Source organism: Hypanus sabinus, unplaced genomic scaffold (assembly GCF_030144855.1).
Source record: "Hypanus sabinus isolate sHypSab1 unplaced genomic scaffold, sHypSab1.hap1 scaffold_1820, whole genome shotgun sequence".
NCBI lineage: Eukaryota > Metazoa > Chordata > Chondrichthyes > Myliobatiformes > Dasyatidae > Hypanus > Hypanus sabinus.
In genome coordinates this window covers 1-64,000 of record NW_026779908.1, presented here as the reverse complement: position 1 = coordinate 64,000, position 64,000 = coordinate 1, and the positions used below count along the sequence as shown (strand labels likewise).

Here is a 64,000-nt window from a genome sequence, read left to right as displayed (position 1 = left end):
CTCCAATACAGTACATGCACAGCTCTCCAATACAGTACAAACACAGCTCTCGAATACAGTACAAACACAGCACTCCAGTACAGTACAAACACAGCTCTCCAATACAGTACAAGCTCAGCACTCTGGTACAGTACAGATTCAGCACTCCAGTACAGTACAAGCTCAGCACTCTGGTACAGTACAGATTCAGCACTCCAGTACAGTATAAACACAGTACTCCAGTACAGTACAAACACAGCTCTCCAATACAGTACATGCACAGCTCTCCAATACAGTACAGACACAGCATTACATTACAGTACAAACACAGCACTCCAGTACAGTACAAACACAGCTCTCCAATACAGTACAAGCTCAGCACTCTGGTACAGTACAAACACAGCTCTCGAATACAGTACAAACACAGCACTCCAGTACAGTACAAACACAGCTCTCCAATACAGTACAAGCTCAGCACTCTGGTACAGTACAAACACAGCTCTCGAATACAGTACAAATACAGTACTCCAGTACAGTGTAGACACAGCACTCCAGTACAGTCCAGACACAGCACTCCAGTACTGTAGACACAGCACTCCAGTACAGTAAAAACACACCACTCCAGTACAGTACAGACACAGAACTCCAGTACAGTACAAACACAACTCTCCAATACAGTACAAAGACAGCACTCCAGTAGAGTACAAACACAGCACTCCTGTGCAGTATAAACACAGCACTCCAGTACAGTACAATCACAGCACTCTGGTACAGTACAGATTCAGCATTCCAGTACAGTACAGACACAGCACTCCAGTACAGTAAAAACACAACACTCCTGTACAGTACCGACACAGCACTCCAGTACAGTACAGACACAGCATTACATTACAGTACAAACACAGCACTCCAGTACAGTACAAACACAGCTCTCCAATACAGTACAAGCTCAGCACTCTGGTACAGTACAGATTCAGCACTCCAGTACAGTACAAGCTCAGCACTCTGGTACAGTACAGATTCAGCATTCCAGTACAGTACAGACACAGCACTCCAGTACAGTAAAAACACAACACTCCTGTACAGTACCGACACAGCACTCCAGTACAGTACAGACACAGCATTACATTACAGTACAAACACAGCACTCCAGTACAGTACAAACACAGCTCTCCAATACAGTACAAGCTCAGCACTCTGGTACAGTACAGATTCAGCACTCCAGTACAGTACAAGCTCAGCACTCTGGTACAGTACAGATTCAGCACTCCAGTACAGTATAAACACAGCACTCCAGTACAGTACAAACACAGCTCTCCAATACAGTACAAACACAGCTCTCCAATACAGTACAAATACAGTACTCCAGTACAGTGTAGACACAGCACTCCAGTACAGTCCAGACACAGCACTCCAGTACTGTAGACACAGCACTCCAGTACAGTAAAAACACACCACTCCAGTACAGTACAGACACAGAACTCCAGTACAGTACAAACACAACTCTCCAATACAGTACAAAGACAGCACTCCAGTAGAGTACAAACACAGCACTCCTGTGCAGTATAAACACAGCACTCCAGTACAGTACAATCACAGCACTCCTGTACAGTACAAACACAGCATTACAGTACAGTACAAACTCAGCACTCCAGTACAGTACAAATGCAGAACTCCAGTACAGTACAAACACAGCACTCCAGTACAGTACAAACTCAGCACTCCAGTACAGTACAAACACAGCACTTCAGTACAGTACAAACACTATACTCCAGTACAGTACAAACACAGCATTCCAGTACAATACAAACACAGCATTACAGTACAGTACAAACACAGCACTCCAGTACAGTACAAACACAGCTCTCCAATACAGTACAAGCACAGCACTCCGGTACAGTACAGATTCAGCACTCCAGTACAGTATAAACACAGCACTCCAGTACAGTACAAACTCAGCTTTACAATACAGTACAAACACAGCTCTCCAATACAGTACAAACACAGCACTCCAGTACTGTACAAATACAGCACTCCAGTGCAGTGCAGCCACAGCACTCCAGTACAGTCCAGACACAGCACTCCAGTACTGTAGACACAGCACTCCAGTACAGTAAAAACACACCACTCCAGTACAGTACAGACACAGAACTCCAGTACAGTACAAACACAGCTCTCCAATACAGTACAAACACAGCACTCCAGTAGAGTACAAACACAGCACTCCTGTGCAGTATAAACACAGCACTCCAGTACAGTACAAACACAGCTCTCCAATTCATTACAAACACAGCTCTCCAATACAGTAGAAACACAGCACTCCAGTACAGTACAAAGACAGCACTACAGTAGAGTACAAACACAGCACTCCTGTGCAGTATGAACACAGCACTCCAGTACAGTACAGACACAGAACTCCGGTACAGTACAAACACACCATTCCAGTACAGTACAAACACAGCACTCCAGTACAGTACAGACACAAAATTCCAAAATAGAAGACGCAGAACTCCAGTACAGTACCGATACAGCACTCCAGTAAAGTACAGTATAAACAAAGTACTCCAGTACAGTACGAAACAAAACACTCCAGTACAATACAGAGACAGCACTCCAGTACAGTAGAAACTGCACTTCAGTACAGTACAAACACAGCACTCCAGTACAGTACTGACACAGCACTCCAGTACAGTAAAGACACAGCACTCCAGTACAGTAAAGACACAGTGCTCCAGTACAGTACAGACACAGCACTCCAGTACAATACAAACACAGCACTCCAGTACAGTACACACACAGCACTCCAGTACAATACAGATTCAGCACTCCAGTACAGTATAAACACAGCACTCCAATACAGTATAAACACATCACTCCAGTACAGTACAGATTCAGCACTCCAATACAGTACAAACACAGCTCTCCAGTACAGTTCAAACACAGCACTCCAGTACAGTACAAACACAGCATTCCAGTGGAATACAAACACAGCACTCCAGTACAGTACAGTTCAGACAACGCACTCCAGTACAACATAAACACAGCACTACAGTACAGAACAAACACAGCATTACATTACAGTACAAACACAGCTCTCCAATACAGTACATGCACAGCTCTCCAATACAGTACAAACACAGCTCTCGAATACAGTACAAACACAGCACTCCAGTACTGTACAAATACAGCACTCGAGTACAGTACAAACACAGCACTCCAGTACAGTAAAAACACAACACTCCTGTACAGTACCGACACAGCACTCCAGTAGAGTACAGACAGCATTACATTACAGTACAAACACAGCACTCCAGTACAGTACAAACACAGCTCTCCAATACAGTACATGCACAGCTCTCCAATACAGTATAAACACAGCTCTCTAATACAGTACAAACACAGCACTCCAGTACTGTACAAATACAGCAATCCAATACAGTACAGACACAGCACTCCAGTACAGTCTAGTCACAGCAATCCAGTACAGTAAAGACACAGTGCTCCAGTACAGTACAGACACAGCACTCCAGTACAATACAAACACAGCACACCAGTACAGACGCAGCACTCCAGTACAATACAAACACAGCACGCCAGTACAGTACAAACACAGCTCTCCAATACAGTACAAGCACAGCACTCCAGTACAGTACAGATTCAGCACTCCAGTACAGTATAAATACAGCACTCCAGTACAGTACAAACACAGCACTCCAGTACAGTACAAACACAGCATGTCAGTACAGTACAAACACTACAGTACAGTACAAACACAGCACTCCAGTACAGTACAGATTCAGCACTCCAGTACAGTATAAATACAGCACTCCAGTACAGTACAAACACAGCACTCCAGTACAGTACAAACACAGCATGTCAGTACAGTACAAACATTACAGTACAGTACAAACACAGCACTCCAGTACAGTACAGATTCAGCACTCCAGTACAGTATAAACACAGCACTCCAATACAGTATAAACACAGCACTCCAGTACAGTACAGATTCAGCACTCCAATACAGTACAAACACAGCTCTCCAGTACAGTTCAAACACAGCACTCCAGTACAGTACAAACACAGCATTCCAGTGGAATACAAACACAGCACTCCAGTACAGTACAGTTCAGACAACGCACTCCAGTACAACATAAACACAGCACTACAGTACAGTACAAACACAGCTCTCCAATACAGTACATGCACAGCTCTCCAATACAGTACAAACACAGCTCTCGAATACAGTACAAATACAGCACTCCAGTACAGTACAAACACAGCTCTCCAATACAGTACAAGCTCAGCACTCTGGTACAGTACAGATTCAGCACTCCAGTACAGTACAAGCTCAGCACTCTGGTACAGTACAGATTCAGCACTCCAGTACAGTATAAACACAGTACTCCAGTACAGTACAAACACAGCTCTCCAATACAGTACATGCACAGCTCTCCAATACAGTACAGACACAGCATTACATTACAGTACAAACACAGCACTCCAGTACAGTACAAACACAGCTCTCCAATACAGTACAAGCTCAGCACTCTGGTACAGTACAAACACAGCTCTCGAATACAGTACAAACACAGCATTCCAGTACAGTACAAACACAGCTCTCCAATACAGTACAAGCTCAGCACTCTGGTACAGTACAAACACAGCTCTCGAATACAGTACAAATACAGTACTCCAGTACAGTGTAGACACAGCACTCCAGTACAGTCCAGACACAGCACTCCAGTACTGTAGACACAGCACTCCAGTACAGTAAAAACACACCACTCCAGTACAGTACAGACACAGAACTCCAGTACAGTACAAACACAACTCTCCAATACAGTACAAAGACAGCACTCCAGTAGAGTACAAACACAGCACTCCTGTGCAGTATAAACACAGCACTCCAGTACAGTACAATCACAGCACTCTGGTACAGTACAGATTCAGCATTCCAGTACAGTACAGACACAGCACTCCAGTACAGTAAAAACACAACACTCCTGTACAGTACCGACACAGCACTCCAGTACAGTACAGACACAGCATTACATTACAGTACAAACACAGCACTCCAGTACAGTACAAACACAGCTCTCCAATACAGTACAAGCTCAGCACTCTGGTACAGTACAGATTCAGCACTCCAGTACAGTACAAGCTCAGCACTCTGGTACAGTACAGATTCAGCATTCCAGTACAGTACAGACACAGCACTCCAGTACAGTAAAAACACAACACTCCTGTACAGTACCGACACAGCACTCCAGTACAGTACAGACACAGCATTACATTACAGTACAAACACAGCACTCCAGTACAGTACAAACACAGCTCTCCAATACAGTACAAGCTCAGCACTCTGGTACAGTACAGATTCAGCACTCCAGTACAGTACAAGCTCAGCACTCTGGTACAGTACAGATTCAGCACTCCAGTACAGTATAAACACAGCACTCCAGTACAGTCCAGACACAGCACTCCAGTACTGTAGACACAGCACTCCAGTACAGTAAAAACACACCACTCCAGTACAGTACAGACACAGAACTCCAGTACAGTACAAACACAACTCTCCAATACAGTACAAAGACAGCACTCCAGTAGAGTACAAACACAGCACTCCTGTGCAGTATAAACACAGCACTCCAGTACAGTACAATCACAGCACTCTGGTACAGTACAGATTCAGCATTCCAGTACAGTACAGACACAGCACTCCAGTACAGTAAAAACACAACACTCCTGTACAGTACCGACACAGCACTCCAGTACAGTACAGACACAGCATTACATTACAGTACAAACACAGCACTCCAGTACAGTACAAACACAGCTCTCCAATACAGTACAAGCTCAGCACTCTGGTACAGTACAGATTCAGCACTCCAGTACAGTACAAGCTCAGCACTCTGGTACAGTACAGATTCAGCATTCCAGTACAGTATAAACACAGCACTCCAGTACAGTCCAGACACAGCACTCCAGTACTGTAGACACAGCACTCCAGTACAGTAAAAACACACCACTCCAGTACAGTACAGACACAGAACTCCAGTACAGTACAAACACAACTCTCCAATACAGTACAAAGACAGCACTCCAGTAGAGTACAAACACAGCACTCCTGTGCAGTATAAACACAGCACTCCAGTACAGTACAATCACAGCACTCCTGTACAGTACAAACACAGCATTACAGTACAGTACAAACTCAGCACTCCAGTACAGTACAAATGCAGAACTCCAGTACAGTACAAACACAGCACTCCAGTACAGTACAAACTCAGCACTCCAGTACAGTACAAACACAGCACTTCAGTACAGTACAAACACTATACTCCAGTACAGTACAAACACAGCATTCCAGTACAATACAAACACAGCATTACAGTACAGTACAAACACAGCACTCCAGTACAGTACAAACACAGCTCTCCAATACAGTACAAGCACAGCACTCCGGTACAGTACAGATTCAGCACTCCAGTACAGTATAAACACAGCACTCCAGTACAGTACAAACTCAGCTTTACAATACAGTACAAACACAGCTCTCCAATACAGTACAAACACAGCACTCCAGTACTGTACAAATACAGCACTCCAGTGCAGTGCAGCCACAGCACTCCAGTACAGTCCAGACACAGCACTCCAGTACTGTAGACACAGCACTCCAGTACAGTAAAAACACACCACTCCAGTACAGTACAGACACAGAACTCCAGTACAGTACAAACACAGCTCTCCAATACAGTACAAACACAGCACTCCAGTAGAGTACAAACACAGCACTCCAATTCATTACAAACACAGCTCTCCAATACAGTAGAAACACAGCACTCCAGTACAGTACAAAGACAGCACTACAGTAGAGTACAAACACAGCACTCCTGTGCAGTATGAACACAGCACTCCAGTACAGTACAGACACAGAACTCCGGTACAGTACAAACACACCATTCCAGTACAGTACAAACACAGCACTCCAGTACAGTACAGACACAAAATTCCAAAATAGAAGACGCAGAACTCCAGTACAGTACCGATACAGCACTCCAGTAAAGTACAGTATAAACAAAGTACTCCAGTACAGTACGAAACAAAACACTCCAGTACAATACAGAGACAGCACTCCAGTACAGTAGAAACTGCACTTCAGTACAGTACAAACACAGCACTCCAGTACAGTACTGACACAGCACTCCAGTACAGTAAAGACACAGCACTCCAGTACAGTAAAGACACAGTGCTCCAGTACAGTACAGACACAGCACTCCAGTACAATACAAACACAGCACTCCAGTACAGTACACACACAGCACTCCAGTACAATACAGATTCAGCACTCCAGTACAGTATAAACACAGCACTCCAATACAGTATAAACACATCACTCCAGTACAGTACAGATTCAGCACTCCAATACAGTACAAACACAGCTCTCCAGTACAGTTCAAACACAGCACTCCAGTACAGTACAAACACAGCATTCCAGTGGAATACAAACACAGCACTCCAGTACAGTACAGTTCAGACAACGCACTCCAGTACAACATAAACACAGCACTACAGTACAGAACAAACACAGCATTACATTACAGTACAAACACAGCTCTCCAATACAGTACATGCACAGCTCTCCAATACAGTACAAACACAGCTCTCGAATACAGTACAAACACAGCACTCCAGTACTGTACAAATACAGCACTCGAGTACAGTACAAACACAGCACTCCAGTACAGTAAAAACACAACACTCCTGTACAGTACCGACACAGCACTCCAGTAGAGTACAGACAGCATTACATTACAGTACAAACACAGCACTCCAGTACAGTACAAACACAGCTCTCCAATACAGTACATGCACAGCTCTCCAATACAGTATAAACACAGCTCTCTAATACAGTACAAACACAGCACTCCAGTACTGTACAAATACAGCAATACAGTACAGTACAGACACAGCACTCCAGTACAGTCTAGTCACAGCAATCCAGTACAGTAAAGACACAGTGCTCCAGTACAGTACAGACACAGCACTCCAGTACAATACAAACACAGCACTCCAGTACAGACGCAGCACTCCAGTACAATACAAACACAGCAAGCCAGTACAGTACAAACACAGCTCTCCAATACAGTACAAGCACAGCACTCCAGTACAGTACAGATTCAGCACTCCAGTACAGTATAAATACAGCACTCCAGTACAGTGCAGCCACAGCACTCCAGTACAGTCCAGACACAGCACTCCAGTACTGTAGACACAGCACTCCAGTACAGTAAAAACACACCACTCCAGTACAGTACAGACTCAGAACTCCAGTACAGTACAAACACAGCTCTCCAATACAGTACAAACACAGCACTCCAGTAGAGTACAAACACAGCACTCCTGTGCAGTATAAACACAGCACTCCAGTACAGTACAAACACAGCTCTCCAATTCATTACAAACACAGCTCTCCAATACAGTAGAAACACAGCACTCCAGTACAGTACAAAGACAGCACTACAGTAGAGTACAAACACAGCACTCCTGTGCAGTATGAACACAGCACTCCAGTACAGTACAGACACAGAACTCCGGTACAGTACAAACACACCATTCCAGTACAGTACAAACACAGCACTCCAGTACAGTACAGACACAAAATTCCAAAATAGAAGACGCAGAACTCCAGTACAGTACCGATACAGCACTCCAGTAAAGTACAGTATAAACAAAGTACTCCAGTACAGTACGAAACAAAACACTCCAGTACAATACAGAGACAGCACTCCAGTACAGTAGAAACTGCACTTCAGTACAGTACAAACACAGCACTCCAGTACAGTACTGACACAGCACTCCAGTACAGTAAAGACACAGCACTCCAGTACAGTAAAGACACAGTGCTCCAGTACAGTACAGACACAGCACTCCAGTACAATACAAACACAGCACTCCAGTACAGTACACACACAGCACTCCAGTACAATACAGATTCAGCACTCCAGTACAGTATAAACACAGCACTCCAATACAGTATAAACACATCACTCCAGTACAGTACAGATTCAGCACTCCAGTACAGTACAAACACAGCTCTCCAGTACAGTTCAAACACAGCACTCCAGTACAGTACAAACACAGCATTCCAGTACAATACAAACACAGCATTACAGTGCAGTACAAACACAGCTCTCCAATACAGTACAAGCACAGCACTCCGGTACAGTACAGATTCAGCACTCCAGTACAGTATAAACACAGCACTCCAGTACAGTACAAACTCAGCTTTACAATACAGTACAAACACAGCTCTCCAATACAGTACAAACACAGCACTCCATTACTGTACAAATACAGCACTCCAGTGCAGTGCAGCCACAGCACTCCAGTACAGTCCAGACACAGCACTCCAGTACTGTAGACACAGCACTCCAGTACAGTACAGACACAGAACTCCAGTACAGTACAAACACAGCTCTCCAATACAGTACAAACACAGCACTCCAGTAGAGTACAAACACAGCACTCCTGTGCAGTACAAACACAGCTCTCCAATTCATTACAAACACAGCTCTCCAATACAGTAGAAACATAGCACTCCAGTACAGTACAAACACAGCACTACAGTAGAGTACAAACACAGCACTCCTGTGCAGTACAGACACAGATCTCCAAAATAGTAGACGCAGAACTCCAGTACAGTACCTATACAGCACTCCAGTAAAGTACAGTATAAACAAAGTACTCCAGTACAGTACGAAACAAAACACTCCAGTACAGTACCAATACAGCACTCCAGTACAGTACTGACACAGCACTCCAGTACAGTACAGACACAGCACTCCAGTACAATACAAACACAGCACTCCAGTACAGTAAAGACACAGTGCTCCAGTACAGTACACACACAGCACTCCAGTACAGTACAGTACAGTACAGACACATCAGTCCAGTACAACATAAACACAGCACTCCAGTACAATACTAACACAGCACTCCAGTTCAGTACAGACACAGCACTCCAGTACAGTACAAACACAGCACTCCAGTACAGTAAAAACACAGCTCTCCAATACAGTAGAAGCACTGCACTCCGGTACAGTACAGATTCAGCACTCCAGTACAGTATAAACACAGCACTCCAGTACAGTACAAACACAGCACTCCGGTACAGTACAAACACACCACTCCAGTACAGTACAAACACTGCACTCCAGTACAGTACAGACACAGAACTCCAAAATAGAAGACACACAACTCCAGTACAGTACAGTTACAGCACTCCAGTAAACTACAGTACAAACACAGTACTCCAGTATAGTACAAACAAAACACTCCAGTACAGTACAGACACTGCACTCCAGTTGATTACAAATGCAGCACTCCAGTACAGTACAGACACAGCACTCCAGTACAGTAGAAACTGCACTTCAGTACAGTACAAGCACAGCACTCCAGTATGGTACAAACACAGCACTCCAGTACAGTACTGACACAGCACTCCAGTACAATACATACACAGCACTCCAGTACAGTACACACACAGCACTCCAGTACAGTACAGTACAGACACAGCAGTCCAGTACAGTACAGACATAGAACTCCAGTAAAGTACAGTACAAACACAGTACTCCAGTACAGTACAACCAAAACACTCCAGTACAGTACAGACACAGCACTCCAGTTGAGTACAAATGCAGCACTCCAGTACAGTACAGACACAGCACTCCAGTACAGCAGAAACTGCACTTCAGTACAGTACAAGCACAGCACTCCAGTATGGTACAAACACAGCACTCCAGTATGGTACAAACACAGCACTCCAGTACAGTACTGACACAGCACTCCAGTACAATACATACACAGCACTCCAGTACAGTACAAACACAGCACTCCAGTATAGTAAAGACACAGTGCTCCAGTACAGTACAGACACAGCACTCCAGTACTATACAAACACAGCAGTACAGTACACACACAGCACTCCAGTACAGTACAGTACAGACACAGCAGTCCAGTACAACATAAACACAGCACTCCAGTACAATACAAACACAGCATTACAGTACAGTACAAACACAGCATTGCAGTACAATACAAACACAGCACTGCAGTACAGTACAAACACAGCACTCCAGTACAGTACAAGCACAAGACTCCAGTACAGTATAAATACAGCAGTCCAGTACAGTACAAACACAGCACTACAGTACAATACAAACACAATGCTCCATTACAGTACAAACACAGCACTCCAGTACAGTACAAACACAGCACTCCAGTACAATACAAAAACAGTACTCCAGTACAGTAAAAACACAGCACTCCAGTACAGTACAAACACAGCACTCCAGTAGAATACAAAAACAGTACTCCAGTACAGTAAAAACACAGCAGTCCTGTACAGTACAAACACAACACTCCAGTACAGTACAAACACAACACTCCAGTAAGGTACAAACACAGCACTCCAGTACAGTATAAACGCTGCCCTACAGTACACTAGAAACACAACACTCCAGTACAGTACAAACACAACACTCCAGTACAGTACAAACACCGCATTCCAGTACAATACAAACACAGCATTCCAGTACAATACAAACACAGCATTGCAGTACAGTACAAACACAGCACTCCAGTACAGTATAAGCACAAGACTCCAGTACAGTATAAATACAGCAGTCCAGTACAGTACAAACACAGCACTACAGTACAGTACAAACACAACGCTCCAGTACAGTACAAACACAGCACTCCAGTACAGTACAAAAACAGTACTCCAGTACAGTAAAAACACAGCACTCCAGTACAGTAGAAACACAGCACTCCAGTACAGTAGAAAAACAGTACTCCAGTACAATACGAACACAGCACTCCAGTACAGTACAAACACAGCACTCCAGTGCAGTACAAACACCGTACTCCAGTATAGTACAAACACAGTACTGTGTCTGAATGCGCACAGGAATATGATCTTATTGCACGATTACAGATTGTCCGTTATGATGTTGTGGCCGTCACTGAATCGTGGCTGAAGGATGGTTGTAGTTGAGAGCTGAATGTCCAAGATTACATGTTGTATTGGAGGGAGAGGAAGGGAGGCCGGGGGGAGGTGTGTCTCTACTGGTTAAGAATGGCATTAAATCAGTAGAAAGATGTGACATAGGATCGAACGATATCAAATCCTTGTAGGTAGAGTTAAGTAACTGCAAGGGTAAAAGGACCCTGATGGTAGGTATATACAGGCCTCCCAACAGTGGCTGGGAGGTGGACTACATTACAACAGGAAATAGAAAAGGCGAGTCAAAATGGCAACGTTATGATAGTCAGGGGAGATTTTAACATGCTGGGCGATTGGGAAAATCAGGTTGGTAATGGATCTCAAGAGAGTGAGTTTGTTGAATGCCTAAGAGAGGGAATTTTAGATCAGTTTGTCGTTGAGCCTACTGGGGATCAGCTACACTGGATTGGGTGTTATGTAATGAACCGGAGACAGTTAGGGAGCTTAAAGTAAAAGAACCCTTAGGAACCAGTGATCACAATATCATTGAGCTCAACTTGAAACTTCATAGGGAGAAAGTAAAGTCTGACGTAGCAGTGTTTCAGTCGAAGGGAAGTTACAGGGGCATGAGAGAGGAGTTGGGGGAAATAAATTGGAAGGAGTTGCTGGCAGGGATGTCAGCAGAGCAGCAATGGTGTGTGTTCTGGGGAAAATGAGGAAGGTGCAGGACACGTGTATTCCAAAAATGGAGAGATACTCAAATGGTAAAATAGTACAACCGTGGCTGGCAAGGGAAGTCAAAGCTAATGTAAAAGCAAAACAGAGGTCATACAACAAAACAAAATTTAGTGGGAAGGTAGAGGATTGGGAAGTTTTTAAAAACCTACAGAGAGCAATGAAAAGAATCATTAGGAGGAAAAAGATGAAAAATGAAAGCTAGCTAGGAAACAATTTCAAGGTGGAAAGCAAAGCTTTTTCAAGTATGTACAAAATAAAAGAGAGATGAGAGTGGATATAGGACTGCAAGAAAATGAGGCAGGAGAAATAATAACAGGGGCCAAGGAGATGGCAGATGAATTAAATGAGTAGTTTGCATCAGGCTTCACTGTGGAAGACACAAGCAGTGTGCCAGATGTTGCAGTGTCTGAAGGAAGAGAAGTGAGTGCAGTTACTGTTACAAGGGAGGAGATGCTCAAAAAGCTGACAGACCTAAAGGTAGATAAGTCACCCGGACCAGGTGAACTGCACCCTAAGGTTCCGAAAGAGATTGCGTTGCCATTAGTAATGCTATTTCATAATCATTGGACTCTGCAATGGTGCCAGAGGACTGGAAAATTGCAGATGTTACTCGACTCTTTAAGAAAGGAGGAGGGCAGCAGAAAGGAAACTATAGACCAGTTAGCCTGACCTCAGTGGTTGGGAAGATGTTGGAGTCAATAGTTAAGGATGAGCTGATGGAGTACTTGGTGACACGGGACAAGATAGGACAAAGTCAGCATGGTTTCCTTATGGGAAAATCCTGCCTGATGAACCTATTCAAATTCTTTGAAGAGATTACACATAGGATAAAGGGGATGATGTATATTTGGACTTTCAGAAGGCCAAGGTGCCACACATGAGGCTGCTTACCAAGTTAAGAGTCAATGGCATTAAAGGAAAGTTACTGACATGGTTAGAGCACTGGCTGATTGGTCGGAGGCAGCGAGTGGAAAATGAAAGGATCCTGTTCTGGTTGGCTGCCAGCGACTAGTGGTGTTCCACAGGGGTCGGTGTTGGGGCCACTTCTTTTTATGCTGTGTATCAATGACTTAGATGATGAAATAATGGCTTTGTTGCCAAGTTTGCAGATGATGTGAAGATTGGTGGAGGGGCAGGTAGTGTTGAGGAAACAGGAAGGATGCAGAAGGACTTTGACAGATTAGAAGAAAGGACAAGAAATTGCAAATTAAATACAATGGTGGAAAATGCACGATCATGCACTTTGGTAGAAGAAATAAATGTGCGGACTATTTTCTTAATGGGGAAAAATTTGGAGAATCTGGGACGCAGAGGGACTTGGGAGTCCTTGTGCAGAACATCTTAAAGGTTAACTTGTAGATAAGTCAGTGGTGAGGAAGGCAAATGCCATGTTAGCATTCATTTCAAGAGGTCTAAAATACACGAGCAGGGATGTGATGCTGAGGCTTTATAAGGCACTGGTGAGGCCTCTCCTCGAGTTTTGGGCCCCTCATCTAAGAAAAGATGTGCTGGCATTGGAGAGGGTTCAGAGGAGGTTCACAAGGATGTTTCTGGGAATGAAAGGGTTATCATACGAGGAAAGTTTGATGTCTCTGGGTCTGTACTCGCTGGAATTTAAAAGGATGAGGGGGGTCTTCTTGATAACTTTTGAATGTTGAAAGGCCCAGACAGAGTAGATGTGGAAGATACGAGGTTGGTTTGGCAAATAAGGTGAAAGTAAATCCAAAAGGTTTCTACAGTTATATTAAAAGCAAGAGGATAGTGAGGGATAAAATTGGTCCCTTAGAGATTCAGGGTGGTCAGCTATGTGTGGAGCCGAGGGAGATGGGAGAGATTTTGAACAACTCTTCGGTATTCACTAAGGAGAAGGATATTGAATTGTGTAAGGTGTGGGAAACAATTAAGGAAGTTAAATGACAATTAAAGAGGTGGAAGTACTGGCGCTTTTAAGAAATTTAAAAGTGGATAAATCTCCGGGTCCTGACAGGATATTCCCCAGGACCTTGAGGGAAGTTTGTGTAGAAATAGCAGGAGCTCTGACGGAGATCTTTCAGATGTCATTAGAAACGGGGATTGTGCCAGAGGATTGGCGTATTGCTCATGTGGTTCCATTGTTTAAAAAGGGTTCTAGAAGTAAGCCTAGCAATTATAGACCTGTCAGTTTGACATCAGTGGTGGGTAAATTAATGGAAAGTATTCTTAGAAATAGTATTAATAATTATCTGGATAGACAGGATCTGATTAGGAGTAGCCAGCATGGATTTGTGTGTGGAAGGTCATGTTTGACAAACCTTATTGAATTTTTTGAAGAAGTTACGAGGAATGTTGACGAGGGTAAGGCAGTGGATGTAGTCTATATGGACTTCAGCAAAGCCTTTGACAAAGTTCCACATGGAAGGTTAGTTAAGAAGGTTCAGTCGTTAGGTACGAATGCTGGAGTAATAAAATGGATTCAACAGTGGCTAGATGGGAGATGCCAGAGAGTAGTGGTGGATAATTGTTTATCGGGATGGAGGCCGGTGACTAGCGGGGTGCCTCAGGGATCTGTTTTGGGCCCAATGTTGTTTGTAATATACATAAATGATCTGGATGATGGGGTGGTAAATTGGATTAGTAAGTATGCCGATGATACTAAGGTAGGAGGTGTTGTGGATAATGAGGTGGATTTTCAAAGCTTGCAGGGAGATTTATGCCGGTTAGAAGAATGGGCTGAACGTTGGCAGATGGAGTTTAATGCTGAGAAGTGTGAGGTTCTACATTTTGGCAGGAATAATCCAAATAGAACATACAGGGTAAATGGTAGGGCATTGAGGAATGCAGAGGAACAGAGAGACCTAGGAATAACAGTGCATAGTTCCCTGAAGGTGGAGTCTCATGTAGATAGGGTGGTGAAGAAGGCTTTTGGAATGCTGGCCTTTATAAATCAGAGCATTGAGTACAGATGTTGGGACGTAATGTTAAAATTGTACAAGGCATTGGTAAGGCCAAATTTGGAATATTGTGTACAGTTCTGGTCACCGAATTATAGGAAAGATATCAATAAATTAGAGAGAGTGCAGAGACGATTTTCTAGGATGTTACCTGGGTTTCAGCACTTAAGTTACAGAGAAAGGTTGAACAAGATAGGTCTCTATTCATTGGAGCATAGAAGGTTGAGGGGGGATTTGATCGAGGTATTTAAAATTTTGAGAGGGATAGATAGAGTTCACGTGAATAGGCTGTTTCCATTGAGAGTAGGGGAGATTCAAACGAGAGGACATGAATTGAGAGTTAGGGGGCAGGAGTTTAAGGGAAACACGAGGGGGTATTTCTTTACTCAGAGAGTGATAGCTGTGTGGAATGAGCTTCCTGTAGAAGTAGTAGAGGCCAGTTCAGTTGTGTCATTTAAGGTAAAATTGGATAGGTATATGGACAGGAAAGGAGTGGAGGGTTATGGGCTGAGTGCGGGTAGGTGGGACTAGGTGAGATTAAGAGTTCGGCACGGACTAGGAAGGCCGAGATGGCCTGTTTCCATGCTGTGATTGTTATATGGTTATATAGTTATATGGAAAGGATGTTTCCCATGGTGGGGGAATCTAGGACAAAAGGACACAGCCTCAGGTTAGAGGGGTGTTCATTTAAAACAGCGATATGAGAAATCTCTTTAGCCAGAGGGTGGTGAATTTATGGAATTTATTACCATAGGCAGTTGTGGAGGTCGGGTTGTTGGAACTATTTAAGGCAGAGCTTGATAGGTTCTTGAATGGACATAGCATCAAGGGATACGAAGAGAAGGCTGTGGAGGGAATGAAAGGATCGGCCATGGCGGAGCAGACTCGATGGGTCAGATGGCCCAATTCTACTCCTGTGTCTTATGGCATGTAATAAGGACAATATTATAATAGTCACAGGGGATTTCAGTGTGCAGGTATATTAGGAAAGTCTGGTCGGTGCTGGATCCTAAGAGAGAATTTGCAGAATGTATCCAATATGGTTTTTTTAGAGCAGTTTCTGGTTGAGCCTACTGGAAAATGGCAATTCTGGGTTGGGTGTTGTGTTATGAAGAGATTTGATTTGGAAGCCTTCAGAGCCAGTGATTATGATAGAATTCCCCCTGCAGTTTGAGGGAGAAGGTAAGCACCACGGTGGAGTAAAGGGAATTACAAAGGTATGAGAGAGGAGTGGACTGAAGGTGATTGGAAGTGGACACTAGCAGGGATAACAGCAGAACAACAATGGCTGGAGTTTCTGGGAGAACTGCATGAGGTGTGGTACAGATACATCCCAAAGCCGAAGCAGTTTTCTAAGGGCAGAAGGACGCAACAGTGGCTGACAAGGGACGTCAAAGCCAATGACATAACAGATAATACAGCAAAAATTAGTAGGAAGGGATGCTTTTAAAACCCAACAGAAGGCAACTAAAAAGCAATGAGAGAAAAGGTGAGATATGAAGGTAAGCTTGCCCATAATATAAAAAGTATACCAAAAGTTTTTTTAAAAAAGATATAAAGAGTAAAAGAGAGGCAATAGTGAATACAGAACCGTTGGACAATTAAGACGGGGAGGCAGTTATGGGAGACAAAGAAACGGCAGACGAACTTAATAAGTATTTTGTACCAGACTTCATAATGGAAGACACTAGCATAAATCTGAGTGTCGGGGACAGTTGCTCTCATTACGGAGGTGGTGCTCGGGACGCTGAAAGATCTGAAGGTAGGTTCGTCCCCTGAACGTTGTGCCAAGATCGAAGTCGTCCTTCGCACCGACCTCCCAGAGCGGGAGCAATGGCGGAAGCCGGGGCCCGGCATGCCCCGCGCCCAGGAAGGCGCCCCGGGCGGAGCAGGCGGGAGCCGCGGCGCCTGCGCGGCGCCGCCCGCTGCACCCTGGGAGAGGCAGCGCGAGCGAGCCAGCCCCGGCGGAAAATCCCAGGAATTTCGGAGGGTTTTTCCTCTCTTTCCGCCCCCCGGCCCCGTCCCGCCGCCCCCGCCCGGGGCAAGGCGTGCACCGGCAGCCCCGGCGGCGGATGCATCAGCTGGAGATGGAGACGGGAGGCAGCGAGCGGCCCCCGCGGGTGTAAGTGGAGCCCGGGGCTGGGCCGGGGGGGCCGGGGGCAGCAGGGGGCCGGGGGCAGCCGGGCGGGGGTCCTTTGTCCCGGTGCGAGAGGTCACGTCCACCGGGCCGGCAATCGCCGGCATCGGGGCCTGGTCGCTCATCCCAGGGTCCTGCCTGTGAGTGGGAGCCGGGGCCTGGCACTGGCAGCAGGCAGAGGGGCCGATCACCCCACCCCAGGGGCTTCCCTCGCTCCCCCCACACCTGACAGCCGGTCCGAAAGGCATTGCTTCCTGCCCACTGCACACGGCATGCATCTCTGGGGGCCAGTCCCACGAGTGAGGAGGAAGGGCATTCAGGCCACGGGCACACGGACAGGCTGAGCGAGCGATCTGTGGGTGGGGAGCAATGGGACAGTCCAGCCCCATTTCATTAATCCTTCTGTCATTGCCCTGTGTCCCTCAAAACCTTTCCTGTCCAAGTGCCTTTTAAACGTTGTTAAAGTTCTTGCCTCAACTACTTCCCGTGGCAGCTCCTTCCAGAGACGGACCATCCTCTGGGTGAAAAAGTTGCCCATCGCATCTCCCTCCCCTCTCACCTTAAACCTTTGCCCTCTGGTTCTTGATTGCCCAACCCTGGGGAAAAACTCTGTGCCCCTCGGGTTTTATTCACCTCTGTAAGGCCCCTCCTCAGTTGCCTACACACCAAGCAATAAAGTCCCAACCATTCCCACCTCTCTCCATTACTCAGTCTCTCGAGCCCCAGCAACATCCTCGGTAATCTCCTCTGGACTCTTCCCAGCTCAATGGCATCTTTCCTACAGCGGGGCGACCAGAACTGAACAATACTCCGAGTGTGGCCTCACCAACGTCCCAACACCTGCACCCAGTGCCCCGACTGATGAAGGCCGGAGTCACAAACGTCTTCTTCACCGTCCTGTCTACCTGTGACTCCACTTGCAGGAATCATGTCCCCGTCCTCCTGGGCCCCTCAGTTCTACAAAACAAGAACACGGCACTGGGCACTTGGCCCACAAAATGCATATTTCAATTATATTCCTTCTGTCTAAACAATTTTCATCTGCATCTGTTCATTGTACACAATGTCCATCTCCCTCCATTCCCCGTACACAATGTCCATCTCCCTCCATTCCCGTACACAATGTCCATCTCCCCCCGTTCCCGTACACAATGTCCATCTCCCTCTGTTCCCCGTACACAATGTCCAACTCTCTCCTGTTCCCGTACACAATGTCCATCTCCCTCCATTCCCTGTACACAATGTCCATCTCCCTCCATTCCCCGTACACACTGTCCATCTCCCTCCATTCCCCATACACAATGTCCATCTCCCCCCGTTCCCGTACACAATGTCCATCTCCCTCTGTTCCCCGTACACAATGTCCAACTCTCTCCTGTTCCCGTACACAATGTCCATCTCCCCCCCATTCCCCGTACACAATGTCCATCTCCCTCCATTCCCCGTACACAATGTCCATCTCCCTCCGATCCCCGTACACAATGTCCATCTCCCTCCATTCCCCGTACACAATGTCCATCTCCCCCTGTTCCCCGTACACAATGTCCATCTCCCCCCGTTCCCCGTACACAATGTCCATCTCCCTCCATTCCCCGTACACAATGTCCATCTCCCCCCGTTCCCGTACACAATGTCCATCTCCCTCTGTTCCCCGTACACAATGTCCATCTCTCTCCTGTTCCCGTACACAATGTCCATCTCCCTCCATTCCCCATACACAATGTCCATCTCCCTCCATTCCCCGTACACAATGTCCATCTCCCCCTGTTCCCCGTACACAATGTCCATCTCCCCCCGTTCCCCGTACACAATGTCCATCTCCCTCCATTCCCCATACACAATGTCCATCTCCCCCCCGTTCCCGTACACAATGTCCATCTCCCTCTGTTCCCCGTACACAATGTCCATCTCTCTCCTGTTCCCGTACACAATGTCCATCTCCCCCCATTCCCCGTACACAATGTCCATCTCCCTCCATTCCCCGTACACAATGTCCATCTCCCTCCGATCCCCGTACACAATGTCCATCTCCCTCCATTCCCCGTACACAATGTCCATCTCCCCCTGTTCCCCGTACACAATGTCCATCTCCCCCCGTTCCCCGTACACAATGTCCATCTCCCTCCATTCCCCGTACACAATGTCCATCTCCCCCTGTTCCCGTACACAATGTCCATCTCCCTCTGTTCCCCGTACACAATGTCCATCTCCCTCCATTCCCCTTACACAATGTCCATCTCCCTCCGTTCCCCTTACACAATGTCCATCTCCCTCCGTTCCCCTTACACAATGTCCATCTCCCTCCGTTCCCCTTACACAATGTCCATCTCCCTCCGTTCCCCTTACACAATGTCCATCTCCCTCCGTTCCCCTTACACAATGTCCATCTCCCTCCATTCCCCATACACAATGTCCATCTCCCCCCGTTCCCCTTACACAATGTCCATCTCCCCCGTTCCCCTTACACAATGTCCATCTCCCCCCGTTCCCCATACACAATGTCCATCTCCCTCCGTTTCCCATACACAATGTCCATCTCCCTCCGTTCCCGTACACAATGTCCATCTCCCTCCGTTCCCCATACACAATGTCCATCTCCCCCCATTCCCCGTACACAATATCCATCTCCCCCCGTTCCCCGTACACAATGTCCATCTCCCCCCGTTCCCCGGACACGTCCCCGTACACAATGTCCATCTCTCTCCGTTCCCCGTACACAATGTCCATCTTCCTCCGTTCCCCGTACACAATGTCCATCTCCCCCCGTTTCTCGTACACAATGTCCGTCTCCCCCCGTTCCCCGTACTCAATGTCCATCTCCCCCCGTTCCCCGGACACGTCCCCGTACACAATGTCCATCTCTCTCCGTTTCTCGTACACAATGTCCGTCTCCCCCCGTTTCCCGTACACAATGTCCATCTCCCCCCGTTTCTCGTACACAATGTCCGTCTCCCCCCGTTCCCCGTACACAATGTCCATCTCCCCCCGTTCCCCGGACACGTCCCCGTACACAATGTCCATCTCTCTCCGTTCTCCGTACACAATGTCCATCTCCCCCCGTTTCCCGTACACAATGCCCATCTCCCTCCATTCCCCATACACAATGTCCATCTCCCTCCGTTCCCCGTACACAATGTCCATCGCCCTCCGTTCCCCGTACACAATGTCCATCTCCCCCCGTTTCTCGTACACAATGTCCGTCTCCCCCCGTTCCCCGTACACAATGTCCATCTCCCCCCGTTCCCCGGACACGTCCCCGTACACAATGTCCATCTCTCTCCGTTCTCCGTACACAATGTCCATCTCCCCCCGTTTCCCGTACACAATGCCCATCTCCCTCCGTTCCCCGTACACAATGTCCATCTCCCTCCATTTCCCATACACAATGTCCATCTCCCTCCGTTCCCCGTACACAATGTCCATCTCCCCCCGTTCCCCGGACACGTCCCCGTACACAATGTCCATCTCTCTCCGTTCTCCGTACACAATGTCCATCTCCCCCCGTTTCCCGTACACAATGCCCATCTCCCTCCGTTCCCCGTACACAATGTCCATCTCCCCCCGTTTCTCGTACACAATGTCCGTCTCCCCCCGTTCCCCGTACTCAATGTCCATCTCCCCCCGTTCCCCGGACACGTCCCCGTACACAATGTCCATCTCCCCCCGTTCCCCGTACACAATGTCCATCTCCCCCCGTTCCCCGGACACGTCCCCGTACACAATGTCCATCTCTCTCCGTTCTCCGTACACAATGTCCATCTCCCCCCGTTTCCCGTACACAATGTCCATCGCCCTCCGTTCCCCGTACACAATGTCCATCTCCCTCCATTTCCCATACACAATGTCCATCTCCCTCCATTCCCCGTACACAATGCCCATCTCCCTCCGTTCCCCGTACACAATGTCCATCTCCCTCCGTTCCCCGTACACAATGTCCATCTCCCTCCGTTCCCGTACACAATATCCATCCCCCTCCTTTCCCCGTACACAATGTCCATCTCCCTCCGTTCCCCATACACAATGTCCATCTCCCTCCGTTCCCCGTACACAATGTCCATCTCCCTCCGATCCCCGTACACAATGTCCATCTCCCTCCATTCCCCGTACACAATGTCCATCTCCCTCCGTTCCCCGTACACAATGTCCATCTCCCTCCGTTCCCCGTACACAATGTCCATCTCCCTCCGTTCCCCGTACACAATGTCCATCTCCCTCCATTTCCCATACACAATGTCCATCTCCCTCCGTTCCCCGTACACAATGTCCATCTCCCTCCGATCCCCGTACACAATGTCCATCTCCCCCCATTCCCCGTACACAATATCCATCTCCCCCCGTTCCCCATGCACAATGTCCTTCACCCTCCATTCCCCGTAAACAATGTCCATCTCCCTCCGTTCCCCGTACACAATGTCCATCTCCCTCCATTCCCCGTAAACAATGTCCATCTCCCTCCGTTCCCCGTACACAATGTCCATCTCCCTCCATTCCCCGTACACAATGTCCATCTCTCTCCGTTCCCCGTACACAATGTCCATCTCCCTCCGTTCCCCGTACACAATGTCCATCTCCCTCCGTTCCCCGTACACAATGTCCATCTCCCTCCGTTCCCGTACACAATATCCATCCCCCTCCTTTCCCCGTACACAACGTCCATTTCCCTCCTTCCCTTCGTGCCCTGCACATCTGTGTGTCTGCCGAAGAGCCTCTATCATATCTGTCTCCATCACTACCCCTGCAACACCCACCACACTCTGAGTAAAACAACTTGCCCCTCGCATCTCCTTTGAACTTACCCCTCTCACCTTAAACACAAGCCCTCTGGTATTAGACATCTCCACCCTGGGGGAGCAGATACCATCTCGGATCTCCCTTTAGCATCCGACGCTGCAGGGAAAGCAACCCAACTTTGTCCAACCTCTCCATGTAGATGATGCCCTCGAATCCAGGCAGCCCCCTGATGAACCTCTTCTGATGCCCTCGAATCCAGGCAGCCCCCTGATGCCCTCGTCCTTTCTGCACTGATCTAACGATATACGTTGTCCAGTCCGCAAACTCTAATCCACAATAAACAAGGGGTAACTTCTGCTCTATAATCACAGGATCCCTGATCCACAGAACATTACAGCACAGAAACAGGCCCTTCGGCCCTTCTTTGCTGTGCTGAACCATTTTTCTTCCTAGTCCCACTGACCTGCACCTGGGCCATATCCCTTCGTACCCATCTCACCCACGTACCTGTCCAAGTTTTTCCTTAAATGTTAAAAGTGAGCCCGCATTTACCACTTCATCTGGCAGCTCATTCCACACTCCCACCACTCTCTGTGTAAAGAAGCCCCCCCCCCCCACGTCCCCTTTAAACTTTTCCCCCTTCACCCTTAACCCATGACCTCTGGTTTTTTTCTCCCCTGGCCTCAGTGGAAAAAGCCTGCTTGCATTCACTCTATCTATACCCATCATAATTTTTATATACCTCTATCAAGTCTCCTCTCATTCTTCTACGCTCCAGGGAATAAAGTCCTAACCTATTCAACCTTTCTCTGTAACTCAGTTTCTCAAGTCCCGGCAACATCCTTGTAAACCTTCTCTGCACTCTTTCAACCTTATTAATATCCTTCCTGTAATTTGGTGACCAAAACTGCACACAATACTCCAAATTCGGCCTCACCAATGTCTTATCCAACCTCACCATTACACTTCAACTCTTATACTCAATACTTTGATTTATAAAGGCCAATGTACCAAAAGCTCTCTTTACTACCCTATCTACCTGTGACACCACTTTTAGGGAATTTTGTATCTGTATTCCCAGATCCCCCTGTTCTACTGCACTCCTCAGTGCCCTACCATTTACCTTGTATGTTCTATCTTGGTTTGTCCTTCCAAAGTGCAATACCTCACACTTGTCTGTATTAAACTCCATCTGCCATTTGTCAGCCTTTTTTTCCAGCTGGTCCAGATCCCTCTGCAAGCTTTGAAAATCTTCCTCATTGTCCACTACACCTCCAATCTTTGTATCATCAGCAAATTTGCTGATCCAATTCACCATGTTATCATCCAGATCACTGATACAGATGACAAATAACAATGGGCCCAGCACTGATCCCTGTGGCACATCACTAGTCACAGGCCTCCACTCAGAGAAGCAATCCTCCACTACCACTCTCTGGCTTCTTCCATTGAGCCAATGTCTAATCCAATTTACTACCTCTCCATGTTTACTTAGCGACTGAATCTTCCTAACTAAACTCATAGAACAGTACAGGCCCTTCGGCCCACAATGTTGTGCCAACCCTCAAACCCTGCCTCCCATATAACCCCCCCACTATAAATTCCTCCATATGCCTGTCTAGTAGTCTCTTAAACTTCACTAGTGCATCTGCCTCCACCACTGACTCAGGCAGTGCATTCCACGCACCAACCACTCTCTGAGTGAAAAACCTTCCTCTAATATCCCCCTTGAACTTCCCACCCCTTACCTTAAAACCATGTCCTCTTGTAATGAGCAGTGGTGCCTTGGGGAAGAGGCACTGGCTGTCCACTCTGTCTATTCCTCTTAATATCTTGTACACCTCTATCATGTCTCCTGTCATCCTCCTCCTCTCCAAAGAGTAAAGCCCTAGCTCCCTTAATCTCTGATCATAATCCATACTCTCTAAACCAGGCAGCATCCTGGTAAATCTCCTCTGTACCCTTTCCAATGCTTCCACATCCTTCCTATAGTGAGGCAACCAGAACTGGACACAGTACTCCAAGTGTGGCCTAACCAGAGTTTTATAGAGCTGCATCATTACCTCGCAACTCTTCAACTCTATCCCTCGACTTATGCAAGCTAACACCCCATAAGCTTTCCTAACTACCCTATCTACCTGTGAGGCAACTTTCAGGGATCTGTGGACATGTAGCCCCAGATCCCTCTGTTCCTCCACACTACCAAGTATCCTGCCATTTACTTTGTACTCTGCCTTGGAGTTTGTCCTTCCAAAGTGTACCACCTCACACTTCTCCGGGTTGTAATCCATCTGACACTTCTCAGCTCACTTCTGCATCCTATCAATGTCTCTCTGCAATCTTCAACAATCCTCTACACTATCTACAACACCACCAATCTTTGTGTCATCTGCAAACTTGCCAATCCACCCTTCTACCCCCACATCTAGGTCATTAATAAAAATCACAGAAAGTAGAGGTCCCAGAACAGATCCTTGTGGGACACCACTAGTCACAACCCTCCAATCCGAATGTACTCCCTCCACCACAACCCTCTGCCTTCTGCAGGCAAGCCAATTCTGAACCCACCTGGCCAAACTTCCCTGGATCCCATGCCTTCTGACTTTCTGAATAAGCCTACCATGTGGAACCTTGTCAAATGCCTTACTAAAATCCATGTAGATCACATCCACTGCACTACCCTCATCTATATGCCTGGTCACCTCCTCAAAGAACTCTATCAGGCTTGTTAGACACGAACTGCCCTTCACAAAGCCACGCTGACTGTCCCTGATCAGACCATGATTCTCTAAATACCCATAGATTCTATCTCTAAGAATCTTTTCCAACAGCTTTCCCACCACAGATGTAAGGCTCCGTGGTCTATAATTACCTGGACTATCCCTGCTACCGTTTTTGAACAAGGGGACAACATTCGCCTCCCTCCAATCCTCTGGTACCATTCCCGTGGACAACGAGGACATAAAGATCCTAGCCAGACAGACAGACAGACATACTTTATTGATCCCGAGGGAAATTGGGTTTTGTTACAGCCGCACCAAGAACAGTGAAGAAATATAGCAATATAAAACCATAAATGATTAAATAATAATAAGTTAATCATGCCAAGTGGAAGTAAGTCCAGGACCAGCCTATTGGTTCAGGGTGTCTGACTCTCCGAGGGAGGAGTTGTAAAGTTTGATGGCCACAGGCAGGAATGACTTCCTATGACGCTCAGTGTTGCATCTCAGTGGAATGAGTCTCTGGCTGAATGTCCTCCTGTGCCTAACCAGTACATTATGGAGTGAATGGGAGTTGTTGTCCAAGATGGCATGAACTTTGACAGCATCCTCTTTTCAGACACCACCGTCAGAGAGTCCAGTTCCATCCCCACAACATCACTGGCCTTACGAATGAGTTTGTTGGTGTCTGCTACCTTCAGCCTGCTGCCCCAGCACACAACAGCAAACATGATAACACTGGCCAACAGACTCGTAGAACATCCTCAGCATCGTCCGGCAGATGTTAAAGGACCTCAGTCTCCTCAGAAAATAGAGACGGCTCTGACCCTTCTTGTAGACTGCCTCAATGGTCAGCAATCTCTTCCCTCGCCTCGTAGAGCAGCCTGGGGAATATTCCGTCAAGCCCAGGGGACTTATCCATCCTAATGTATTTTAACAACTCCAACACTTCCTCTCCCTTAATATCAACATGCTCCAGAACATCAACCTCACTCATATTGTCCTCACTGGCATTGTTCCCTCTCAGTGGTGAATACCGAAGAGAAGTATTCATTGAGGACCTCACTCACTTCCACAGCCTCCAGGCACATCTTCCCACTTTTATCTCTAATCGGTCCTACCTTCACTCCTGTCATCCTTTTGTTCTTCATGTAATTGAAGAATGCCTTGGGGTTTTCCTTTACTCTACTAGCCAAGGCCTTCTCATGGCCCATTCTTGCTCTTCTCAGCCCCTTCTTAAGCTCCTTTCTTGCTACCCTATATTCCTCAATAGACCCATCTGATCCTTGCTTCCTAAATCTCATGTATGCTGCCTTCTTCCACCTGACTAGATTTTCCACCTCACTTGTCACCCATGGTTCCTTCTCCCTACCATTCTTTATCTTCCTCACCGGGGCAAATTTATCCCTAACATCCTGCAAGAGATCCTTAAACATCAACCACATGTCCATAGTACATTTCCCTGCAAAAATACCATCTCAATTCACACCCACAAGTTCTAGCCTTATAGCCTCATAACTTGCCCTTCCTCAATTAAAAATTTTCCTGTCCTCTCTGATTCTATCCTTTTCCATGATCATGTTAAAGGTCAGGGAGCGGTGATCACTGTCCCCCAGATGCTCACCCACTAACAGGTCGGTTTGTTACCTAATACTAGATCTAGTATGGCATTCCCCCTAGTTGGCCTGTCAACATACTGTGACAGGAATCCATCCTGGACACACTTAACAAACTCTGCCCCATCTAAATCCTTGGAACTAATCAGGTGCCAATCAATATTAGGGACGTTAAAGTCACCCATGATAACAACCCTGTTATTTTTGCACCTTTCCAAAATCTGCCTCCCAATCTGCTCCTCGGTTTCTCTGCTGCTACCAGGGGGGCCTATAGAATACCCCCAGTAGAGTAACTGCTCCCTTCCTGTTCCTGACTTCCACCCATACTGACTCAAAAGAGGATCCTGCTACATTACCCACCCTTTCAGTATCTGTAATAGTATCCCTGACCAGTAATGCCACCCCTCCTCCCCCTTCCCCGCTCTCTATCCCTTTTAAAGCACTGAAATCCAGGAATATTGAGAATCCATTCCTGCCCTGATGCCAGCCAAGTCTCTGTAATGGCCACTACATCATAATTCCATGTATGTATCCAAGCTCTCAGTTCATCACCTTTGTTCCTGATGCTTCTTGCATTGAAGTACACACACTTTAGCCCTTCTACCTTACTACCTTTACATCCTTTATTCTGCTTCTCTTTCCTCAAAGCCTCTCTATATGTTAGATCTGGCTTTACTCCATGCACTGTACTTGCAGTTCTCGCATGACCTTTGTCCTCCTCCACCTCAATATTTGCTCTAACACTCTGGATCCCCTCCCCCTGCAAATCTAGTTTAAACCACCCCCCAGAGCAGCACTAGCAAACCTTCCTGCAAGGACGTTCGTCCCCCTCCAGTTCAGGTGCAGCCCGTCCTGTCGGAAAAGGTCCCACCTCCCTGGAACAAGGCCCAATTGTCCAGAAACATGAAGCCCTCCCTCCTGCACCAACTCCTTAGCCACATATTTAGCTGCTATCTTCCTTTCAGGACCTCCCCCTTCCTACCCACGTCACTGGTCCCTACGTGGACCCCGACATCTGGCTGCTCACCCTCCCTCTTGAGAATACTGAGAACTCGATCCGAGGTATCACGGACCCTGGCACCAGACCATCCAGGATTCTCGATCTCTTCCACAGAACCTCCTATCTGTCCCCCTAACTATCAAATCCCCTATCACTACTGCTCTCCTCTTTTCCCTCCTTCCCTTCTGAGCTCAGGGTCCAGTCTTGGTGCCAGAGACACAACCAGTACAACTTGTCCCTGGTAGGTCGTCCCAACAGTATCCAAAACGGTGTACTGATTGTTGATGGGAATGGCCACAGGGGTGCTCTGCTCTTCCTGTCTATTCCCCTTCCCTCTCCTCACAGTCACCCAGCTACCTGTCTCCTGACTCTTAGGGGTGACTATCTCCCTGAAACTCCTGTCTATTTCTGCCTCTGCCTCCTGAATGATCCAAAGTTCATCCAGCTCCAGTTCCAGTTCCCTAACTCGGTTTGTCAGGAGCTGCAGCTGGATGCACCTTACGCAGGTGTAGTTATCAGGGGCAATCGTGTTCACCTTGGCTTCCCACATACTGCAAACGGAGCACCCGACTGCCCTAACTGCTGCCTCCATCACCTACAACTGTTAATTAGATTAACTAAAGGAGCTTACCCGGCCTTATCTCACTGGGAGTGAAGCTCATCCTCAGCCTCCTCGCTGAAGCCTCTCGAGCCAAAACCTTCCTACTCTTGTCTCCGTTAATCTGCTAGCTTTTTAAACTCTCCCACTGTCTCACAGGCCGACTTTCACGCGCTTGTGCAGTTGTGTCCCGTTCAAACTGCCGAAGAAATGACCCAATCTCCTTACTGAAGTCCATGTAGACAACATCCACTTTCCTTGTAACCTCCTCGAAAAACTCTTAATAGATTGGTTAAACATGACCTACGACACACAAAGACATGTTGAGTGTCCCTAATGTCCCTGTCTGTCCAAATACTTGTAGATCCCATCTCTTAGTACTCCTTCCAATAATTTACCTACTACTGATCTCAAACTTACCAGCCTATAATTTCTCGGATTACTTTTAGAGACTTCTTTAAACAACGGAACAGCATGAGCTATTTTCCAATCCTCCAGCACCTCACCCGTGGATACCGACATTTTAAGTATATCTGCCAGGGCCCCTGCAATTTCAACACTAGTCTCCTTCAAGGTTAAAAATCCCAGAATGATCTGATTGCAGTGCCTGAGGATTCCTGAATGACACTGGTCACCTCCTTACCTGGGTCTCTCTCTCTCTGCTGCAGGAAGCAGGAACAGACGTCCCTGGAGCCTGAGGATCCCCGCGAGGCTGCCGTCTACCCTGAGAACGGCCAGCGTCCCTCGCCAGAGCCGCCGGTGGACCAGGAAGCCGAGGAGGAGAAGCCCGCTGTCTGTGCTGAGTGTCAGTGTGTCTTCCCAGGACGGCGGGAGCTGGAGAGTCATCTGAGCCGGGCACACAACGCCCAGGAGCCACGAGACGGGGTTGGCACTCAGTCCTTGCGGAAGCAAGATCTGCTGGGGGAGGAGGAAGGGCCGGAGGCCGGGGGTGCCTGCAGGTGTTCTGGCTGTCGCCAGCAGTTCCCACGGATCTCGGATTTCCTGTCCCACGCTTGTCCACGTCCCGGACGGAAACCATTCCGATGCCAGGACTGTGGGAAATCCTTTGCCCAGGCTGCCAAACTGCTGGATCACCAGAGGTGCCACACAGGAGAGAAACCATTCAGGTGAGGGGTCAGGGAAAGGGACTCGGGGAGACAGGGACTGTGCATGGTGCTGGGGTTTGGGACCTGCAGAGGATCTTGCAGTGGGAGGGGAAAGATCCAGTTGTCGTGGTCCACGTGGGTACCAACAAGACAGGTAGAATTAGGAAAGGGGTTCTGCTGAGGGAATTTGGGCAGCTAGGGACTAAATTAAAAAGCAGAACCAAAATGGTGCTCATCTTCTGATTACTACCTGAGGCACGTGTAGAATGGCACAGGGGCGTCAGAGAGTTAAATGCGTGGCTCACGGATTGTTGTGGGAGAGGTGGGTTTGAATTCATGGGAAATTAGCATGAGTACTGGGGAGGGAGGGAAGTGTACCCACTGCGACAGGCTCCAACTGCACCGTGATGGAACCTGGGCCATAGTGAATCGTATAACTTGGGCTTAACTAAAGAGTAGGGAATGGGTTCAACGGATTGGAGAAGTATGGATAAAGTAAAAAAGAGAAGTATGGATAGAGAAAAGTAAGAGTGGAGTGAAGAATCAGGTTTATCACCACTGGCGTGTGACTTGAAAATGTTTACAAGATTTTAAAAGCACAATGGGTGTAAGGGCACTTTACGTCAATGCCCATAGTATTTGAAATGAGGTCAGTGAACTTGTGGCACAAATCAGTACAAAGGAGTGTGATTTAGTGGCCAGTCGGCCGGCATGGACAGAGGAATGGCAGAAAGAAGAGAGCGAGTGGGAATAAAGGGGCCGTTCTGGTTGGCTGCCAGTGACTCGTGGTGTTCCTCAGGGGTCACTATTGGGGCTGCTACTTTTCACATTGTTTGTCAGGATGAGATCAGGGTGAGGGTGATATAAGATCCAAGGAGCAGAATGTTGAATCCATCTGGGTAGAGATTAGGAACAGTAAAGGGGAAAAAAAATCCCTGGTGGGAGTTGTCTGTTGGCCACCAAATAATAACCTTACAGTGGCCCAGGCATTAATCAGAGAAATATCTGAGGCATGTAAGAATGGAACAGCAGTTATCGTCGGGGACTTTAACTTGCACATAGATTGGGTGAATCAAGTTGGTTGAAGCAGTCTTGAGGAAGACTTAATAGAATGCATCCATGATGGCTTTCCTGAACAGCCTGTTACTGAACCTACAAGGGAACGTGCTATCGTAGATCTGGTCCTGTGCAATGAGGCAGGTAAAATCAGCAATCTGGTCATTGGGGATCCTCTTGGGAGGAGTGACCACAGCATGATCGAGTTTCCCAGACAAATGGAGGGTGCAGTAGTTAGATCTAAAACCAGTGTATCATGCATAAACAAGGGAGACTACAATGGGATGAGGGAGGATTTGGCTAGTGTAGACAGACAGTGGAAGACTTTCAAAGAGATTTTTCACGATGCTCAACAAAAGTATATTCCAGTTAAAAGCAGGGACAGTAAGGGTGGGGAGAGCCAGCCATCGACAACCAAGGAAATAAAGGAAGGCATCAAACTAAAAGCTCGTGCGTACAAAGTCGCCAAGAGTAGTGGGAAACTTGAAGATTGAGAAAACTTTAAAAAGCAACAAAGAACCACAAAGCAAGCAATAAAGAAAGGAAAGATAGATTCTGAAAATAAACTGGCACAAAATATAAAAAGAATAGTAAAAGTTTTTATAATTATTTAAAGCAGAAAAGGGTGTCCAAAGTGAGCACAGGTCCCTTGGAGGATGAGAAGGGGGAATTGATATTGCGTAATGAGGAAATGGCCGAGGCTTTGATGACTATTTTGTGTCAGTTTTCACGCTGGAGAACACGTCTAACATGAGATGTTATGGCTGCGATGGGAGGTGACAACCTCGATACAGTAGCTATCACTAAAGAGTGCTGAGCAACTTGTGGGCCTGAAGATAGATAAGTCTCCTGGTCTTGATGGAATGCATCCCAGGGTACTGAAAGAAATGGCAGAGGTTATGGTTGAGGCTTTGGTGATAATTTACCAACATTTTCTCGACTCTAGGCAGGTCCCGGCAGATTGAAAGACGGCGATTGTCATACCACTGTTCAGAAAAGGATGTAGGCAAAAGGCAGGTAACTATAGGCTAGTTAGTTCTGTAGTTGGGAAAATTATTGAAGCTATCATTAAAGAAGAAACAGCGAGGTATCTGGAAAGAAATGGATCATCAGGCAGATGCTGCATGGATTCAGCAAAGGCAGGTCCTGTTTGACAAACTTACTGGAGTTCCTTGAGGATATAAGGAGCACAGTGGATAGAGGGGGACAGATGGACGTTATTTACTTGCATTTCCAGAAGGTGTTCGGTAAAGTGCCACATAAAAGACTTATCCATAAGTTAAGGAAGCATGGATAGAGGATTGGTTAACCAATAGAGAGCAGAGAGTTGGGGTGATGTATTAGCATGGATAGAGGATTGGTTAACCAATAGAAAGCAGAGAGTTGGGGTGATGTATTCACACGGATAGAGGACTGGTTAACCAATAGAAAGCAGAGAGTTGGGGTGATGTATTAGCATGGATAGAGGATTGGTTAACCAATAGAAAGCAGACCCAGGGGGATATGGAGATGGGAACTGTGCACGGTGCTCCCGGTGTGGGTCTGACTCAGGGATTAGAGACAGGAACTGTGCACGGTGCTCCCGGTGTGGGTCTGACCCAGGGATATGGAGATGGGAACTGTGCACGGTGATCCCGGTGTGGGTCTGACCCAGGGGGATATGGAGATGGGAACTGTGCACGGTGCTCCCGGTGTGGGTCTGACACAGGGATATGGAGATGAGAACTGTGCACGGTGCTCCCGGTGTGGGTCTGACCCAGGGATATGGAGATGGGAACTGTGCACGGTGCTCCCAGTGTGGGTCTGGGGGGATATGGAGATGGGAACTGTGCACGGTGCTCCCCGTGTGGGTCTGACCCAGGGATATGGAGATGGGAACTGTGCACGATGCTCCCGGTGTGGGTCTGACCCAGGGATATGGAGACGGGAACTGTGCACGGTGCTCCCGGTGTGGGTCTGACCCAGGGATATCGAGACAGGTACTGTGCACGGTGCTCCCGGTGTGGATCTGACCCAGGGATATGGAGACGGGAACTGTGCACGGTGCTTCCGGTGTGGGTCTGACCCAGGGATATCGAGACAGGTACTGTGCACGGTGCTCCCGGTGTGGGTCTGACCCAGGGATATGGAGACGGGAACTGTGCACGGTGCTCCCGGTGTGGGTCTGACCCAGGGATATGGAGATGGGAACTGTGCACGGTGCTACTGGTGTGGGTCTGACCCAGGGATATGGAGATGGGAACTGTGCACGGTGCTACTGGTGTGGGTCTGACCCAGGGATATGGAGACGGGAACTGTGCACGGTGCTTCCGGTGTGGGTCTGACCCAGGGATATCGAGACAGGTACTGTGCACGGTGCTCCCGGTGTGGGTCTGACCCAGGGATATGGAGACGGGAACTGTGCACGGTGCTCCCGGTGTGGGTCTGACCCAGGGATATGGAGATGGGAACTGTGCACGGTGCTACTGGTGTGGGTCTGACCCAGGGATATGGAGATGGGAACTGTGCACGGTGCTACTGGTGTGGGTCTGACCCAGGGATATGGAGATGGGAACTGTGCACGGTGCTCCCGGTGTGGGTCTGACTGGGGGGGGGGGATTTGGAAACAAATGTTGTGTTTTGATTTGGAACTCCTAAACATGAAAATGGAGGCCCAGGTGAATGGGTCTTACTTTCTTCTTTACTTTCGGGAGTCATGCACGTGATGTGGCGTGATAGAAACATAGAAAACCTACGGCACAATACAGGCCCTTTATGCCGAGCATGTCCTTACCTTCGTCCTCTATTTTTCTAAGCTCCATGTACCTATCCAAAAGTCTCTTAAAAGACCCTATCGTAACCACCTCCACCACCGTTACCGGCAGCCCATTCCACACAGTCACCACTCTCTGAGTAAAAAACTTACCCCTGACATCTCCTCTGTACCCACTCCCCAGCACCGTACACCTGTGTCCTCTTGTGGCAACCATTTCAGCCCAGGGAAAAAGCCTCTGACTATCCACATGATCAATGCCTCTCATCATCTTATACACCTCTATCAGGTCACCTCTCATCCTCCATTACTCCGAGGAGAAAAGACCGAGTTCACTCAACCTATTCTCAGAAGGCATGCTCCCCAATCCGGGCAACATCCTTGTAAATCTGCTCTGCACCCTTTCTACGGCTTCCACGTCCTTCCTGTAGTGAGGCGACCAGAACTGAGCACAGTACTCCAAGTGGGGTCTGACCAGGGTCCTATCTAGGGGTAACATTACCTCTCGGCTCTTAAACTCAATCCACGATCCAATGCACCGTACGCCTTCTTAACCACAGAGTCAACCTGCGCAGCTGCTTTGTCCTATCGACTCAGACCCCAAGATCCCTCTGATCCTCCACACTGCCAAGAGTCTTACCATTAATACTATATTCTGCCATCATATTTGACCCACCAAAATGATGACTTACATCATTTACATACCTTCACAGATAACCTGTAATACATTATGTAACCATAAAGAAAAGTTTATCAGATGATATATTTGCAATAATACTCAAATATTCCTGATATATTAAATACACAACCCTCCTTCGTGCTTAGCTACAAAATTCAACTCACTAGAGAATTACCTCAACAGTCCAGTATCTGATGCAAATACTGCTTAGACATCACAGCATAGGAAATTTGAAATTGCCCCATTCTGGCGTAACGATTTAATCGCTGTGGAGGGTTTCTTACTCTTGTGGGATGACGTCTTTCCTGACGGGGTGGGGGGTTCATCCTTCTTGACAGGAGAGATGTGGCTGCTTCTGGAGCCCTCTCCATTCTGCGTTAGTGGTTACGTAGGGACTGCGAGAAGCAGTTCTGACAGCTCACGGGCACCTTTCTCCTTTAACAATTGACTCTTTGCTCCTTAGCTGTTCGATGTGTCATGCTTGCATGCCATCAGAAGCAATCTCCACTGTGTAGGAGAGTGGTTCATTTCGGTCCCTTAATTTTTCCCGACACCCACTTCTGATTGCCTCTGTATTCCCTGGCCAGGACTGTTTGTCCAGGGATAATACAACAAATCTCTGTGTTTCAGGAGCCCTCAGTTTGTCTCAGCTGCTTGCCCTGCAGGGTTTGAGGAGATCCGAGCATTCGTGCGAGGGCATGGCTGTGAGCTGCTGGTTCTGGAGAGCGCTCCATTGTGATGTGCGAGGGGGATCCAGTGTTCGTGCGATCTGCTGACGTCGTTCTTTCTTGAATTGACTTTATTACTCACATCCTTCACATTCATGAGGAGTAAAAACCTTCACGTTACATCTCCATCTGAATGTGCAATGTACAATTTGTAATAAATATTATGTACAACAAGACAGACAGTATAACATAGAAATACAGTTGTATCGGCATGAATTAATCAGTCTGATGGCCTGGTGGAAGAAGCTGTCCTGGAGCCAGTTGATCCCGGCTTTTATGCTACGATTCCATTTCCCGGATGGTAGCAGCTGGAAGAGTTTGTGGTTGGGGTGACTCGGGTCCCCAATGATCCTTCGGGCCTTTTTTCACACCTGTCTCTGTAAATGGCCTGGATCGTGGGAAGTTCACATCTACAGATGCGCTGGGCTGTCGACACCACTCTCTGCAGAGTCCTGCTATTGAGGGAGGTACAGTTCCCATACCAGGCAGTGATGCAGCCGGTCAGGATGCTCTCAGTCGTGCCCTGTAGAAAGAGCTTAAGATTTGAGGACTCATATCAACCGTCTGAGGTGAAAGAGGTGCTGTTGTGTCTTTGTCACCACACAGCCGGTGTGTACAGACCACGTGAGGTCCTCGGTGATGTGGATGCCGAGGAGCTTGAAGCTGTTCACCCTCTCAGCCCCAGATCCACTGATGTCAACAGGGGTTAGCCCGGCTCCATTCCTCCTGTAGTCCACAACCAGCTCCTTTGTTTTCGTGACATTGAGGGAGAGGTTGTTTTCTTGACAGGGTGATGACTTCTTCCCTGTAGGCTGCCTCGTTATTGTTTGAGATGAGGCCAATCAGTGTCGTGTCATTGGCAAATTTAATTAGCAGATTGGAGCTGTGGGTGGCAACACGGTCAAGGGTGTACAGAGAATAAAGGAGCCCTGAGGGGCTCCTGTATTGTGGGTCAGAGGGGTGGAGGTGAGGGAGCCAGCGATCCGACAGGATGTCCAGAATCCAGCTGTGGGTGGCAACACGGTCATGGGTGTACAGAGAGTAAAGGAGCCCTGAGGGGCTCCTGTATTGTGGGTCAGAGGGGTGGAGGTGAGGGAGCCAGCGATCTGACAGGATGTCCAGAATCCAGCTGCACAAGGCAGGGTCTCCGAGCCTGGAGGAAATTAGAGGTTGAATATGCTATCTGGACAAACCTTTCCGCCAAGCCATTTGTAGCTGGGTGGTACGGTGCAGATGTAATATGTCTTATTCCATTCATTTTCAGGAACGATTGAAGCTGTTCCACAGCAAGCTGTGGTCCATTGTCACAGACTCTTACTGGTTTTGGAACAGCAGTCCTTAAGAAGAGGCTTCTGATTTCATCAGCAGTGTGTGAGGCTGCTGGGAAACCTTCAGGCCACTCTGCATCCACTGCTACCAAGAAATCTCTGCCCACGAATCCACGCGGACCCTCTGCCAGGTCTTTGCAATCTGCCTGAAATGCCAGTCCGTCTCAGAAGCTCAATGTTGGTTTGATGGTCACTGCTGATCCACTCTCGTTGGCGGCTGGAAACACCAGCATTGCCCTCAGCCTCCGTGCAGGCAAGCTGACTGGCTACTTTCATCACAGACGGCATAATGATCTCTCTAAAACTTGCGCCTGTCACTTTCATCTCACACTGGTTTACCCTTGATATGCTTGAGTTTTCCAAAGCCGCCATTGAACAGTGCTGTGGCATCATCCAGGACCTTTCTTCATCTGTGGCGGGACTCTGTTGCAGGGGATTTAGCCTGCAAGTGGTGGATGGATCTGCAATCGAGTTGTAGCTGTCTCAGCCAATCATGGCCACTCATGTTTTTACAAGTCCACGTGGCTCTTTGGTTGTCGTATTTCACTGTTATGGATGTCATTCCCACAGGAGTTCTTTTCTCCATACGAAGTTCTTAGTTGGATATCTGCAGACTTCAGTTTAGAATCTTTGAAATGCTGTTCAAGCAAATTTGTGCATTGGCTGAAACAGCTGAGCCAGTGTCCAATTCCATTTTAATTAATTTGCTGTTCACTTCTGGTGTATGGCATATTGCTCATCTATTGTTAGTTTTCACATCTAATGTGCAGATTAGACTCTTTTTGAAACTGCAACTTGACTTTTTATCTTCTTCTCCTCCCTGTGCAGTACATTTATTTTTGACCGCCTGACATTCCTTTGCATGTGACCTACTTTGTTGCATTTTCTGAAAGTTTCACTTCTAAACTTACATAGGTCTGGTGAATGTGGGCTCCTGCCACAACATTAACACAATTTGTTCAGCTAGGCCGGTTTCTGGTTAGACAATGCAATTTTGTTCACACTCCCTTTTATTCCTGACTGTAACTCAGTTGCATCTCCATCTGCTGTTTCCATTGATACAGTTATTTCAACTGCCCTTTTAAATCTGAGTTGTGCTTTAGTTAGGAGCCATTTTTGAATGCTTTCTTGTAGATCACTGAATGATCTGTCACTGCACCAAGAGGCCCAAACCAAACTGACAATGCTCAGTCAATCTTTTCAATTTACACTGAAATAGATTCCCCTTCGTTTTGATTCTGCTTATGAAACCTAAAGCATTCTGCAATCAACTGGTTTCCATTTTCAATGTTCCTGCATTACTTTCACAACTTCAGCAAAGCTAATTTCAACTGGTTTGGTTAGAGCAGCCGAACGCCGAAGCAAACTGTATGCTTTTAAATCCAATGCATTCAGCTAAACTAGTACTTGTTTCTCATTGGCTATTCCATTTGCTTTAAAATACTTTTCAGACCATTCAGAATACATATTCCAGTCATCTTTTGCATAATCAAACACATCATCTGTGGGTCTGACCCAGGGGGATATGGAGATGGGAACTGTGCACGGTGATCCCGGTGTGGGTCTGACTCAGAGATATGAAGATGGGAACTGTGCACGGTGATCCCGGTGTGTGTCTGACCCAGGGATCAGAGACAGGAACTGTGCACGGTGATCCCGGTGTGGGTCTGACTCAGGGATCAGAGACAGGAACTGTGCACGGTGATCCCGGTGTGGGTCTGACCCAGGGATACGGTGATGGGAACTGTGAACGGTGCTCCCGGTGTGGGTCTGACCCAGGGATACGGAGATGGGAACTGTGCACGGTGCTCCTGGTGTGGGTCTGACCCAGGGATATGGAGATGGGAACTGTGCACGGTGCTCCCGGTGTGAGTCTGACCCAGGGATATGGAGACGGGAACTGTGCACAGTGATCCCGGTGTGGGTCTGACCCAGGGATCAGAGACAAGAACTGTGCACGGTGCTCCCAGTGTGGGTCTGACCCACGGGGAAATGGAGATGGGAACTGTGCACGGTGCTCCCGGTGTGGGTCTGACCCAGGGATATGGAGATGGGAACTGTGCACGGTGCTCCCGGTGTGGGTCTGACCCAGGGATATGGAGATGGGAACTGTGCACGGTGCTCCCGGTGTGGGTCTGACCCAGAGATATGGAGACAGGAACTGTGCACGGTGCTCCCAGTGTGGGTCTGACTCAGGGATATGGAGATGGGAACTGTGCACGGTGCTCCTGGTGTGGGTCTGACCCACGGGGAAATGGAGATGGGAACTGTGCACGGTGCTCGCGGTGTGGGTCTGACCCAGGGATATGGAGATGGGAACTGTGCACGGTGCTCCCGGTGTGGGTCTGACCCAGGGGGATATGGAGACGGGAACTGTGAACGGTGCTCCCGGTGTGGGTCTGACCCAGGGATACGGAGATGGGAACTGTGCACGGTGCTCCTGGTGTGAGTCTGACCCAGGGATATGGAGGTGGGAACTGCGCACAGTGATCCCAGTGTGGGTCTGACCCAGGGATCAGAGACAGGAACTGTGCACGGTGATCCCGGTGTGGGTCTGACCCAGGGATCAGAGACAGGAACTGTGCACAGTGATCCCGGTGTGGGTCTGACCCAGGGATCAGAGACAAGAACTGTGCACGGTGCTCCCAGTGTGGGTCTGACCCATGGGGAAATGGAGATGGAACTGTGCACGGTGCTCGCGGTGTGGGTCTGACCCAGGGATACGGAGATGGGAACTGTGAACGGTGCTCCCGGTGTGGGTCTGACCCGGGGATATGGAGACGGGAACTGTGCACAGTGCTCCCGGTGTGGGTCTGACTCAGGGATATGGAGACAGGAACTGTGCACGGTGATCCCGGTGTGAGTCTGACCCAGGGATCAGAGATGGGAACTGTGCACCGTGATCCCGGTGTGGGTCTGACCCAGGGATCAGAGATGGGAACTGTGCATGGTGCTCCCGGTGTGGGTCTGACCCAGGGATCAGAGATGGGAACTGTGCATGGTGCTCCCGGTGTGGGTCTGACCCAGGGATCAGAGATGGGAACTGTGCACGGTGCTCCCGGTGTGGGTCTGACCCAGGGATCAGAGATGGGAACTGTGCATGGTGCTCCCGGTGTGGGTCTGACCCAGGGATCAGAGATGGGAACTGTGCATGGTGCTCCCGGTGTGGGTCTGACCCGGAGGGTTATGGAGATGGGAACTGTGCACGGTGCTCCCGGTGTGGGTCTGACCCAGGGATATGGAGATGGGAACTGTGCACCGTGATCCCAGTGTGGGTCTGACCCAGGGATATGGAGATGGGAACTGTGCACGGTGCTCCCGGTGTGGGTCTGACCCGGAGGGTTATGGAGATGGGAACTGTGCACGGTGCTCCCGGTGTGGGTCTGACCCAGGGATATGGAGATGGGAACTGTGTACGGTGCTCCCAGTGTGGGTCTGACCCAGGGATATGGAGATGGGAACTGTGTACGGTGCTCCCCGTGTGGGTCTGACCCACGGGGATATGGAGATGGGAACGGTGCATGGTGCTTCCGGTGTGGGTCTGACCCGGGGATATGGAGATGGGAACGGTGCATGGTGCTCCCGGTGTGGGTCTGACCCGGGGATATGGAGATGGGAACGGTGCATGGTGCTCCAGGTGTGGGTCTGACCCGGGGATATGGAGATGGGAACGGTGCATGGTGCTCCCGGTGTGGGTCTGACCCAGGGATATGGAGATGAGAACTGTGCACGGTGCTCCCGGTGTGGGTCTGACCCAGGGATATGGAGATGGGAACTGTGCACTGTGCTCCCGGTGTGGGTCTGACTCGGGGATATGGAGATGGGAACTGTGCACTGTGCTCCCGGTGTGGGTCTAACCCAGGGGTACGTAGTTGGGAACTGTACACAACGGCTCTGGTTTGGGACCATGGTGTGTGGAGATGGGAACTGTGCATTGTGGTTCTCTCCCACAGATAGGATTAGGACACATGGCGGGTCCTAGCGAGCGAGTATTGACAGACGGAGGTACCTCAATGTTCAAGGGGCAAAATCAAGTTGAATATGAGCATGTTATCTTGTGCGCAAGTATTTGTATGCTCAGGTCGTAGTTTTGTACAGCAGGGAAACAGGGCCTTTGGCTGAACTGGTCCATGGCACCCACTTGCTTCATCCAGGCACAATTGCAAGGACAGGTCCCTTTTGTCCTTGTGTGGTCTATAGCCTGTTAATCCTTTCTAAATATCGTGCCTAGTCGAGAATGTGGAGAGTGCACCACAACCTGGTATGGAAACACTAACGCCCTTGAATGGAGAATCCTAAAAAAGGTGGTGGATTCAGCCCAGTCCACCATGGATAAAGCCCTCTCAACCACTGGGCACATCTGCATGAAATACTGTCACAGCATCCATCATCAAAGATCCCCAGCACCCAGGCCATCCTCTCACAGTTACTGCCCCTCAACCATCAGGCTCTTGAACAAAAGGGGGTAACTACACTCAATTGAGATTGAAATGATCTCTCTTTAAGGACTCGCTGTCTCATGTTCTCGTTATTTATTGCTATTTATTTATATTTGCACAGTTTGCTCTCTTCTGCACCCTGGTTGATCTTTTATAGTTACTAGTCTATAGATTTGCTGAGTATGCCCTCAGGAAAATGAATCTCTGGGATGTATATGGTGACATATATGTACTTTGATAATAAATTTACTTTTGAACGCTGAAGAGAATATGGGATAATTCAAGGAATTGTAGGCCAGCGAGCCTCACAACAGTGCAATGAATACATTTGGAGAGGGTCCTGATGCTCTCTGTTGGTTGGCAAAGGAGGAGTGTGGTATTGACAGGGGAGTTCGAGGGGTGGACAGGAGATACAAGGTGGATGATCTTGTTGCTCTATTACAGATGGCCAGGTCTGATGTCGTGGCCGTCACTGAATCGTGGCTGGAGGATGTTTGTAGTTGGGAGCTGAATGTGTAAGATTACACGTTATATCAGAGGGATAGGAAGGTAGGCAGGGGGGATGGTGTGGCATTAAATCAGTAGAAAGGTGTGACGTAGGATCAGAAGATGTTGAATCCTTGTGGGTTGTGTTAAGAAACTGCAAGGGTAAACGGACCCTGATGGCACTTATATCCAGGCCTCCCAACAGTGGCTGGGAGGTGGACCACAGGTTACACCAGGAAATAGAAAAGGCCCGTCAAAAGGGCAAGGTTATGATGTTGTAGCTATTAGTGAAACATGGTTGCAGGAGGGGTGTGATTGGCAACTAAATATTCCTGCATTTCGTTGCTTCAGGTGTGATAGAATCAGAGGGACAAGAGGGGGAGGTGGACAAGAGGGGGAGGTGTCAGCAAATATTACAGTTGTGCTCTGGCAGGATAGATTAGAGGGCTCATCTAGGGAGACTATTTGGGTGGAATTGAGGAATGGGAAAGGTGTAGTAACACTTACAGGGGTGTATTAGAGACAACCTAATGGGGAGTGAGAATTGGAGGAGCAAATTTGCAAGGAAATAGCAGATATTTATAGTAGGTACAGGGCTGTGATTGTGGGAGATTTTAATTTTCCACACGTAGACGGGGAAGCCCATACTGTAAAAGGGATGGATGGTTTGGAGTTTGTACAATGTGTACAGGATAGTTTTTTGCAGCAATACATAGAGGTACCAACTAGAGAAGGGGCAGTGTTGGATCTTCTGTTAGGGAATGAAATAGGTGAGGTGATGGAGGTATGTGTTGGGGAGCACTTCGGGTCCAGTGATCACAATACCATTAGTGTCAATATAATTATGGAGAAGGATAGGACTGGACCCAGGGTTGAGATTTTTGCTTGGAGAAAGGCTAACTTTGAGGAGATGCGAAAGGATTTAGAAGGAGTGGATTGGGACAATTTGTTTTATGGGAAGGATGTAATAGAGAAATGGAAGTCATTTAAAGGTGAAATTTTGAGGGTACAGAATCTTTATGCTCCTGTTAGGTTGAAAGGAAAGGTTAAAAGTTTGAGAGAGCCATGGTTTCCAAGGGATATTGGAAACTTGGTTCGGAAAAAGATATCTACAATAAATATGGGCAGCATGGAGTAAATAAGGTGCTCGAGGAATATAAAGAATGTAAGAAGAATCTTAAAGAAATTAGAAAAGCTGAAAGAAGATACGAGGTTGCTTTGGCAAGTAAGGTGAAAATAAATCCAAAGGGTTTCCACAGTTATATTAATAGCAAAAGGATAGTGAGGGATAAAATTGGCCCCTTAGAGAATCAGAGTGGACAGCTATGTGTGGAGCCGAAAGAGATGGGGGAGATTTTGAACAATTTCTTTTCTTCAGTATTCACTAAGGAGAAGGATATTGAATTGTGTAAGGTAAGAGAAACAAGTAGGGAAGTTATGGAAACTATGACGATTAAAGAGGAGGAAGTACTGGCACTTTTGAGGAATATAAAAGTGGATAAATCTCCGGGTCCTGATTCCCTAAGACCTTGAGGGAAGTTGGTGTAGAAATAGCAGGGGCTCTGACAGAAATATTTCAAATGTCATTAGAAATGGGGATGGTGCCGGAGGATTGGCGTATTGCTCATGTGGTTCCATTGTTTAAAAAGGGTTCAAGAAGGAAGCCTAGCAATTATAGGCCTGTCAGTTTGATGTCAGTGGTGGGTAAATTAATGGAAAGTATTCTTAGAGATGGTATATACAATTATATGGATAGACAGGGTCTGATTAGGACCAGTCAGCATGGATTTGTGCATGGAAGGTCATGTTTGACAAATCTTATTGAATTTTTTGAAGAGGTTACTAGGAAAGTTGACGAGGGTAAAGCAGTGGATGTTGTCTATATGGACTTCAGTAAGGCCTTTGACAAGGTTCCACACGGAAGGTTAGTTAGGAAGGTTCAATCGTTAGGTATTAATATTGAAGTAGTAAAATGGATTCAACAGTGGCTGGATGGGAGATGCCAGAGGGTAGTGGTGGATAACTGTTTGTCAGTTTGGAGGCCGGTGACTAGTGGTGTGCCTCAGGAATCTGTACTGGGTCCAATGTTGTTTGTCATATACATTAATGATCTGGATGATGGGGTGGTAAATTGGATTAGTAAGTATGCAGATGATACTAAGGTAGGTGGCGTTGTGGATAATGAAGTAGGTTTTCAAAGCTTGCAGAGAGATTTAGGCCAGTTCGAAGAGTGGGCTAAACGATGGCAGATGGAGTTTAATGCTGATAAGTGTGAGGTGCTACATTTTGTTTGGAATAATCCAAATAGGACATACATGGTAAATGGTAGGGCATTGAAGAATGCAGTAGAACAGAGTGATCTAGGAATAACAGTGCATAGTTCCCTGAAGGTGGAATCTCATGTGGATAGGGTGGTGAAGAAAGCTTTTGGTTTGCTGGCCTTTATAAATCAGAGTATTGAGTATAGGAGTTGGGATGTAATGTTAAAATTGTACAAGGCATTGGTAAGGCCGATTTTGGAGTATTGTGTACAGTTCTGGTCACCGAATTATAGGAAAGATGTCAACAAAATAGAGAGAGTACAGAGAAGATTTACTAGAATGTTACCTGGGTTTCAGCACCCAAGTTACAGGGAAAGGTTGAACAAGTTAGGTCTTTATTCTTTGGAGCGTAGAAGGTTGAGGGGGGACTTGATAGAGGTATTTAAAATCATGAGGGGGATAGATAGGGTTGACGTGGATAGGCTTTTTCCATTGAGAGTAGGGGAAATTCAAACAAGAAGACATGAGTTGAGAGTTAGGGGGCAAAAGTTTAAGGGTAACACGAGGGGGAATTTCTTTACGCAGAGAGTGGTAGCTGTGTGGAACGAGCTTCCAGTAGAAGTGGTAGAGGCAGGTTTGGTATTGTCATTTAAAGTAAAATTGGACAGGTATATGGACAGGAAAGGAATGGAGGGTTATGGGCTGAGTGCGGGCCAGAGGAACTAGGTGAGAGTAAGTGTTCAGACTAGAAGGGCCGAGATGGGCTGCTTCCGTGCTGTAATTGTTATATGGTAGTCAGGGGAGATTTTAACATGCAGGGTGATTGGGAAAATCAGGTTGGTAATAGATCTCAAGAGAGTGAGTTTGTTGAATGCCTAAGAGATGGATTTTTAGATCAGTTTGTCGTTGAGCCTACTGGGGATCAGCTACACTGGACTGGGTGTTATGTAATGAACCGGAGACAGTTAGGGAGCTTAAAGTAAAAGAACCCTTAGGAACCAGTGATCACAATATCATTGAGCTCAACTTGAAACTTCATAGGGAGAAAGTAAAGTCTGACGTAGCAGTGTTTCAGTCGAAGGGAAGTTACAGGGGCATGAGAGAGGAGTTGGTGGAAGTAAATCGGAAGGAGTTGCTGGCAGGGATGTCAGCAGAGCAGCAATGGTGTGTGTTCTGGGGAAAATGAGGAAGGTGCAGGACATGTGTATTCCAAAAATGGAGAGATACTCAAATGGTAAAATAGTACAACTGTGGCTGACAAGGGAAGTCAAAGCTATTGTATATAACCATATAACAATTACAGTATGGAAACAGGCCATCTCAGCCCTTCTAGTCCGTGCCGAACGCTTACTCTCACCTAGTCCCACCGACCTGCACTCAGCCCATAACCCTCCACTCCTTTCCTGTCCATATACCTATCCAATTTTACCTTAAATGACACAACTGAACTGGCCTCTACCACTTCTACAGGAAGATCATTCCACACAGCTACCACTCTCTGAGTAAAGAAACTCTCCCTAAGTCTCAACTCATGTCCTCTTGTTTGATGTAAAAGCAAAAGAGAGGGCATACAACAAAGCAAACATGAGTGGGGAGACAGAGGATTAGGAAGTTTTTACAAACCTACAGAGAGCAACTAAAAGAATCATTAGGAGGGAAAAGATGAAATATGGTTAGCAAATAATATCAAAGTGTACAGTAAAAGCTTTTTCAAGTATGTAAAAAATAAAAGAGAGATGAGAGTGAATATAGGACTGCTAGAAAATGAGGCAGGAGAAATAATAACAGGGGCCAAGGAGATGGCAGATGAATTAAATGAGTATTTTGGATCAGTCTTCACTGTGGAAGACACGAGCAGTGTCTGATGTTGTAGTGTGTGAGGGAAGAGAAGTGGGTGCAGTTCCTATTACAAGGGAGAAGCTGCTCAAACAGCTGACAGACCTAAAGGTACATAACACCCAGAGCAGATGAACTGCACCCTCGGGTTCTGAAAGAGGTAGCGTTAGAGATTGTGGCGGCATTAGAAATGATCTTTCAAAAATCATTGGACTCTGGCATGGTGCCAGAGGACTGGAAAATTGCAGATGTCACTCCACTCTTTAAGAAAGAGGAAGGCAGCAGAAAGGGAATTATAGACCAGTTATTTTGACCTCAGTGGTTGCGAAGATGTTGGAGTCGGTCGTTAAGGCTGAGGTTATGGAGTACCTGGTGATGCAGGACAAGATAGTACAAAATCAGCATGGTTTCCTTATGGGAAAATCCTGCCTGACAAACCTGTTGGAATTCTTTGAGGAGATTACGAGTAGGACAGATAGAGGGGATGTAATGCATGTTGTATATTTGGATTTTCAGAAGGCCTTTGACAAGGTGCCACGCATGAGGCTGCTTACCAAGGTAAGAGCCCATGGTATTACAGGAAAGTTGCTAACATAGTTAGAGCATTGGCTGATTGGTAGGAGGCAGCGAATGGGAATCAATGATCCATTTCCGTTCGCTCCCTGAGACAAGTGGTGTACCGCAGGGGTCGGTGTCAGGACCACTTCGTTTTATGCTGTATGTTAATGATTTAGATGATGGAATCCTTTGTTTGGTGGAGGGGCAGGTAGTATTGAGGAAACAGGAAGGCTGCAGAAGGATTAGGCAGATTAGGGGAATGGGCAAGAAATTGCAAATGAAATACAATGTTGGAAAATGCACGGTCATGCACTTTGGTACTAGAAATAAATGCGCGGACTCTTCTGAACTGGAGAAAATCCAAAAATCTAAGATGCAAAAGGACTTAGGAGTCCTTATGCAGAACACCCTGAAGGTTGGTTGTGAGGAAGGCAAATGCCATGTTAGCATTCATTTCAAGAAGTCTAGAATACAAGAACAGGGATGTGACGCTGAGGCTTTATAAGGCACTGGTGAGGCCTCACCTTGAGTACTGTGAACAGTTTTGAGCTTTTCATCTAAGAAAAGATGTGCTGACATTGGAGAGGGTCCAAGGGAGGTTCACAAGGATGATTCCAGGAATCAAAGGGTTATCATATGAAGAATGCCTGATGGCTCTGGGTCTGACTGGAGTTCAGAAAGATGAAGGGGGGGGATCTCATTGAAACCATTAGGGGGATAGACTGGAGAACAGATGAGTAGCATTAGAGTTGGAGAATACAGGCAGGAGATTCCGTGTGTGGGATTGAGATCAGTTAGAGGGGATAGGCAGGAGATTCCGTGTGTGGGATTGAGATCAGAGTCAGAGGGGATAGGCAGGAGATTCCGTGTGTGATATTGAGATCAGAGTCAGAGGGGATAGGCAGGAGATTCCGTGTGTGATATTGAGAACAGAGTCAGAGGGGATAGGCAGGAGATTCCGTGTGTGGGATTGAGATCAGAGTCAGTGGGGATAGGCAGGAGATTCCGTGTGTGGGATTGAGATCAGAGTCAGTGGGGATAGGCAGGAGATTCCGTGTGTGGGATTGAGATCAGTCAGAGGGGATAGGCAGGAGATTCCGTGTGGGATTGAGATCAGAGTCAGAGGGGATAGGCAGGAGATTCCGTGTGGGATTGAGATCAGAGTCAGAGGGGATAGGCAGGAGATTCTGTGTGTGGGATTGAGATCAGTTAGAGGGGATAGGCAGGAGATTCCGTGTGTGGGATTGAGATCAGTCAGAGGGGATAGGCAGGAGATTCCGTGTGTGGGATTGAGATCAGAGTCAGAGGGGATAGGCAGGAGATTCCGTGTGTGGGATTGAGATCAGAGTCAGAGGGGATAGGCAGGAGATTCCGTGTGTGGGATTGAGATCAGAGTCAGAGGGGATAGGCAGGAGATTCCGTGTGTGGGATTGAGATCAGAGTCAGAGGGGATAGGCAGGAGATTCCGTGTGTGGGATTGAGATCAGAGTCAGAGGGGATAGGCAGGAGATTCCGTGTGTGGGATTGAGATCAGTCAGAGGGGATAGGCAGGAGATTCCGTGTGTGGGATTGAGATCAGAGTCAGAGGGGATAGGCAGGAGATTCCGTGTGTGGGATTGAGATCAGAGTCAGAGGGGATAGGCAGGAGATTCCGTGTGTGGGATTGAGATCAGAGTCAGAGGGGATAGGCAGGAGATTCCGTGTGTGGGATTGAGATCAGAGTCAGAGGGGATAGGCAGGAGATTCCGTGTGTGGGATTGAGATCAGTTAGTGGGGATAGGCAGGAGATTCTGTGTGTGGGATTGAGATCAGTTAGAGGGGATAGGCAGGAGATTCCGTGTGTGGGATTGAGATCAGAGTCAGAGGGGATAGGCAGGAGATTCCGTGTGTGGGATTGAGATCAGTCAGAGGGGATAGGCAGGAGATTCCGTGTGTGGGATTGAGATCAGAGTCAGAGGGGATAGGCAGGAGATTCCGTGTGTGGGATTGAGATCAGAGTCAGAGGGGATAGGCAGGAGATTCCGTGTGTGGGATTGAGATCAGAGTCAGAGGGGATAGGCAGGAGATTCCGTGTGTGGGATTGAGATCAGAGTCAGAGGGGATAGGCAGGAGATTCCGTGTGTGGGATTGAGATCAGAGTCAGAGGGGATAGGCAGGAGATTCCGTGTGTGGGATTGAGATCGGAGTCAGAGGGGATAGACAGGAGATTCCGTGTGTGGGATTGAGATCAGAGTCAGAGGGGATAGGCAGGAGATTCTGTGTGTGGGATTGAGATCAGTTAGAGGGGATAGGCAGGAGATTCCGTGTGTGGGATTGAGATCAGAGTCAGAGGGGATAGGCAGGAGATTCCGTGTGTGGGATTGAGATCAGAGTCAGAGGGGATAGGCAGGAGATTCCGTGTGTGGGATTGAGATCGGAGTCAGAGGGGATAGGCAGGAGATTCCGTGTGTGGGATTGAGATCAGAGTCAGAGGGGATAGGCAGGAGATTCCGTGTGTGGGATTGAGATCGGAGTCAGAGGGGATAGGCAGGAGATTCCGTGTGTGGGATTGAGATCAGAGTCAGAGGGGATAGGCAGGAGATTCCGTGTGTGGGATTGAGATCAGAGTCAGAGGGGATAGGCAGGAGATTCCGTGTGTGGGATTGAGATCAGTCAGAGGGGATAGGAAGGAGATTCCATGTGTGGGATTGAGATCAGAGTCAGAGGGGATAGGCAGGAGATTCCGTGTGTGGGATTGAGATCAGAGTCAGAGGGGATAGGCAGGAGATTCCGTGTGTGGGATTGAGATCAGTTAGAGGGGATAGGCAGGAGATTCCGTGTGTGGGATTGAGATCAGAGTCAGAGGGGATAGGCAGGAGATTCCGTGTGTGGGATTGAGATCAGTTAGAGGGGATAGGCAGGAGATTCCGTGTGTGGGATTGAGATCAGAGTCAGAGGGGATAGGCAGGAGATTCCGTGTGTGGGATTGAGATCAGAGTCAGAGGGGATAGGCAGGAGATTCCGTGTGTGGGATTGAGATCAGAGTCAGAGGGGATAGGCAGGAGATTCCGTGTGTGGGATTGAGATCAGAGTCAGAGGGGATAGGCAGGAGATTACGTGTGTGGGATTGAGATCAGTTAGAGGGGATAGGCAGGAGATTCCGTGTGTGGGATTGAGATCAGAGTCAGAGGGGATAGGCAGGAGATTCCGTGTGTGGGATTGAGATCAGTTAGAGGGGATAGGCAGGAGATTCCGTGTGTGGGATTGAGATCAGAGTCAGAGGGGATAGGCAGGAGATTCCGTGTGTGGGATTGAGATCAGAGTCAGTGGGGATAGGCAGGAGATTCCGTGTGTGGGATTGAGATCAGAGTCAGAGGGGATAGGCAGGAGATTCCGTGTGTGGGATTGAGATCAGAGTCAGAGGGGATAGGCAGGAGATTCCGTGTGTGGGATTGAGATCAGAGTCAGAGGGGATAGGCAGGAGATTCCGTGTGTGGGATTGAGATCAGAGTCAGAGGGGATAGGCAGGAGATTCCGTGTGTGGGATTGAGATCAGAGTCAGAGGGGATAGGCAGGAGATTCAGTGTGTGGGATTGAGATCGGAGTCAGAGGGGATAGGCAGGAGATTCCGTGTGTGGGATTGAGATTAGAGTCAGAGGGGATAGGCAGGAGATTCCGTGTGTGGGATTGAGATCAGAGTCAGAGGGGATAGGCAGGAGATTCCGTGTGTGGGATTGAGATCAGTTAGTGGGGATAGGCAGGAGATTCTGTTTGTGGGATTGAGATCAGTTAGAGGGGATAGGCAGGAGATTCCGTGTGTGGGATTGAGATCAGAGTCAGAGGGGATAGGCAGGAGATTCCGTGTGTGGGATTGAGATCAGAGTCAGAGGGGATAGGCAGGAGATTCCGTGTGTGGGATTGAGATCAGAGTCAGTGGGGATAGGCAGGAGATTCCGTGTGTGGGATTGAGATCAGAGTCAGTGGGGATAGGCAGGAGATTCCGTGTGTGGGATTGAGATCAGTCAGAGGGGATAGGCAGGAGACTCCATGTGGGATTGAGATCAGAGTCAGAGGGGATAGGCAGGAGATTCCGTGTGGGATTGAGATCAGAGTCAGAGGGGATAGGCAGGAGATTCTGTGTGTGGGATTGAGATCAGTTAGAGGGGATAGGCAGGAGATTCCGTGTGTGGGATTGAGATCAGTCAGAGGGGATAGGCAGGAGATTCCGTGTGTGGGATTGAGATCAGAGTCAGAGGGGATAGGCAGGAGATTCCGTGTGTGGGATTGAGATCAGAGTCAGAGGGGATAGGCAGGAGATTCCGTGTGTGGGATTGAGATCAGAGTCAGAGGGGATAGGCAGGAGATTCCGTGTGTGGGATTGAGATCAAAGTCAGAGGGGATAGGCAGGAGATTCCGTGTGTGGGATTGAGATCAGAGTCAGAGGGGATAGGCAGGAGATTCCGTGTGTGGGATTGAGATCAGAGTCAGAGGGGATAGGCAGGAGATTCCGTGTGTGGGATTGAGATCAGAGTCAGAGGGGATAGGCAGGAGATTCCGTGTGTGGGATTGAGATCAGAGTCAGAGGGGATAGGCAGGAGATTCCGTGTGTGGGATTGAGATCAGTCAGAGGGGATAGGCAGGAGATTCCGTGTGTGGGATTGAGATCAGAGTCAGAGGGGATAGGCAGGAGATTCCGTGTGTGGGATTGAGATCAGTTAGAGGGGATAGGCAGGAGATTCCGTGTGTGGGATTGAGATCAGAGTCAGAGGGGATAGGCAGGAGATTCCGTGTGTGGGATTGAGATCAGAGTCAGAGGGGATAGGCAGGAGATTCCGTGTGTGGGATTGAGATCAGTTAGAGGGGATAGGCAGGAGATTCCGTGTGTGGGATTGAGATCAGAGTCAGAGGGGATAGGCAGGAGATTCCGTGTGTGGGATTGAGATCAGTTAGAGGGGATAGGCAGGAGATTCCATGTGTGGGATTGAGATCAGAGTCAGAGGGGATAGGCAGGAGATTCCGTGTGTGGGATTGAGATCAGTTAGAGGGGATAGGCAGGAGATTCCGTGTGTGGGATTGAGATCAGAGTCAGAGGGGATAGGCAGGAGATTCCGTGTGTGGGATTGAGATCAGAGTCAGAGGGGATAGGCAGGAGATTCCGTGTGTGGGATTGAGATCAGTCAGAGGGGATAGGCAGGAGATTCCGTGTGTGGGATTGAGATCAGAGTCAGAGGGGATAGGCAGGAGATTCCGTGTGTGGGATTGAGATCAGTTAGAGGGGATAGGCAGGAGATTCCGTGTGTGGGATTGAGATCAGAGTCAAGAGGGGATAGGCAGGAGATTCCGTGTGTGGGATTGAGATCAGAGTCAAGAGGGGATAGGCAGGAGATTCCGTGTGTGGGATTGAGATCAGAGTCAGTGGGGATAGGCAGGAGATTCCGTGTGTGGGATTGAGATCAGAGTCAGTGGGGATAGGCAGGAGATTCCGTGTGTGGGATTGAGATCAGTCAGTGGGGATAGGCAGGAGATTCCGTGTGGGATTGAGATCAGAGTCAGAGGGGATAGGCAGGAGATTCCGTGTGGGATTGAGATCAGAGTCAGAGGGGATAGGCAGGAGATTCTGTGTGTGGGATTCAGATCAGTTAGAGGGGATAGGCAGGAGATTCCGTGTGTGGGATTGAGATCAGTCAGAGGGGATAGGCAGGAGATTCCGTGTGTGGGATTGAGATCAGAGTCAGAGGGGATAGGCAGGAGATTCCGTGTGTGGGATTGAGATCAGAGTCAGAGGGGATAGGCAGGAGATTCCGTGTGTGGGATTGAGATCAGAGTCAGAGGGGATAGGCAGGAGATTCCGTGTGTGGGATTGAGATCAGAGTCAGAGGGGATAGGCAGGAGATTCCGTGTGTGGGATTGAGATCAGAGTCAGAGGGGATAGGCAGGAGATTCCGTGTGTGGGATTGAGATCAGTTAGAGGGGATAGGCAGGAGATTCCGTGTGTGGGATTGAGATCAAAGTCCGAGGGGATAGGCAGGAGATTCCGTGTGTGGGATTGAGATCAGAGTCAGAGGGGATAGGCAGGAGATTCCGTGTGTTGGATTGAGATCAGTTAGAGGGGATAGGCAGGAGATTCCGTGTCTGGGATTGAGATCAGAGTCAGAGGGGATAGGCGGGAGATTCCGTGTGTGGGATTGAGATCAGAGTCAGAGGGTATAGGCAGGAGATTCCGTGTGTGGGATTGAGATCAGAGTCAGAGGGGATAGGCAGGAGATTCCGTGTGTGGGATTGAGATCAGAGTCAGAGGGGATAGGCAGGAGATTCCGTGTGTGGGATTGAGATCAGTTAGTGGGGATAGGCAGGAGATTCTGTGTGTGGGATTGAGATCAGTTAGAGGGGATAGGCAGGAGATTCCGTGTGTGGGATTGAGATCAGAGTCAGAGGGGATAGGCAGGAGATTCCGTGTGTGGGATTGAGATCAGTCAGAGGGGATAGGCAGGAGATTCCGTGTGTGATATTGAGATCAGAGTCAAGAGGGGATAGGCAGGAGATTCCGTGTGTGGGATTGAGATCAGAGTCAGTGGGGATAGGCAGGAGATTCCGTGTGTGGGATTGAGATCAGAGTCAGTGGGGATAGGCAGGAGATTCCGTGTGTGGGATTGAGATCAGTCAGAGGGGATAGGCAGGAGATTCCGTGTGGGATTGAGATCAGAGTCAGAGGGGATAGGCAGGAGATTCCGTGTGGGATTGAGATCAGAGTCAGAGGGGATAGGCAGGAGATTCCGTGTGGGATTGAGATCAGAGTCAGAGGGGATAGGCAGGAGATTCCGTGTGTGGGATTGAGATCGGAGTCAGAGGGGATAGGCAGGAGATTCCGTGTGTGATATTGAGATCAGAGTCAGAGGGGATAGGCAGGAGATTCCGTGTGTGATATTGAGATCAGAGTCAAGAGGGGATAGGCAGGAGATTCCGTGTGTGGGATTGAGATCAGAGTCAGTGGGGATAGGCAGGAGATTCCGTGTGTGGGATTGAGATCAGAGTCAGTGGGGATAGGCAGGAGATTCCGTGTGTGGGATTGAGATCAGTCAGTGGGGATAGGCAGGAGATTCCGTGTGGGATTGAGATCAGAGTCAGAGGGGATAGGCAGGAGATTCCGTGTGTGATATTGAGATCAGAGTCAGAGGGGATAGGCAGGAGATTCCGTGTGTGATATTGAGATCAGAGTCAAGAGGGGATAGGAAGGAGATTCCATGTGTGGGATTGAGATCAGAGTCAGAGGGGATAGGCAGGAGATTCCGTGTGTGGGATTGAGATCAGAGTCAGTGGGGATAGGCAGGAGATTCCGTGTGTGGGATTGAGATCAGTCAGTGGGGATAGGCAGGAGATTCCGTGTGGGATTGAGATCAGAGTCAGAGGGGATAGGCAGGAGATTCCGTGTGTGATATTGAGATCAGAGTCAGAGGGGATAGGCAGGAGATTCCGTGTGTGATATTGAGATCAGAGTCAAGAGGGGATAGGAAGGAGATTCCATGTGTGGGATTGAGATCAGAGTCAGAGGGGATAGGCAGGAGATTCCGTGTGTGGGATTGAGATCAGAGTCAGAGGGGATAGGCAGGAGATTCCGTGTGTGGGATTGAGATCAGAGTCAGAGGGGATAGGCAGGAGATTCCGTGTGTGGGATTGAGATCAGTCAGAGGGGATAGGCAGGAGATTCCGTGTGTGGGATTGAGATCAGAGTCAGAGGGGATAGGCAGGAGATTCCGTGTGTGGGATTGAGATCAGTTAGAGGGGATAGGCAGGAGATTCCGTGTGTGGGATTGAGATCAGAGTCAAGAGGGGATAGGCAGGAGATTCCGTGTGTGGGATTGAGATCAGAGTCAAGAGGGGATAGGCAGGAGATTCCGTGTGTGGGATTGAGATCAGAGTCAGTGGGGATAGGCAGGAGATTCCGTGTGTGGGATTGAGATCAGAGTCAGTGGGGATAGGCAGGAGATTCCGTGTGTGGGATTGAGATCAGTCAGAGGGGATAGGCAGGAGATTCCGTGTGGGATTGAGATCAGAGTCAGAGGGGATAGGCAGGAGATTCCGTGTGGGATTGAGATCAGAGTCAGAGGGGATAGGCAGGAGATTCTGTGTGTGGGATTGAGATCAGTTAGAGGGGATAGGCAGGAGATTCCGTGTGTGGGATTGAGATCAGTCAGAGGGGATAGGCAGGAGATTCCGTGTGTGGGATTGAGATCAGAGTCAGAGGGGATAGGCAGGAGATTCCGTGTGTGGGATTGAGATCAGAGTCAGAGGGGATAGGCAGGAGATTCCGTGTGTGGGATTGAGATCAGAGTCAGAGGGGATAGGCAGGAGATTCCGTGTGTGGGATTGAGATCAGAGTCAGAGGGGATAGGCAGGAGATTCCGTGTGTGGGATTGAGATCAGTTAGAGGGGATAGGCAGGAGATTCCGTGTGTGGGATTGAGATCAAAGTCAGAGGGGATAGGCAGGAGATTCCGTGTGTGGGATTGAGATCAGAGTCAGAGGGGATAGGCAGGAGATTCCGTGTGTTGGATTGAGATCAGTTAGAGGGGATAGGCAGGAGATTCCGTGTGTGGGATTGAGATCAGAGTCAGAGGGGATAGGCGGGAGATTCCGTGTGTGGGATTGAGATCAGAGTCAGAGGGTATAGGCAGGAGATTCCGTGTGTGGGATTGAGATCAGAGTCAGAGGGGATAGGCAGGAGATTCCGTGTGTGGGATTGAGATCAGAGTCAGAGGGGATAGGCAGGAGATTCCGTGTGTGGGATTGAGATCAGTTAGAGGGGATAGGCAGGAGATTCCGTGTGTGGGATTGAGATCAGAGTCAGAGGGGATAGGCAGGAGATTCCGTGTGTGGGATTGAGATCAGTTAGAGGGGATAGGCAGGAGATTCCATGTGTGGGATTGAGATCAGAGTCAGAGGGGATAGGCAGGAGATTCCGTGTGTGGGATTGAGATCAGTTAGAGGGGATAGGCAGGAGATTCCGTGTGTGCGATTGAGATCAGAGTCAGAGGGGATAGGCAGGAGATTCCGTGTGTGGGATTGAGATCAGAGTCAGAGGGGATAGGCAGGAGATTCCGTGTGTGGGATTGAGATCAGTCAGAGGGGATAGGCAGGAGATTCCGTGTGTGGGATTGAGATCAGAGTCAGAGGGGATAGGCAGGAGATTCCGTGTGTGGGATTGAGATCAGTTAGAGGGGATAGGCAGGAGATTCCGTGTGTGGGATTGAGATCAGAGTCAAGAGGGGATAGGCAGGAGATTCCGTGTGTGGGATTGAGATCAGAGTCAAGAGGGGATAGGCAGGAGATTCCGTGTGTGGGATTGAGATCAGAGTCAGTGGGGATAGGCAGGAGATTCCGTGTGTGGGATTGAGATCAGTCAGAGGGGATAGGCAGGAGATTCCGTGTGGGATTGAGATCAGAGTCAGAGGGGATAGGCAGGAGATTCCGTGTGGGATTGAGATCAGAGTCAGAGGGGATAGGCAGGAGATTCTGTGTGTGGGATTGAGATCAGTTAGAGGGGATAGGCAGGAGATTCCGTGTGTGGGATTGAGATCAGTCAGAGGGGATAGGCAGGAGATTCCGTGTGTGGGATTGAGATCAGAGTCAGAGGGGATAGGCAGGAGATTCCGTGTGTGGGATTGAGATCAGAGTCAGAGGGGATAGGCAGGAGATTCCGTGTGTGGGATTGAGATCAGAGTCAGAGGGGATAGGCAGGAGATTCCGTGTGTGGGATTGAGATCAGTTAGAGGGGATAGGCAGGAGATTCCGTGTGTGGGATTGAGATCAGAGTCAGAGGGGATAGGCAGGAGATTCCGTGTGTGGGATTGAGATCAGTTAGAGGGGATAGGCAGGAGATTCCATGTGTGGGATTGAGATCAGAGTCAGAGGGGATAGGCAGGAGATTCCGTGTGTGGGATTGAGATCAGTTAGAGGGGATAGGCAGGAGATTCCGTGTGTGGGATTGAGATCAGAGTCAGAGGGGATAGGCAGGAGATTCCGTGTGTGGGATTGAGATCAGAGTCAGAGGGGATAGGCAGGAGATTCCGTGTGTGGGATTGAGATCAGTCAGAGGGGATAGGCAGGAGATTCCGTGTGTGGGATTGAGATCAGAGTCAGAGGGGATAGGCAGGAGATTCCGTGTGTGGGATTGAGATCAGTTAGAGGGGATAGGCAGGAGATTCCGTGTGTGGGATTGAGATCAGAGTCAAGAGGGGATAGGCAGGAGATTCCGTGTGTGGGATTGAGATCAGAGTCAAGAGGGGATAGGCAGGAGATTCCGTGTGTGGGATTGAGATCAGAGTCAGTGGGGATAGGCAGGAGATTCCGTGTGTGGGATTGAGATCAGAGTCAGTGGGGATAGGCAGGAGATTCCGTGTGTGGGATTGAGATCAGTCAGAGGGGATAGGCAGGAGATTCCGTGTGGGATTGAGATCAGAGTCAGAGGGGATAGGCAGGAGATTCCGTGTGGGATTGAGATCAGAGTCAGAGGGGATAGGCAGGAGATTCTGTGTGTGTGATTGAGATCAGTTAGAGGGGATAGGCAGGAGATTCCGTGTGTGGGATTGAGATCAGTCAGAGGGGATAGGCAGGAGATTCCGTGTGTGGGATTGAGATCAGAGTCAGAGGGGATAGGCAGGAGATTCCGTGTGTGGGATTGAGATCAGAGTCAGAGGGGATAGGCAGGAGATTCCGTGTGTGGATTGAGATCAGAGTCAGAGGGGATAGGCAGGAGATTCCGTGTGTGGGATTGAGATCAGAGTCAGAGGGGATAGGCAGGGAGATTCCGTGTGTGGGATTGAGATCAGAGTCAGAGGGGATAGGCAGGAGATTCCGTGTGTGGGATTGAGATCAGAGTCAGAGGGGATAGGCAGGAGATTCCGTGTGTGGGATTGAGATCGGAGTCAGAGGGGATAGGCAGGAGATTCCGTGTGTGGGATTGAGATCAGAGTCAGAGCGGATAGGCAGGAGATTCCGTGTGTGGGATTGAGATCAGAGTCAGAGGGGATAGGCAGGAGATTCCGTGTGTGGGATTGAGATCAGTTAGTGGGGATAGGCAGGAGATTCTGTGTGTGGGATTGAGATCAGTTAGAGGGGATAGGCAGGAGATTCCGTGTGTGGGATTGAGATCAGAGTCAGAGGGGATAGGCAGGAGATTCCGTGTGTGGGATTGAGATCAGTCAGAGGGGATAGGCAGGAGATTCCGTGTGTGGGATTGAGATCAGAGTCAGAGGGGATAGGCAGGAGATTCCGTGTGTGGGATTGAGATCAGAGTCAGAGGGGATAGGCAGGAGATTCCGTGTGTGGGATTGAGATCAGAGTCAGTGGGGATAGGCAGGAGATTCCGTGTGTGGGATTGAGATCAGAGTCAGTGGGGATAGGCAGGAGATTCCGTGTGTGGGATTGAGATCAGTCAGAGGGGATAGGCAGGGAGATTCCATGTGGGATTGAGATCAGAGTCAGAGGGGATAGGCAGGAGATTCCGTGTGGGATTGAGATCAGAGTCAGAGGGGATAGGCAGGAGATTCTGTGTGTGGGATTGAGATCAGTTAGAGGGGATAGGCAGGAGATTCCGTGTGTGGGATTGAGATCAGTCAGAGGGGATAGGCAGGAGATTCCGTGTGTGGGATTGAGATCAGTTAGAGGGGATAGGCAGGAGATTCCGTGTGTGGGATTGAGATCAGAGTCAGAGGGGATAGGCAGGAGATTCCGTGTGTGGGATTGAGATCAGAGTCAGAGGGGATAGGCAGGAGATTCCGTGTGTGGGATTGAGATCAGAGTCAGAGGGGATAGGCAGGAGATTCCGTGTGTGGGATTGAGATCAAGTCAGAGGGGATAGGCAGGAGATTCCGTGTGTGGGATTGAGATCAGAGTCAGAGGGGATAGGCAGGAGATTCCGTGTGTGGGATTGAGATCAGAGTCAGAGGGGATAGGCAGGAGATTCCGTGTGTGGGATTGAGATCAGAGTCAGAGGGGATAGGCAGGAGATTCCGTGTGTGGGATTGAGATCAGTTAGAGGGGATAGGCAGGAGATTCCATGTGTGGGATTGAGATCAGAGTCAGAGGGGATAGGCAGGAGATTCCGTGTGTGGGATTGAGATCAGTCAGAGGGGATAGGCAGGAGATTCCGTGTGTGGGATTGAGATCAGAGTCAGAGGGGATAGGCAGGAGATTCCGTGTGTGGGATTGAGATCAGAGTCAGAGGGGATAGGCAGGAGATTCCGTGTGTGGGATTGAGATCAGTCAGAGGGGATAGGCAGGAGATTCCGTGTGTGGGATTGAGATCAGAGTCAGAGGGGATAGGCAGGAGATTCCGTGTGTGGGATTGAGATCAGTTAGAGGGGATAGGCAGGAGATTCCGTGTGTGGGATTGAGATCAGTTAGAGGGGATAGGCAGGAGATTCCGTGTGTGGGATTGAGATCAGAGTCAGAGGGGATAGGCAGGAGATTCCGTGTGTGGGATTGAGATCAGAGTCAGAGGGGATAGGCAGGAGATTCCGTGTGTGGGATTGAGATCAGAGTCAGAGGGGATAGGCAGGAGATTCCGTGTGTGGGATTGAGATCAGAGTCAGAGGGGATAGGCAGGAGATTCCGTGTGTGGGATTGAGATCAGTTAGAGGGGATAGGCAGGAGATTCCGTGTGTGGGATTGAGATCAGAGTCAGAGGGGATAGGCAGGAGATTCCGTGTGTGGGATTGAGATCAGTTAGAGGGGATAGGCAGGAGATTCCGTGTGTGGGATTGAGATCAGAGTCAGAGGGGATAGGCAGGAGATTCCGTGTGTGGGATTGAGATCAGTTAGAGGGGATAGGCAGGAGATTCCGTGTGTGGGATTGAGATCAGAGTCAGAGGGGATAGGCAGGAGATTCCGTGTGTGGGATTGAGATCAGTTAGTGGGGATAGGCAGGAGATTCTGTGTGTGGGATTGAGATCAGTCAGAGGGGATAGGCAGGAGATTCCGTGTGTGGGATTGAGATCAGAGTCAGAGGGGATAGGCAGGAGATTCCGTGTGTGGGATTGAGATCAGTCAGAGGGGATAGGCAGGAGATTCCGTGTGTGGGATTGAGATCAGAGTCAGAGGGGATAGGCAGGAGATTCCGTGTGTGGGATTGAGATCAGTTAGAGGGGATAGGCAGGAGATTCCGTGTGTGGGATTGAGATCAGAGTCAGAGGGGATAGGCAGGAGATTCCGTGTGTGGGATTGAGATCAGAGTCAAGAGGGGATAGGCAGGAGATTCCGTGTGTGGGATTGAGATCAGAGTCAGTGGGGATAGGCAGGAGATTCCGTGTGTGGGATTGAGATCAGAGTCAGTGGGGATAGGCAGGAGATTCCGTGTGTGGGATTGAGATCAGTCAGAGGGGATAGGCAGGAGATTCCGTGTGGGGATTGAGATCAGAGTCAGAGGGGATAGGCAGGAGATTCCGTGTGTGATTGAGATCAGAGTCAGAGGGGATAGGCAGGAGATTCTGTGTGTGGGATTGAGATCAGTTAGAGGGGATAGGCAGGAGATTCCGTGTGTGGGATTGAGATCAGTCAGAGGGGATAGGCAGGAGATTCCGTGTGTGGGATTGAGATCAGAGTCAGAGGGGATAGGCAGGAGATTCCGTGTGTGGGATTGAGATCAGAGTCAGAGGGGATAGGCAGGAGATTCCGTGTGTGGGATTGAGATCAGAGTCAGAGGGGATAGGCAGGAGATTCCGTGTGTGGGATTGAGATCAGAGTCAGAGGGGATAGGCAGGAGATTCCGTGTGTGGGATTGAGATCAGAGTCAGAGGGGATAGGCAGGAGATTCCGTGTGTGGGATTGAGATCAGTTAGAGGGGATAGGCAGGAGATTCCGTGTGTGGGATTGAGATCAAGTCAGAGGGGATAGGCAGGAGATTCCGTGTGTGGGATTGAGATCAGAGTCAGAGGGGATAGGCAGGAGATTCCGTGTGTTGGATTGAGATCAGTTAGAGGGGATAGGCAGGAGATTCCGTGTGTGGGATTGAGATCAGAGTCAGAGGGGATAGGCAGGAGATTCCGTGTGTGGGATTGAGATCAGAGTCAGAGGGGATAGGCAGGAGATTCCGTGTGTGGGATTGAGATCAGTTAGAGGGGATAGGCAGGAGATTCCGTGTGTGGGATTGAGATCAGAGTCAGAGGGGATAGGCAGGAGATTCCGTGTGTGGGATTGAGATCAGTCAGAGGGGATAGGCAGGAGATTCCAGTGTGGGATTGAGATCAGAGTCAGAGGGGATAGGCAGGAGATTCCGTGTGGGATTGAGATCAGAGTCAGAGGGGATAGGCAGGAGATTCTGTGTGTGGGATTGAGATCAGTTAGAGGGGATAGGCAGGAGATTCCGTGTGTGGGATTGAGATCAGTCAGAGGGGATAGGCAGGAGATTCCGTGTGTGGGATTGAGATCAGTTAGAGGGGATAGGCAGGAGATTCCGTGTGTGGGATTGAGATCAGAGTCAGAGGGGATAGGCAGGAGATTCCGTGTGTGGGATTGAGATCAGAGTCAGAGGGGATAGGCAGGAGATTCCGTGTGTGGGATTGAGATCAGAGTCAGAGGGGATAGGCAGGAGATTCCGTGTGTGGGATTGAGATCAAAGTCAGAGGGGATAGGCAGGAGATTCCGTGTGTGGGATTGAGATCAGAGTCAGAGGGGATAGGCAGGAGATTCCGTGTGTGGGATTGAGATCAGAGTCAGAGGGGATAGGCAGGAGATTCCGTGTGTGGGATTGAGATCAGAGTCAGAGGGGATAGGCAGGAGATTCCGTGTGTGGGATTGAGATCAGTTAGAGGGGATAGGCAGGAGATTCCGTGTGTGGGATTGAGATCAGAGTCAGAGGGGATAGGCAGGAGATTCCGTGTGTGGGATTGAGATCAGTCAGAGGGGATAGGCAGGAGATTCCGTGTGTGGGATTGAGATCAGAGTCAGAGGGGATAGGCAGGAGATTCCGTGTGTGGGATTGAGATCAGAGTCAGAGGGGATAGGCAGGAGATTCCGTGTGTGGGATTGAGATCAGTCAGAGGGGATAGGCAGGAGATTCCGTGTGTGGGATTGAGATCAGAGTCAGAGGGGATAGGCAGGAGATTCCGTGTGTGGGATTGAGATCAGAGTCAGAGGGGATAGGCAGGAGATTCCGTGTGTGGGATTGAGATCAGTTAGAGGGGATAGGCAGGAGATTCCGTGTGTGGGATTGAGATCAGTTAGAGGGGATAGGCAGGAGATTCCGTGTGTGGGATTGAGATCAGAGTCAGAGGGGATAGGCAGGAGATTCCGTGTGTGGGATTGAGATCAGAGTCAGAGGGGATAGGCAGGAGATTCCGTGTGTGGGATTGAGATCAGAGTCAGAGGGGATAGGCAGGAGATTCCGTGTGTGGGATTGAGATCAGAGTCAGAGGGGATAGGCAGGAGATTCCGTGTGTGGGATTGAGATCAGTTAGAGGGGATAGGCAGGAGATTCCGTGTGTGGGATTGAGATCAGAGTCAGAGGGGATAGGCAGGAGATTCCGTGTGTGGGATTGAGATCAGTTAGAGGGGATAGGCAGGAGATTCCGTGTGTGGGATTGAGATCAGAGTCAGAGGGGATAGGCAGGAGATTCCGTGTGTGGGATTGAGATCAGTTAGAGGGGATAGGCAGGAGATTCCGTGTGTGGGATTGAGATCAGAGTCAGAGGGGATAGGCAGGAGATTCCGTGTGTGGGATTGAGATCAGTTAGTGGGGATAGGCAGGAGATTCTGTGTGTGGGATTGAGATCAGTCAGAGGGGATAGGCAGGAGATTCCGTGTGTGGGATTGAGATCAGAGTCAGAGGGGATAGGCAGGAGATTCCGTGTGTGGGATTGAGATCAGTCAGAGGGGATAGGCAGGAGATTCCGTGTGTGGGATTGAGATCAGAGTCAGAGGGGATAGGCAGGAGATTCCGTGTGTGGGATTGAGATCAGTTAGAGGGGATAGGCAGGAGATTCCGTGTGTGGGATTGAGATCAGAGTCAAGAGGGGATAGGCAGGAGATTCCGTGTGTGGGATTGAGATCAGAGTCAAGAGGGGATAGGCAGGAGATTCCGTGTGTGGGATTGAGATCAGAGTCAGTGGGGATAGGCAGGAGATTCCGTGTGTGGGATTGAGATCAGAGTCAGTGGGGATAGGCAGGAGATTCCGTGTGTGGGATTGAGATCAGTCAGAGGGGATAGGCAGGAGATTCCGTGTGGGATTGAGATCAGAGTCAGAGGGGATAGGCAGGAGATTCCGTGTGTGATTGAGATCAGAGTCAGAGGGGATAGGCAGGAGATTCTGTGTGTGGGATTGAGATCAGTTAGAGGGGATAGGCAGGAGATTCCGTGTGTGGGATTGAGATCAGTCAGAGGGGATAGGCAGGAGATTCCGTGTGTGGGATTGAGATCAGAGTCAGAGGGGATAGGCAGGAGATTCCGTGTGTGGGATTGAGATCAGAGTCAGAGGGGATAGGCAGGAGATTCCGTGTGTGGGATTGAGATCAGAGTCAGAGGGGATAGGCAGGAGATTCCGTGTGTGGGATTGAGATCAGAGTCAGAGGGGATAGGCAGGAGATTCCGTGTGTGGGATTGAGATCAGAGTCAGAGGGGATAGGCAGGAGATTCCGTGTGTGGGATTGAGATCAGTTAGAGGGGATAGGCAGGAGATTCCGTGTGTGGGATTGAGATCAAAGTCAGAGGGGATAGGCAGGAGATTCCGTGTGTGGGATTGAGATCAGAGTCAGAGGGGATAGGCAGGAGATTCCGTGTGTTGGATTGAGATCAGTTAGAGGGGATAGGCAGGAGATTCCGTGTGTGGGATTGAGATCAGAGTCAGAGGGGATAGGCAGGAGATTCCGTGTGTGGGATTGAGATCAGAGTCAGAGGGGATAGGCAGGAGATTCCGTGTGTGGGATTGAGATCAGTTAGAGGGGATAGGCAGGAGATTCCGTGTGTGGGATTGAGATCAGAGTCAGAGGGGATAGGCAGGAGATTCCGTGTGTGGGATTGAGATCAGTTAGAGGGGATAGGCAGGAGATTCCAGTGTGTGGGATTGAGATCAGAGTCAGAGGGGATAGGCAGGAGATTCCGTGTGTGGGATTGAGATCAGTTAGAGGGGATAGGCAGGAGATTCCGTGTGTGGGATTGAGATCAGAGTCAGAGGGGATAGGCAGGAGATTCCGTGTGTGGGATTGAGATCAGAGTCAGAGGGGATAGGCAGGAGATTCCGTGTGTGGGATTGAGATCAGTCAGAGGGGATAGGCAGGAGATTCCGTGTGTGGGATTGAGATCAGAGTCAGAGGGGATAGGCAGGAGATTCCGTGTGTGGGATTGAGATCAGTTAGAGGGGATAGGCAGGAGATTCTGTGTGTGGGATTGAGATCAGAGTCAGAGGGGATAGGCAGGAGATTCCGTGTGTGGGATTGAGATCAGAGTCAGAGGGGATAGGCAGGAGATTCCGTGTGTGGGATTGAGATCAGAGTCAGAGGGGATAGGCAGGAGATTCCGTGTGTGGGATTGAGATCAGAGTCAGAGGGGATAGGCAGGAGATTCCGTGTGTGGGATTGAGATCAGAGTCAGAGGGGATAGGCAGGAGATTCCGTGTGTGGGATTGAGATCAGAGTCAGAGGGGATAGGCAGGAGATTCCGTGTGTGGATTGAGATCAGAGTCAGAGGGGATAGGCAGGAGATTCCGTGTGTGGGATTGAGATCAGAGTCAGAGGGGATAGGCAGGAGATTCCGTGTGTGGGATTGAGATCAGAGTCAGAGGGGATAGGCAGGAGATTCCGTGTGTGGGATTGAGATCAGAGTCAGAGGGGATAGGCAGGAGATTCCGTGTGTGGGATTGAGATCAGAGTCAGAGGGGATAGGCAGGAGATTCCGTGTGTGGGATTGAGATCAGAGTCAGAGGGGATAGGCAGGAGATTCCGTGTGTGGGATTGAGATCAGAGTCAGAGGGGATAGGCAGGAGATTCCGTGTGTGGGATTGAGATCAGAGTCAGAGGGGATAGGCAGGAGATTCCGTGTGTGGGATTGAGATCAGAGTCAGAGGGGATAGGCAGGAGATTCCGTGTGTGGGATTGAGATCAGAGTCAGAGGGGATAGGCAGGAGATTCCGTGTGTGGGATTGAGATCAGAGTCAGAGGGGATAGGCAGGAGATTCCGTGTGTGGGATTGAGATCAGAGTCAGAGGGGATAGGCAGGAGATTCCGTGTGTGGGATTGAGATCAGTTAGAGGGGATAGGCAGGAGATTCCGTGTGTGGGATTGAGATCAGTTAGAGGGGATAGGCAGGAGATTCCGTGTGTGGGATTGAGATCAGAGTCAGAGGGGATAG

At 48.8% G+C, this 64,000-nt stretch overlaps 1 protein-coding gene across 1 annotated transcript; it reads left to right on the top strand.

Annotated features, from left to right (window-relative positions):
* Positions 1–17,446: 17,446 nt before the first annotated feature.
* Positions 17,447–29,886, top strand: LOC132387405 (zinc finger protein 16-like; the record flags this gene model as incomplete). The annotated part of the gene is made up of 2 exons (XM_059959769.1): positions 17,447–17,776; positions 29,125–29,886. Coding segments are annotated over 2 exons (793 nt in total), but the record flags the coding sequence as incomplete, so codon positions are not given.
* Positions 29,887–64,000: the final 34,114 nt, after the last annotated feature.